This window comes from Castor canadensis, chromosome 10 (genome assembly GCF_047511655.1).
Source record: "Castor canadensis chromosome 10, mCasCan1.hap1v2, whole genome shotgun sequence".
Classification (NCBI taxonomy): Eukaryota; Metazoa; Chordata; class Mammalia; order Rodentia; family Castoridae; genus Castor; species Castor canadensis.
In genome coordinates, this window is record NC_133395.1 from 100,961,634 (window position 1) to 101,033,722 (window position 72,089).

Consider the following 72,089-nt stretch of genomic DNA (forward strand, 5'->3'; position numbering starts at 1 on the left):
ACTAGGAAAACAAAGATCAGCAGTTCTCATGTGCAGGTTATTTTAACCCTCAGAAAACATTTGGCAATGTCTACAGACACTTCTGATTATGACCATTAGGGAAGGAGTTTCTATTGGAATCTAGTAGGGAGACCAGGATGCTGTTAAACAGCAACAAAAAAATTATCCTACACCAAAGATCAATTGTGACAAGACTGAAAACCTCTAGCACAAATAAAGGGTATCTGGGTATTGATATGTAAATCTGTGCATGTGCATATTATGTTTATACTTATGCATTTAAAAGCCAATGTTTAATTAGAAATGACTTGTCTACATGCCAGCAATACAAAGTGTTGCGTTAGTGCCTCCAAAACCAAAGGAATTTGTGAGTCCAATACATCTTTTCTCAGTTTTCCACTCCTGTGCCTTTAGTGGAACATAATTGAGATCAAATTCTGGTTCTGTACAATCCAGATTTAAAGTTGGTGGTAGTTTCCGGTGATAACAAGCTAGTGCAGTAAAAGCTGCCTCAACAGCCCCCGCAGCCCCCAGCAGATGTCCTGTGGCTCCCTTTGTTGAGGAAACTGCAAGAGCATAAGCGTGATCTTTAAAGAGACTCTTGATAGCTTTGTTTTCAGCAGCATCACCCAACGGCGTGGAAGTAGCATGTGCATTGACATAAGATATCTCTTCAGGTTGTACACCTGCGTCTCTTACGGCAGCAGACATGCATCTAGTAAGAAAAGAAATGAAATTTATCAGAACTAAGTTCAGTGGGATTGTTTGTTTTGTTTTGGTGAGACTGGAGTTTGAACTCCCGGCTTTGCGCTTACAAAGCAACCACGCTACTAAGCCACACTTCCAGTCCATTTTGCTCTGGTTTTTCTGGAGAAGGATCTTGTGAATTGTTTGTCCAGGGTGTCCTTAAACTGCAATCCTTCTGATCTCAGCTTCCCAAAGTAGCTAGGATTACAAGCATAACCCACCAGTGCCTGGCCTAAATTTAATAGGAGGTTCTTTAACTGGATGGCTTTATGAGAATGAAACAAAAATATCTGAGTACACTGGATGAACACAATCTTGGATTATCACTTGAGTTAGGATGACATCTGCATGAAAATGTTATACCCACTACCTTGGACTGGCTCATCACCATGAGTTAAACACATTAACCTGGCACTATATCAACTTAAATAAAATGTAATTCCATTAATTTGAAGTGCCATTTCTCCTTGGGGGAAAAACAAACCCGATGTTGACTCAAGACTAGAATTTTCCTTCTAGGAATTTTTTATGAGGGTGGAATTTAAAATATAAAGATGTAAATCTATGTTTAAAGTTTTCTTTTGAATTTAAATGTAAAAGTTGTCATAATTCCCAACAACCTACTTCTTCAGTGCTTTAAGTAACCTTTCAAAATCCTCTTTATTAAGTCTATAAGAATTCTAAGTAAATGTAGAATTATGAAGTAAAAAAAACCAAATAAATATAAAAAAATTCTCTAGAAGAACCTCTGCAGACCTTCTGAATATCAACCCTCTCCCTTTTTTAGTTTCTGCTCTGTGGGCTGCATGTTTGTTAGCAGACAACTCAGTATAATTTGAGGGGTGCTGAAAGGTTTCTCCTATTCTGCATCTAGCTAGATACTATGATTGACATGACTAGCATAGTAACGTATGGGTTAGTAAACTGTGGCTCTGGACAAATGCCTACTTTTGTAAATATGCATTAGAAGACATTGGTGTCCATTCATTTACCTACTATTGTCTATAACTGTTTTCATACTACAATGTCAGAGTAGTTACAACAGAGACCACAAAGCCAAATATGCTACTATTTGTCCCTTTACAGAAAAGGTTTGCTAACTTGTGGCTAATTAGATATGATCTAAGAAAGAAAGCTAAGAATTAACATACTGCCAAGAACCTTCTTTAAAATCATAATTCATTATTTATCTCTCTAATACCAATAGTTTCTTTACAAAATGTGGTCTTTAGAGGCCAGTAGCATTACCCTAGGAGTTTGTTAGAAATTCAGAATCTTTTGGGAGCCACTGGCTCACACCTTTAATCCTAGCTACTTGGGAGGCTAAGATCAGGAGGATTATGGTTCAAGGTCAGCCCAGGCAAATAGTTCACAAGACTTCATCTCCAAAATAACAGAGCAAAATGGACTGTGGCTCAAGTGGTACAGCATTTGCTTTGCAAGCATAAAGGCCTGAGTCCAAACTCTAGCCCCACAAAAAAAAAAAAGAAACACAGAATCTCAAGGGTTACCCTAAACCAATAGTCGGAATCAGCATTTTAGTAAGACCCTTGAGTGATTAAAGGTTGAAAAGTAGTTTTGAAAAGAACAGATGACTGAAATGGAACACAAACCAGAGACATCTAGAAAAGCTGTCTTTATTGTCCAGGTCTGATAATGGGACAAAGAGGAAGATTGAGGGAGTGAGCATACTGATGCACCAATGGAGCAGGGGAAACTGAAGATAGTCTTCTTCGCAACTTTTTGGCCTTGACTAAAGTACAGTTTTATAGGGATGTACACATTTTTTCAAATATTTAAAGCAAACAAGTAAAAAATACTTTGTTTAGTCTGAAATGGAAAGACACAGAGATATTAGAGACCAAGACCACATATTACAATTTTCTCTAATTTGAGACTCCAATAAAATGTCTTGTATAAAAACCCATTTTGGATTTTTGGTCCAATGGCAGTACAGGAATTTGAACTTAAGGCCTTGTGCTCACTAGGCAGGCACTCTACCACTTGAATCACTCCACTAGCCCTTTTAAGTGTTGCTATTTCTGAGACAGGGTCTCACTTTATGCCTACAGCCTAGCCTAGACAATGATTCTCTCTAGGCTTCCCCACATAGCTGGGTTGACAGATGCATACCACATACAGCACACAGCCTTTGGCTGAGATGGGGTCTCCTGAACTTTTTGCCAGGGCTGACCTCAAACCTCCATCCTCCCTCCCAATCTCCACTTCCCAAGTAACTAGGATTACAGGTTTGAGCCACTGCAACCAGCTGAAAAAAAAAACATTTTGAGCAAAATGACCAATCTTTTACCTTAAGGCACCTTCTCCTTCAGGATCAGGGGCAGTTATGTGACCAGCATCCCCTGAGAGTCCATAACCCAAAACTTCTGCATAGATACGGGCCCTTCTTTGAACAGCATGTTCATATTCTTCCAGCACTAGCACAGCAGCACCTTCTCCCATTACAAAACCATCTCTTTTTGGATGAAATGGTCGACATGCCAACTTAGGATCTGAGTTTGTGCTCAGAGCACGGGCTCTGCAAAATCCAGCAAGAGATAAAGGACTAATACAAGAATCTGTTCCTCCAGCCACCATCACATCAGCATCACCATGGGCTATAAATTTAAAAGAGTCTCCCACAGCATGAGCTCCTGTGGTACAGGCTGTGGATACTGCATGATTAGGGCCCTTGAGTTTATATCGAATGCTGACTTGGCCTGCTGCCATATTGATCAGAATCTTAGGGACAAAGAAAGGGCTGACTTTATTATAACCTTTTGTCTGAAACATCAAAGCAATTTCAGAAACAACTTCAAGAGGAACCATGCCCATACCAATTGCAACACCAGTAGCTACTTGATCAGCTTCTGACTGAGGATGCCAGCCGGAATCTTTCAGAGCTAACTCTGCTGCCCCTATGGCCATGATGGTGGGAGAAGACATTGTCTTGATATCTGATTTGGACACAAAATTTTCTTCACTGAACTGACCTTCAGCAAGACCTCTTGGCACAAAAGCAGCAACACTGCAAGGGATACTCTTATACTCTTCACCAAGCAGTGAAACAATTCCACTTTCTCCTCGAAGAAGACCATCCCACACCAGCTGAGTTCCGACACCAAGAGGAGTCACGAGGCCAATGCCTGTAATGACAACCCGCCTATGCAATCTGGATATCGGCCCAGTTCCAAAAAATCTTTTATTTCTTATTAATTGCTGGCATAATCTTGAATATAGATGAGTGCTTGTAATTTTTAGGAAATTCTGTAAGCAGTTTGACAACATGGTTGAGATTCAGATGACCAGGAACATTCCTGTAACAGACAACATGGATAGGAAATATTCACTATTTAAATAGCTTAAGGATCTAACAATAGCTGAGGTGTTCTTTTGACTGTTTGATTGAGTTGCTAATTGAGCACAGATAAAATAACACCATTTTAATTTATACTTTATCATGAAACCACACAACTGATCTTAACTTCCTTTTTTGGCTCCAGGTCAAAGAGAATTGATAATTCACTTGATGTCTTAAAATAGATACAATGGTAAGTATCAAGGTATCCTGTACCTGGTATGGACTGCAGAAGCATCCATTTTCAGGATTACTGAGGATTTATTCTAAATATTTCTGGTGTCAATGGCACAGAAAATGTAACAGGTACTTAAACTGCTTTTGTTGAAAAACACTGACTTCTTCCTTGGGCCCACAAATTAACTAAAAGCAGGAGAAAAAACATGGAATCTCTGCCTTCGTTTTGTATTTGTCTTTGTGCGAAGCCATTTTCTCTACAATCACTTTGCAATCACCTAGGATTACAGCAAAGACAAAACTGATAACATCTTCATGACAAGGGACAGAGCTACTCTTAACAGTAGAATCTCCTCAGGATTTACCATCTGCCTCAGCGACGGTGACTCTGGATTACAACTTCAGGAACCACTCCCAGAACAAGAACTAAGATAATGCCCAACCAGACCTGTGAATGGGTCTGTTTAACTCTGCATACTTTTTGTAATTCTTTGTCTGTACCCCAAAGATGACTTAAGATGGGCTGAGTGCTTACTTTGCCTCTTCCCATCTGGCTGTATAATAAATCTCCTTTCTCCGCCATTCACCACTACTATCTATTTGGTGTACAGGGGCAAGTGGCTAGGACCTGGCTTTGGAAGCCCAGAAATTGGGCACTTGGATCCAAAACTCCGATTTCAATAACACACTTGTGGGCCCATTCCTACAGGTGGGGTAAGCCGGATAGTCTAGGCCATCCAGGACCAAGGGCCCAGGACCCACATGGGTTGAGAATCCACTGACATACTAAGGTTGTGGAGGAGCAAGGGGAAGAACCTCTACACCCCTATAAACTCCAATCGAGCAGTATGAGTTCGGAAGAGGTTAAGCCTAATGAAGCACTCCAGGGGTACAGCAGTGCAGCCGTCTGCCTGCATTGCCTCTCAAGCATCTACACACACATACACACACGGCGAAAGCAAGGCGAAACAAAGGAAATGGCACTCGGGGCTCGGACCTCCCCTCAAATTCAACCCCGACGAGATTTGCGGGTGAGGAACGCAGTAAAAGAGGACTAGGCAGCTGATACCTGTAACCGGGTTGGCGCCTGCCCCTCGACCACAGTCCTGCGCGCTGACGCCGGCGTGCGCGTGCGCACTCGCAGCCGCACGCACGTACAGCCGCACGCACGCACGCACGCGTCGTGCCGGAGCGTGCTTCAGTGGGCTGACCTTGTGCCGCGTCCCCTTGTCGGAGTTGGAACGGCCCCAGGTGGCCCGGGTTTGGCCAACTGTTGTAGCGACTGTTCTCGGGGACTTCACTGACCCGCGCACTCTCGAGCACGGGTGTGGTAGCACCGTCGCCCATCGCCAAGGTCTTTCGAGGGCGATGATAGTGGCAGTGTTCCCGAGGATAGAAGGAACACCAATGACTTCCACTGAAATCCCAAAAGAGGAAAGTCCTCAGCCGAAGATTTACTACAGTGCTTCACACAGTTATACTCATGCAAAATAATGGAACTAACCTAAATGCCAAACATCAGGAAGTTGGTTGAGTAATTTATGCTATATCCAAACGGCATGCAGCTATTTATAATAATTTTATAGGTGAATATTTATTAATGCGCAAAGATAATGACTTTGTTAGGAGATGTAAGTTATAAAACAATACAATAATTTTTAAAGGTCTGTAAAGACGTACAATGATTGTGATGCTCTCCCTTTTTTCTGAGTATTTTTAAGTAAACAAATAGTGATTTTATAATAAAACTTTTTACTCTTAAAAATTGTTGCTGCTTCCTGGGTCTGTGGGCAAAATACCACACCCAATGTCTTAACAGGAATGGAAACCAGAATAGAGACATTCACAAATGCATGAGTATTCATTAAGTTTATGTGCTCACAGCTGGCTGTGAATCTGCACAGGGAAAATACAACATGGAAATATAAAAAAGCAAGAAGTCCGCAAGGTAGTATTCATTTTTAGATAAAGGGTTGAGCATACATACAGTCTGTATCTGAACATTCTAGACATATTTATGTTTACTTTTGACTGATCCACTTGAAGCCATTGTTTCCAAGTACAGTACTTTCCCCCTTTTGCAACCTGTAGAAAAGAATTTGGGTCAAGCTTAGCTTTTTCTTGGTTACTTCTGGATTTAAGTGAGTGTCTAAATAGCGTACTTTGGCCATGAGCCATCATTGATCTCAGGCCTATCCACTTCTTATTATGACCCTCATTCATGAAAATAGTGTTACTTCAAGAATTAAACATGTAGTTACATAAAACTCAAAGTTGATAGGTAAGAAGTACCCAAACTTGCTCTTTTTTCATTGTTGCACTGTACTTTTAAATAATATGAAAAGACCTCCAATATTTTTTTTGAAGCTTAACTCATATGAAAGTTTTAGTGTGCTCTTGTTTTTCTTTTGTAATACAATTTTTTTAAATCTCTTTGAATAAGCAGTGATAAATCAATTAAAATCTTGTAAAAGGTAAAAAGATCCATCATTTTTATTTCTATCTCTGATCATTTTTACTTTCATCTGGAAAGTGGTGGGAAATTGTATATCTTAATAGCTGTATATGTGTTAATACCATATTTTTTTCTATAATGCCATAGTGTTTTCTTGCACCCAAATCAACAAATCTTTACCTATCATATTCTCCTGTTAAGGTCTCTGAAGTTTACCTTAAATTTTTTGTAATCTGATTCAAAAGTATCATTCCAAATATAGCTCTGATTTTTTATTGAATATGCTTTATCCAGAAAGTTGATCCTCTCACTTTTTGGTTTTGGATGCTGGGGTATCAACCCCAGGGCTTTGAGCATGCTAGGCAAGTGTTTTACCACTGAGTTACACCCCAGGATTATTATTTCTTGATTGAACCTAACTTTTTTCATCTCTATTCCCTTTTCTTGTATTTTCAACAAATTTTCCTTTTTCTCCTACCTTACTGCTAGAAGGTGGAATACAAAAGAATCCGTAGAGAGACAGCCATGGAAACAAATATGTGCAAACTACTGAAACAGGTGCTATGATAGTAAAATAGAATAGAATTAGTAACTACCATAACACAGAGGGGACAGTGAGGTCAAAGTCAGGAAAGGCTTCAAAGAAGAAATTCTTGAACTGCATCTTAGAATGAGAAATGGCTTACGTCTATAATCCTAGCTACTCAGGAGGCAGAGATCAGGAGGGTCATAGTTCAAGGCCAGCCCTAGGCAAATAGTTTGTGAGACCCTGTCTTCAAAATACCCAACACAAAAAAGGGATGGTGGAGTGGGTCAAGCAGAAAGAGCACCTGCCTAGCAAGCGTGACACCCTGAGTTCAAACCCCAGTGCCAGCAAAAAAAAAAAAAACATTTCTCCAAGCTGTTCAGTATGACCAAGGTCAAATTTGAGGTGTGAGGCAAAGCAACAGTAAAAGCATGAGAGCAAGGCAGGGGCCAGATCACAAAAGCCTTGGGTATCATGCTGAGGTCTTTAGATTTGATCCTATAGGCCAGACATCATATCACTCTTTTATCGAATCTTTAAATTCCCTTTAAAGGGCATGGTAAATTCATTCATAGGGTCTCCCCTAACTTCTTTTGGTCTTGAACAAATCCATTTCATACATTAAGCCTTGGTTCCTAACACCATTTGACTAGAATATGGGCAGAGGGACCATAGAAAACTTTTTACCAGGAGAGTAACATATCAGATGCATGTGATTTGTGATCGAAAGATCACAAATGCAACAGCATATGGAGTAGATTGGAAGGGTATGGAAATAGATATAGGGAACAAAATTAAGAATGGATAAAAGGTTATGAGACCATGAACTAAGGCAGTGACAAGGAGGAAAGATGCAGGGCTTCTTGAGAAGGAAACATTGCTGGGATATTGCTTGTGATTGCTGAGGGTTCTCTCACAACTGGGAAGCCTTCCCCTTCCTTACCTCGTTAACCTCTCATTTAAGGATTCTGGTCAAATTCTCCCACCTCCAAGATGTTTTCCTTCTTCTAAAAGAGTGCTTCTCAAACTTTACTGTGCATTGAAATCACCTAAAAGGCCTGTTACTACAGAAATTGTTTGGCTCCACCTTTGAAAAAATGAGGCTTTGGAATATTTTCTGGCAACTTTCCTGGTGATGCTGATGTGGCTACCCCAAACTCATACGATTTCCATGAAAGTGGGGACCATGTTTACATCCTTCATTGCTCATAGTGCTTGGCAGTTAGTAGTCACTTCATAGATACTAGGTGAATAAGGAATAAGTGAATTATGAAATGAATGAATAAACACATACCCTTACACCCTTACCATAGCTAATATACATGTATTTTTTTAGTATTTTCTTACCAAATGATTTTTTTTCTTTTTACAATAATTTTTCTTTTGCCAGCAGAAGGGCTAGCTGTGTATACATTATAATCATTAGTTTTTGTCTTCGCTGTTATATTAAAAAGCCTCTATGCTGTTTGCCTCAGACTGCATATAGCAGGCACTGAATGTTGGTTAATCACTCGCTACAACCACACAATAGCCGATCACTACACAGTTCCTGAGTGGCTTCATCTTTCTGATGGTCATTATTAAGATCTACATTTTCTTTTTCTTTTTTGTTTTTTTTTTGGCAGTACTGGGTTTTGAACTTAGGGCTTCCCACTTGTAAGGCAGGCACTCTTCTGCTTGAGCTACATTTATAGCTCTAAAGTTCGCGTTTCTTTTTTTTAATGACCAAACTGGTCCTGGAGAAAATTTAGTGGGCTATTTCTTTTTCTATTCCATTTAGTAATAGTGCCACCATGTCTCAACTCTGAAGATGGTTACTTAATAGAGCTGGAATCTTGGAAAAAATCATTATATTGTAACAACAACAACAAAAAGAATAGGAAGTTCAAGACTGATTAAAGGCTAAATCATACTTTCACAGACACAGTCATGGGCATAAAGAGACTAAGGGTAGCTTAAGATATTTAACTTTTCTAAAGGAAACTCTTAAGTGAAAGAAGCAGAGAAAACAGTGAGACAAAGTACCTTATTACAATGAATTCCCTATCCAAAATAGTGCTATCCAAAGAGCTCGTAGTCAAGAACTTTTTCCCATAAAGCCTAAAACGTTTACTATCTGGCCTTTTCCAGTTGACCTCAGTCCTAAGGGATGGAAGGATACTAAAGCCACAGTCTAGTGTCCCTGAGTCGTTATTAACCAGTTATGTGAGCCAGAAGAAAAAAATTACCTTTGTGGTAATTTGAAAATTTGGTTACAGTGCTACTTACACACTATCTGTTGAACATAATCTGCTTGAAGTTGGTCCAAAAACCTAATTACTAAAAACTTGTATTTGGCAGATGAGTGGTAAGTGAAGTGATTGCTCAGAGATGTTGGAAGAAATTTTCAAATATTAAAAACAAGATGGCATATCAAGAATATTTAAAGAGGTTGCACAAATAACATAGGTCAAGAAAAATATTTATTGAAAGGAATTTCTGCACCAAAAGGAAGCCATTGGTAAAATATATTTTACTCTCACCAAAAGGCAGAGGGCTGGATTAAAGAGGTTAGGAAGTTATTTTCTAAGAATAAGGGTTTTTGATCAAATACCATACCTGCTAAACATATACCTGCAAAATACACAATACTTATCCCAAGTATGTGGAATGCAAACTTTTATTCCTTTCTTCCTCCCCCATTTTATTCTGTTATTATTGTGTGTTTTATGTGGGTCACCACACGGTAAACTGAGTCCACAACCCGTTAACACGTTGTAACACACAACTTAAGAAACGCTTCTTTACAGAGGAATCATCGAATTCTGAAAAGAATCCATGCAACAGCAACCCAGCAGGGTTTACAGCCACGGCTTTGTTTTTGAACATTTGTTGCTCCTTCCTTCTGGGGTCTTTCTTGCGCAACTTCGCATTTACTTAGGACAGCTGCAGAGAGCAAGCTGTAAAACTGTCCTATTTGTGGGGAGGGGAAGGAGGTTTAGGTGGTCAGTTGGGCAGGCCCTGAGGGGTCCCAGTACTGCAGCTCCTGCCCGCAGTGCTCTCTCCCGGCCGAGCCCTGCCCCCTCTCACATTAGCCCCGCCCCTCCATGACTAAGCCCCGCCCCCGAGTCCCCGCCCCCCGGCCGCTGCGGAGGCCGCGGCACGCTGAAGCGCCTGCTCAGTGCGGGACGCGGCGCGCCAGGGGCAGCGGCGGCCGCGGGCGCTTAGGCATGGCGGCGGCGGCGCTGGGCGGCTCGTCTGGCTCGGCCTCCCCAGCGGTGGCGGAGCTCTGCCAGAACACACCGGAGACCTTTCTGGAAGCCTCCAAGCTGCTGCTCACCTACGCTGACAACATCCTAAGGTGCGGGCCGGCGAGCGGGCGGGCGTGGCGGCTGTGTGGCCCGGTTTGCCCGGCCCGGGAGGGAAGCCAGGCGGGGAGGGGCAGCACCTGGAGCCTCGGGACCCGCGGGGCGGAAGTCGGCCGCGGGGACTGTGCACCCGACCGCGGGATGTCCGGGATCTGGGGCGGGGAGGGGGCGGCCCCGCCTCTCTGAAACGTCGGGGCAGGGGCGGCACCTGCGCTTCCTCCGCGCGTGGTTTTCCCCGGCCGGGTGGCTGTCAGAGGGTCTGCCCTGACGGGTGGCGTCCCGTTTTGTGAACGCCCGAATCCTATAGCCGAAAACGTATAGTAGGTGTATGTGCGTCTCAAGTTTTTATGGCCTCTTTATGCCCATTTGTATTGATGAAAACGTTGACTATCCTAACTTAAAGTTAAAATTTTTGCATTAAGATCTGGATTGTAAATGGCCCTTGTACGTGAGAACCCCATGGACTGAGTCATGGGGTTTCCTTCTCCTGTGAGTAGAAGTACTGTGTGCAGCTCAAATTGGGGCATGTTGAATCAGTTCCGGCCGCACCTCTTCAGAGGGGAAGTGGGATGGAAATGAAGAAAACGTAGGGTGCTTTAAAGCAGGTGCCTCGTCAGATCACCATCATTACCCAAATTCTTTTTTTTCCCCTTCTGCCCCTGGTGTGACCAGAAGTTCACAAAGGAATTCTCAGCTTCAAGGCTGTAGATTTCATGTAATACAGTTTTTAGAAATAGTTGGAAGTTTTTAAGTCGTGGCAGTAATTGCTCACTTAGGCAACATTACTGATTTTTAAAGTGGTAGCGAGGACATACTGAGTGAGCCCTTTATTGTGTGCCAGATGCTACGAGAGCTGAAGCATGTGGTCTCTTCACAGCTACATAATTGTGACCTGCGTGAGGTGGTGATCACCTTCCTCCTCTGTGACACCTCACCTCGCTACCTTGAGGGCGCTCACAACTCTCAGGGTACAGGACACATACCGACTGCAAAACTCAGGCTGGGTCCTCCAGGACTCACCAGCTGGGAGTTCCCAGCGGAGCTCCACAGGGCTCTTTAACACCCCCACTGTTCTTAAAACGGAGGAGAAGGCTGAGTAAAGGACTCACTTCTGCGTTCAGTTCAGTGAAACCGAAAACGCTGAGATCAAAGTGTTTTGAGGTAGGACAAGCTGTACATGCAAATAATGGCTTTTGGCATCATAATCATCATTAATGTCTGTTAAAGTTCTGAAAGAAACTTGGTATGCTCTCAGTTCATGTCTGTACTACCACTTATGTTTCTGACCTTGAGAGTTTTAATCTAAAAGGGACATTAGGAGTTTGGAACTCATATAATGGGAGTTTTCAAACTGCCCTTTACCGTTTGTCTTCAGTAATACTGTCTCTGTCCTCATACTCAAATTCTTTCAGGCTTTGCGGGGGGAGGTGTACGTGGGGTCAACACTATCCTTTTTTCCGTGACCAGAAAATCTATTGACCTCATAACCTCTTAACAAAACGTGCTCCAGAGTTCCCACACAACATTACAGATGTGCATGTCTAATTTATGAGAGGAGGTAAAATCAAAGTTTACTGTTCCTTTTGCTGTTTTGGGAAATCCACTAGCCTTAGAGGTAAGGCACTTTTTAAGGCATTATTGTCTTGATACCTGTTACTCCTGCCTCACAGTCTGACATTTTCTTTTTATGGTGTTGAACTGAGAATTTCAATAGTAGATTTTTTATTTTTGGAGCAGTGATACTTGTTGCTCTATATGCTTAATCACAAGTGAAAATAATTTGGTTAAGTTTTAAATTTGTGTTTTGGATGATGTTTATCGTGTCCCCAACTAACAGTCACAGATCTCGCTAAATTACAGAATGAAATATAGACAAATTTGCATGCAAAAGATGCCATTCACCTGATGAAGATGAGCTGTCCTCAGTAATACTGTTCTCAAAAATCTGTACTTTCACTGGCATTACACATAGATTCCTCAGCTAATTTGTCCATTTATTCTTTAAAATATATATTTGATTTTCCACTAATTTATTTTGCAAACTGCATATGACTATTGGTTACATCTGCACTGGTTGTGATTCAGAAGAGTCAAGAATAGAAAATGGTTTCTTTCTTCAAAGAACATAAGTTTCTTTGGGAGAAAGGCATGTATGGAAAGCAGATACAGCATAAAACCTCATAATTCCAAGACAGTTATTAAGCACTTACACACTTAGGTGAGGAAATCACTGGTGACCTGACATCAGACACCCTCAAGAATTAGTGGTTTGAAGCTAGTGGAATGGCTCAAGTAGTAGAGCACTTGCCTAACAAGCATGAGGCCCTGAGTTCAAACCCCAGTACTACCAAAAAAAAAAAAATCCTTTGCCCAAGAATAGTGGTTTGATAAAGTGGGACCAGTTGATGAAGTAGCAAAGAACATGTCTGACATGACACATGATAGGTGGGAGGGAAAAAAAAAGCACTTATTGTTTCTGGAATCAAAGAGAAGCATTAATGAATATTTCATGTAGAATAGTGGCATAAAAAGATACAAGGTATTGATTCCAGTTCTGAACTATTGTGAAGTCATAATTATAAATGAAGATGGAATAGAGAAAGAAATAATACAGGGAGGGATTAATAGCTCTCAATGATTGAGTGCAAGGAGGAGTAGAACTTCAGTTTTTAATCGAGGTTACTACAGATATCTGGAGAAACTGACCATGAGTAGTAAATTTAGGATTGATGAGTTTATGTGGTAGAGACTACATGAGATTTATAATCAGATCAGTGAGTATAAATTCTAATCAGCTATTTTCTATGAGTCTGATCTTAGACAATTCATTACATTTTCTGGGTTTTAGTTTCCTCATTTATAAAAGGGAAGAAAAACACATTGTAGGATTACTGCAAAACAGAAGTAACAGCAGAAAAGGAACAGAAAGGACCTGGCACATACATAGCTGCTGCTGTTATCTGTCTTTGCTGTTGTTCATGTTAAAGTAAATTAGGTGTACAGCTTTGGTTTGTCAGCACAGAGAATGGTAGAGTTGGAGCCAGATATGGTTCTAACATTGTGTTGGGGGTGGGGGGGGTGGGCGGGGGTGGGGGGAGACGGTTGTGTGTATATGGGAGGTGGGACTGGGGTTTTGAACTGAGTACTACTTGAACCATACCTCTAGTCCATTTTGCTCTGGTTATTTTGGAGATGGGGGTCTTGTGAACTATTTGCCCAGACTGGCTTTGAATCTCTATCTTCCTAATCTCAGCCTCCCAAATAGCTAGGATCATAGACGTGAGCTACCAGTACCCAGCTCCAGCATTGTTCTTTAGGCAGATAAATATTTTTGAAAAATGTAAGTGTATCACAGAATGACAGGTTTTTTTAAGGATTAGACAAAGTTTTAAAATGATCTACAAACCAGCTTTTTGTGATTAGTGATAAAATCAGACTATAGGATGCACTCATGTGTTGAGTTTTCATTTATATGAACCCTGTTGGGATTATGCATTCTAAAGAGGAAGAGGTCTAGCAAATGATCAGATAAATTTGCAGCATTTCTGAAATAGAGATAAGAATTTAGGATTTTTTTTTTCTGAGATACTGCTGTTACTGCCTATTGTTAACATGCCTTACAATCTTAGATGGTAGAGTGTGACCTTTTTTTGGTGGTACTGGAATTGGAACTTAGGGCTTCCTGCTTATGAGATAGGTGGGTGCTGTATTGCCATGCTTCTAGCCCTTTTTGCTCTGGTTATTTTGGCCTTAGGTTTTGCTTTTTGCCCAAGCCAGTGTGAACTGTGATCCTCCAATTTTAAGCTTCCCGCCGTCACTAGGATGACAAGTGTATACCACCATGCCCAGCTTTTTTCCATTCAGATGAGGTCTCACAAATTTTTTTGCCTGTGCTGACCTGGAACTGTGATTCTCCCAGTCTCAGCTTCCTGAGGTAGCTTGCGATGACAGATATATGCCGCTGCCTACAGCTGTTGGTTGAGACAAGGCCTCACTAATTTTTTGTGGGGGATGGCCTTGAACCGCTGTCTTTCCAATCGCAGGCTCCCAAGTACCTAGGCATGAGCCACTGATGCCTTGCTAGATTGTGACTTTTATAATGAAAAGTATGACTTTTTCTTACCACTCATTTATAAAAGCAAAGATTATATCTCCATAAGTTAAGTAATTGGGTAGATAACTATGGGAGGGAGTAAGACAATTAGGAAGACACCAAAATGTATTTAGGTTAGTTACTTTTGTTGTAGTGACCAAATATGTGACAAACAATTTTAAAAAGGACTTATTTTGGCTCACAGTTTTGGAGGGTTCACTCCGTAGTTTCCTTGGTCCCAAGCACTTGGGCAGAACATCATGTCAGTGACAGAAGAGAGCTATTCACTTCGTACCAGACAGGAAGCAGAGAGGAGGAATATAGAAAAGGGCCAGGGCAAGGCATAGCCCTAAAGGCACACTCCCAGTGACTTACTTCTCCAGGTAGGATCTACCTCCTACCTTTTACTACCTCCCAATAATGCCATCCTATTATGAATCCATTGATTAATGTGAAGTTTAAAGCCTTCACATCTAATAGTCTCTGGAAACCCTATCACAGACAGCCCAAGAGGTATGCAGCACTAATCTAAGCATTCAAGTTGACAAGATTAGCCATCACAGTATTCAGAGTGACAGGCCCTTTCAGTACCTCATTCTGTTCAACATCATTAAAAAACACCTACCAAAAAATGTCCCAAGCATAGGTGCAAAGTAATTGCACCTTGTTAAAAACGTTACAAGCTGCAGAAAGTAGTTAATGAATTGCTCTAAAAAACTGAGAAAAATCTGCAGAGAAAATTAAGTTAGTTGAAAAAATTTAAGAAAAAAATCAAGGTGAACCTTAGGAGGGTACCTTAGACACTCCAGGATGAAGACTGGGGTAATGAGTTCAATAGCGGTGGACATTCTGAGATGGTGCTGAAAAGTTAAGAATTCAAGATGTTTGTATAGCACTTTTCCAAGGGCAAAAGTAGGATGTAATGGGTTTGATGGCTCTCCTGCCAAATTCTCCAAGTCTTTGAAGATTTCAGGGACAGACTTTCGGCGTTAGATTAATGCTTATGACCCTTCCAGTCTGTCTGCTCACTATATTTAATAAGAAAAAGATAGGATTTGGGATGTGGGATATGGTGGAACATGCCTGTAATCCTAACCACTGGTAAGGCTGAGGCAGTAAGATCATGAGGTTGTCTGGGCTAGATAACAAGATCCTTGAGAGAGAGGAGGGAAAGAAAGAAATTAGCTTTGATAAATGGAGGATTATTTTATACTTTAGTGTTGAATGGTAAGAAAGAGAGGCACACTTATGACACAGTGTACAATGGAAACCACATCCCCCTCAGCATTGGCACCAAACGTCTGTAATGTCAAGATTAAGAAGTCCTGATCTCATACACCAAGTTAAAGACTAGAGGATATATTTTTCATAGTGTTTCTCATCTATCTTTGATTTTCAAGTTATTTTTAATTTCAAATCCTTTGTAGATTTATGAAAATTGCTGTAAAAATTACAGGACACTGAATTTTTGCATTTCTCATGGAATGGTAGCAAAGAGTTTGTAGATTAGCACCAATCTTCGACATTTTGAACAGCACTGTTTAGAACTTGTGACCTTAACAGTAAAAACAATCATTGGTCTAGGAAAGATGAAAAACAAGCGACTGATAAGTTTTACACCTAGGTTCATGTTTGTTGGAAGTAAAGCTTTTTAGCTTCTATAAGTGAAACTAAATGTATAAATCTTTAATTTCACAAATACGTATTAACTATCATCTTTGTACCAGGCACCATTTTAGATTGTGGGGATCCAACAGAACAAATTTTCTGCCCTGTCTGGAGCTTACATGGACTCTCTTCTTTTAGAAACTTAAGAGAGTCAAAAAGGTATCTATTCCAACAGCATGGAATTTCCTTGTGGCAGCATTAACACTATCTGTAAGTTAGATGGGGAGATTGTGCCCAATGTAAGAATCAAAAAACTGGACTATTTTCCAGACTGCTCCCCTTTTCTTTTTAAAGTAAGAAAGACACATATTGCATGTTGATTCTTTCTCATGTGGATTCCAGACCTAAAACACAAAATGAGTGACAGGAGTGTGAGTTGGAACTAATTGGATATGTGAATCAAGGGGCAGTGAAAGGAGCGGGTGAAGGGGGGATGAATATGATTGAGGTATTTCATTGACATGTATGAAAACAGAATAATGATACTTGTTAAAAGTTGTTTTTAAAAGGGTAGGAGGGTAAGAAGTTAATAGAGGGGATGAATTTGATCAAAGTACATTATATACATATATGCAAATATCACAATAAAACTCCATTGCACAACTAATATACACTAGTAAAAAGAAGAAAGCCAGGTGCCTGTAGTTCACGCCTGTAATTTTAGCTACTCATGAGGCAGAGAGCAGGAGGATCGCAATTTAAACCCAGCTGGTAAAAATAGTTCATGAGACCCTGTCTCGAAAAAACCCATCACAAAAAAGGACTGGTGGAGTGGCTCAAGGTGTAGGCCATGAGTTCAAACTCTAGTACCACAAAAGAAAAAAAAAGAAGTTGAGAGATTATACTAGCATATATGAATATAGCCAATATAAGATGTGAAAGGGGATGCAAAAACATTGAAAGATACAAATTTTATACAAATAAATGTATTATATATATGTGTGTGTGTATAATTCAGCTTTTGTTTTCTATCAGGAACCCTAATGATGAAAAATACAGATCTATCCGTATTGGAAACACAGCTTTTTCTACTAGACTCTTGCCTGTCAGAGGAGCTGTTGAATGTTTATTTGAAATGGGCTTTGAAGAGGTAAGTATTTGTAAGGATTTCCTCTCTCCTCTTTATATGTAAGGCAGTCATAGTGTTGGTAAATAATTGTTGGAATAAGAGCCTTTTTTCATTAATTGATCATTTTGGCTATCTGTAGGACTAGTTATATTTTTACCTCTTAGACATTTAAAAGTTAGAGTATTTCAGAATGAAATATAACAGTGTCTACAGAGAAATTCTTACAAGTCTCAGTTCTTTAGAATATGAAGGATCAAACATGCATCTTAAGGATCAAATGTGGTCCTCTAGAGTCTTAGCAAAAACCCAATTTGTGAGTGTACATGAACACTAACAATGCTTCCCCACCTGTCTCCGGTAAGAAATGAAGGGATCTGAGGTAAAACATAGAAAAGCTGAGTTCAGTTGGCACACAGAAGGGTTTTCTTCTGTGGCAGTAGTCTCAATGTTTTATTTTATTTTGGAAGAAGAGTTTGGTGTTTCTGTCTTCTGGGATCTTGTGGCAGAGGGTACTTTTATAACACAATGAAAATAATTACCAAAATTGCCAGGCATGGTGTGTGTGCCTATAGTTCCAGCTACATGGAAGGCTCAGGCAAGAGGATCACAAGTTCAGGGCCAGCCTGGGCAACATAATGGAATTTTGTCCTAAGGAAAAAAAAGATTGTGAATTTTCCTTATGTTTATATCCCAAACTATTTCTGGGTTTTAGAATATTGAACGAAATTGAATAAGATTGTGGAGGCTCAGTTGTCAATGGCAGGCTGAGTGATGAAGTGGCAGTTGTAAATATTGTTGAAAAGAGATGCTGAGCTTCCCATCCCAGATTCCCATTATAAACCCTGAAGATACAGTAATGAAGTAAGCCAGTAGAATCCCATCTCAGATGGAGCTTGTATTCTAATGTGTTAGATGGTAGACAGAAAAGCAAAAACCAGTGCAAAGAAAATAGTAAGACAGGGTAATGCAATAAAAACAACTACAGTGGCAGGCAGCTGCATAACAGTGAGTAGCCAAGGAAAGCCTTTGAGGAGATAGAGCCAGAACCTGAGTGACAAGAAATAGCTCAGATATCTGCAACTTTGGGCAGAAAGTTTGACATGTGCAAAGGAGTTCTAGCTCTGATGCAGAGAATAGCTGTAGAGACAGATACCAAGACATATGGGGTTTTTGAAGACTATGGTAAAGACTTTGACTTTATTCTAAGTGAGATTGGAAGACATTTTAGAAAATTTAAGCAGGGAAGAGGATTTCCAAAGAGTACTATAGCTGCTGTAAAGAGAGTGTTCTGAGTGTTCTGGGATTGGGGCAAGGAGTGTGGCAGGGAGACCAGTGGCTTATTAGTCTAAATCAGAGATGGTAGCAGTTCTGTATGATTCTTGAGGGCAGGGCTTTTTTGTCTGTCTGTTTCCTTGTGTTCTAGCTCCTGTAAAAGTAATAGAGCATCACAGACACACTGACATTAGGCAGCCAGGAGACACGCTGAATTAAGAAATGAAAGAAATGATCACAGTGGAAAGGGAAAGAAGTAGCTGAGTCCAGAATTTCTCAACAACAGATCTTGTTGATGAGATGGATCTTGGGACATGAAGGAATCAGGAATGTCTAGGTTTTGCTTTGAGAAACTTAAGGGAGTGGGCTACCGTTGATTTAGATGGAGATATCTTGGAGAGTAGCAGGTTTCAGGGGAGAAACCACTGTTACCTTTTGGACAATTATAACTACTTTGTTGTTAAATACTAGTCAAGTAAAGATTAATCAGGCAGTTGAATAAATGAGCCTATAGTTCAGATGAAGAGGTCAAGCTTAGGATATAAGTTACGGTGTCATCTGACCATAGATTATACACAGGCATCTAAACATTGAGAATTTGAAACCTGTAGGGAGAGAAATTACAGCATTGTTGATTTTGTTTGAGGAAATGCAGATTTTTGAAGCTCAAATTGGACTAGAAAACTGGGTAATTGACAAGTGGAGACAGTACTGGTTTTTGAAGTGCCATAGATTCAAATTATATTTTGTCTTTTATTCATCGAATAGTTGAGTGCCAGGTAGAGTAACCAACTCTCCCCTAGTTTTCGGTGTCCCAGAAAATCCCTCAGTCTCAGGCAAACTGGATGGTTGTTCACTAAAGTGCCACATAACAAGCCACTCTGAGACTTGGAGTAGTATTTGACACAAACAGTCACAATTTTAGAATTTTTTTTCTTTTTTTTGTCAGTACTATGGATTGAACTCAGCACCTTGTACTTGCTAGGCAGGTACTATACTACTTGAGCCACACCCCCAACCTTTTGCGTTAGTTATTTTTTTCAGATAGAGACTCATTTTTTTGCCTGGCCTGGCCTCTTACCATGATCCTCCTATTTATCCTTCCTGCATACCTGGAATGGCAGGCATTGAAATTATTGAGATAAAGGTATTGCTAACTTTTTACCCAACATGGCCTCAAACCATGATCCTCATGGATCTTTACTTCCCAAGGAGCTGGGATTGTATACATGAGCTACTGGGCCTGGCATTAGCATGTTTTGATAAAACCAAATTATATTTAAATTTTCCAGCTGTTTTTTAACTTTGCACCTGAGGACATATCTGAAGTAAATTTTTGTCAGTGTCACTAAGTTGTAGGAGAAACTAATGGAGCTGAAACTGAACTCTACTATCAAAAAAGAAATTCAGTGGGCTTTTGAGTCGATGCATGGCTCTAAAATCTGTCCTGAAGCTTACAACTGTGTATTAAATTCCTGGACACTTATAAGCCCCCTTGTCTCTGAGGCTACAGTTTTTTAACGAAATGATGAGAGTGAGGTTGAGGAAGCCAGGGATCCAAGTGGATATGTGACCCTGCAGTTTAACTTAGTGGATTGGTTCTGAGTCAGGGCCATGCACATGCCCTCCATCTGCACTTTCTTCCTCACACCTGTGAGAAGAGGGCATGGAGAACTTGTGAGGCAGTTGGGTTGTTTGGTGTCTGAAAGATATCACTGGCCAGGTTTGCTAAACGTCCTGCAGTGAGAATTGCCTCAGCAAAAATGTTTTGAGAAACAGATGTGTTAAATCCTGGAATTCAGTAATTTCTTAAAGTGTTCTTGGATCTAGTGTGTCAAATCTGTAATTTTGTCCTTTTATGAATATGTTGCTATTGATGAAACTTTTTGGTACAGACATTCTGGCCGTAATTGTTATGTTCTTTTAGGACTGGTGGTGAAAAGATGAAAGGGAAGGGAGCAAGGCACAAGCTGCATCTTTGCGCTGTGGACTGAGAGCTAATTCTAGATGCCTGTCATACTGTCTCTGATAGGTCAACTCAAAAGCACAGCAAATTTCTTTTTGGGAGTAGAGTTCAGTTTCAACTCCATTAGTTCCTCTTACAACCTGTCAGCCTTTCTCAGTGCTGCTCCACTAATGGTGGGCAATTAGATGTCTGATTTCTCTTCCCAGGCCTCATCATAGATAATAACTTTTCTTTTTTCTATTTTAAAATGTTATTAATTTGGTGTTTTGATTGACACATATTTGTACATTTTTATGAGGTACTCTGATGTCATGATATATTACATTGGGCAATGATCAAATCAGGGTAATTGGCATGTCAGTCACCTTGTACTATCATTTCTTTATAGTGAGTGCATTCAAGATCTTTTTGAGATATAACAGCACATTATTGTAACTATCATCACCCTACTACTACAAAGAACACCAGACATCTTTTAATTATAACATGGTATCCATCAGTCATGCTCTTCTTATGCCCCTCTCCTCCTTCTCAGTCTCTGTTAATCACTCTTCTACACTTCCTTTATAAAAGTTGTGTCAGTTATATATGTAATCATCACAGTTATAATGATGTTCGGTTTGCTTATTTCTTTCAACTAATTGTGCAGTCTTGTGTGTTGGTCTCTGTTTGGTCTAAGATGGAGTCATTTATAGCAAAACAACTGAGGTCATGTCTTTTTTTCCCCTTGGCTTTTGAACTCAGCTTTTACTTGTTAGGCAGGCACTCTACCACCTGAACCACACCCCCAGCACTTTTTGCTTTAGTTATTTTTGCAGGTGCTTTCTGCTTGGGCTAGCCTGGACTGCCATCCTCCTGCTTATGCCTCCTGCATAGCTGGGATTATGGGGACACACCACTGTGTCTAGTTTTTTTAATTGGTTGAGATGAAGTCTTGCTGACTTTTTGTCTGGGCTGACATCTAACCTCAGTCTTCCTAATCTCTGCCTCCAAATCTCCACCTCCCATGTAGGTGGGATTACAGGCATGAGCTCCCATGCCTGGCCTGAGTTCATGTAATTTGAATTATTCTGTAGCATCAGGTAGGCTATCATAACATCTCTGAGTCTTCATATTTTCATGTAAAATATGAGGATAAACCTAATGCATACCTTTCAGGGTAGTTGTGCGAATTACTTTTGAGATAATGTGTATGAATGCTCAGCACAGTACTAGAACACATACATGAGATAAATGGTAGCAGTCTTTTTTTTTTTGTCAATACTTGGGAGTGCACCCAGGGCCTAGCACTTGAGTTACACTTCTAGTCCTGTTCTTTTTGTTTTTGAGATAGGGGGTCTCACTAACTACTCAGACCTTAAACTGAGGATTCTCCTGCTTTTGTCTCCCCAGCAGATCGGATTATAGGTGGGTGCCACCACACCCAACTGGTGGTAGTCTTTTCTTAACAGCTGATATGGATAGTACATGGAGTTTGCTGGTCTCTTCTAGCTTTTGAAAAAGAATTAATATGAAATCAATTTTCATGTTGTTATTGAGTATTGTCTTGATCATTTGATTCCTGTAGGTCATTCTCAGTTGTGGAATCTATTTCAGATGCTCCTGGTGTACACATATTTACTTCATGTTATAGCAGCTTTTTTATCTCATTTGCAGTTGACAGAACTATTGCTCTAGCACTTCTTCTCAAAACTTTGAAATTTGAATGAATATATTTTAATTTTACCTGTTTTCTTGTTTTGTAATATACTATTTTATGTTTTGAGTTTTGTTGCAATGTTTATTTTATCTACAGTGAATATTCATTAAATGCATCTAAACAAATGTTTTGTTTTATTTGGACCATCTTTCTATTACTGTTAATAATCCATAATTTGTGGCTGAGGATTGTAGCTTGGTAGTAGACAGCTTGCCTAGCATATGCAAAGCTCTGATTAAAAAAAACCCATAGTTTTAAATTGGCTATCAGGGTATGCTTTTTGATATTTTGGAAAAATTGGTGAACCCCATACTCAGACATCTAATCATGTAGCTGCTCTTTAAAAACTTGGGTTTATAAGTAGTTACATAACTTTTTAGCAATGTTTATGCAATACATGTATGCAGCATGTAATGATTAGATTAAGGAAATCGATTTTACCAGCACTTCAGACATGGATTATTTCCTTGTGTTGGGAACATTCAGGATTCTCTCTACTAGCTTTTAATATTCAAATAATTGTCAGTTATAGTTATTCTATGCATTGCATAACTTCTTGCTGATCTTAATGACCCCAATTGTGTCTTTAGTATAATTATTTCATACGGAATTTCATAGAAAATAATAGTAGATTATTGCAGAGAAGATAAAAATGTGTGTTTTGCACCTCTTATGCTCTATTCCAAAACAAATATTTTTCTGAATGTCCTTTGAACTGCATTAAATATCCTAAGCATTATATGCCAACAGACATTTTATTAATTTTTATAAAAACAGTATGTTAAAATGTAGTGTATTCAATAGTATTAACTTTATTGTATATGTAAGCATGACTGTCAGTATAAAGCAGAGGTTAAAAATTCTCCCAATTTTTTTAATTCCAGGGAGAAACACATCTTATCTTTCCTAAAAAAGCTTCAGTGGAGCAGCTGCAAAAGATTCGTGACTTGATTGCTATAGAGAGAAGTAGCAGATTGGATGGGTCAAATAAGAGCCCCAAAGTAGACTCATCTCATCAACCTGCCACCAGTACCCAGCTTCCCTCAGCACAGTCTTCAGATCCTAATGGGCTAACCCAGCACGCAGGGAACCACCAAGGACAGTCATCAAATTCACCCTCTCCTCCAAAGGTAATGTTCAAATTAAATCTTCCTCTACCAGCTGGCAAAGTGTTGAAATAAGCAAAAGCTTTAGAGTATGTTGTCATTTAGTCCTGAATTTATGTCTCAGACTTTCTTTGTTCTTACAACACTAACATCTCTAAATTTCTTTACCCCTTTAAAAAAAAAATAACAAATTTCAGCAAGTGTGGGGGAAATGGCTACCATTTATTTATATTTTATCTTTTTTTGCCGGGGCGGGGGGAGGAATAGGGTCTTGCTGTGTGGCCTAGACTGTTCTCTAACTTCTGGACTCAAGTGATCCACCCACCTCAGCTTCCTGAGTGCTGGGATTACAGCCATAGTTGGCTGTTTTATTTATATTTTAAAACTTGTGGCTTTTTGCTCCTGAGCCAATTTAAGTTTTAATTTATCATTTATAAATATCTGCTCTGTTGGTACTTAAATCAGGTACATAAATTATCTCTCTTTAACCTAAAACAAAGGTACCGTCAAATTATTTCTCTACTACGTTGATACTTTTAATCTAAATTTTACCTGCTGCCTTTCATCATGGGAATTATTAATTCCAGCAGCCCAGTCATTATCAGTATCTTAATTCAATGAAAAATCAACTTCTATAGGTTTCCATTATAAAGAACAAATTAATGTACAGATAGTAGGTGTGAAGGAAATCACTGAAGTGTGGTTATTAGCACACATTGACATTATTTCTGAAGAACTAAAATCAGATTTCTGATGTCTTGCAGGCATTTTTGGTAAAACTAAATAATTCCATTTAATAAGAAATACTCTGTTTACATAAATTCCTTTTTATTTTTTTGATACTGGAGTTTTGAGTTCAGGCCTTGTGCTTGCTAGGCAAGCACTCTATAATTTGAACCACACCCCAGTACAAAATAATTCCTTTTGCAAAGCAAGCACTCTACAAACTTGGCCACACCTCCAGTCCATTTTGCTCTGGTTATTTTGGAGATGAGGGTCTTGAAAATTATTTGTCCTGGCTGGCCTTGAACCTGGATCCTCCTGATCTCAGCCTCTCAAATAGGTAGGATTACAGGCGTGAGCCACTGGCACCCAGCTTATCCACTTATTGTGGAATTACCCTCCATACAGAATTCTGTATAGTAATTTGTATGATAATTATTAAATTCACTACCTTTTTGTATAATTTTTAAAAATTTTTTTGGATTAGCATACATTAATAATATTTTTATTTTTTTTATAGTAATTTCATTGTGGTGATTCCATATGTGCATTTAGTATACCTTGAACATATTTGCCCCTCCATTATATTTCCAGTCACTCCCTCCCTTGGCCGCCCTCTTTTTCAGTGTTTGGTTTCACTATACTGTCATCATATGTAGTGTACCTCTTTTTATGTAATTCTCCTTGAGTGGTTTGTAACTTTTTTGTGTGAAAGATTAGCTCCTCTGCCACATTTTTTGTGCCTCCTTTGTTTTTATTTATTTTTTAGAGATACTGGAGTTTGAACTCAGGGCTTTGCACTCACTAGACAGGTGCTTTATGGCTTGAGCCACACCCCTGCCTTTTTTTGCTCTTGCTTTAGTTATTTTTCAGTTAGGGTCTTAGATTTTTTGCCTAGGGCTGACTTTAGACCTCTGTCCTCTAACCTGCAGCCTCCCTCCAGAGTAGGTTCCCACCTACTTGGAATCACATGCATGTGCCATCATCACACCTAGCTTGTCTGTTGAGATGGAACCTTGCCCTAGCTGGGCTGGAATAATGATCCTCTGGACTCTCCTTCCCACGTAGCTGGGATTACAGGTGTGAATCACTGTGCCTCCTGTGCTTTGTGCCCCCTTTGACTTAATTGTTCTTTGTTGTTATTGTTTTGATGGAACTGGGGTTTGAACTTGGGGCTTCATATTTGCTAGGCAGGGGCTTTACCACTTTAGCCACTCCACCAGCCCCTCCTGTGATGTAAATTAACCTTTAAGTCTTTAAAATATTTTCTCTTGTCATTAGTTCAGTTATTATTTATTTATGATAATAGTAAACACAGCTAGTGCTTATAAACTAGCTCAAGTAACGGTACTGAGGCTGTGGGTGTCAGAGAAGATAGAATATGTGCACGCTCCATAAACTAAAGAGCTTTAAAGGTTTGCTCTTAGTAATTCTTTCTGTAAAGTTTCACATCTGCTGCTTCAGTACAAAGTTGTCATAGTCACAGAAAAGTAGAATGACATAACCAACAGAATAGTAACTCTAGCTATTCCATTTCTTTTCCTCTTTTTTTTTTTTTTTTTTTTTTTTGAGGCAGGGTCTCTATGTAGTCCAGACTGGCAAACTCATGATCTTCCTGTTTGAGCCTCCCCAGTACTGGGATTACAGGTGTGTGCCACCCACCACACCTTGCCTCTCTATTTTTTTTTGATTGTGCATCTCACCCATAACAGAATGTTTACTGCATAACCTACTGTCTGTTTATTTGTGAATGCCAAACTTCTATTCTAACATGTTACATACCTTTTACAACAACCATGTAAAAAATTAAGGAGCAAAGTAGAAGTAAATCCAAAGAGCTTCCCTGTGGATATGGAATCTTACACCCATTCCCCAAGCATGAACATTCCATCCTGCAATCCCTCAGGATGCATCACTTTAACAGCTAACATTAGTACGGATATCAAAGCACACTTAGCATCTTTCTTAGATTCTAACTCCTTTTCTTAAGGGTTTCTAATTATAGTGTTAGACTATTCAAGATTCTCTATCTTTTTAATCACACTATTACAGTTTAAAGTGAATAATGCTAATCAGTCTTACAGAAAAACTTGAATATATTTTATCTTACAAACTATCTCCTTCCTGAACCAAGTGGTTTTTTTTTTTTTTGTTCTTGCTTTCGTTTTTGAGATGCTGGGGGTTGAACCCGGGGCCTCACACATGCTAGGCAAGCGCCCTTACTACTGGCCAATAACTCATGTGCTAGTTAACTTTAAGTTAACTTTGTCTTATAAGTCAACAGTAAGACAGCTTTTTGGTCTGTAACTATGAGAATCTTTATAACACAAAAAATCTGCTTGGTCATAAAGCGTAAGTATTGAACTACTTGTTTGCAAATCTACCACTCTTAAAGGCCAAGTAATACCTGATGTGCCCTTCAGTAGGAGACTACTTAATTTACAGTGTGTTCTTTATGTTGACATACTTAGCATCTGTTAAAAGTCATGGTGTGCACCTGTTATCCCAGAAGGGGAACTGAGGCAGGAGGATCGAGAGCTCGAGGCTGGCCTGAGCTGTATAGGGAGCTCTAGATCAGCCTGGGCTAAGCAATGAGATCCTGCATTTAAAAAAAAAAAAATGTGGCCTATTTTGACTTGAAGAACATTATTATCTAGATAAAAAGGTAAAATGAGAATTGCAAACTCAAATGCCATAAATTGTACGTGTGTCCATATGAGAGAGACGTTTCACTATCTCGATTTTTGTTATTAAAACACACATGTGTTGCTGGGTATGGTGATGCACGCTTGTAAGCCCAGCTACTCAGGAGGCAGAAGTCACGAGTATTGCAGTTTGAGGCTAGCCCAGACAGAAGGTTACTGAGATCCCATCTCAACACATAAATTGGGCGTGGTGATCTCCTTGTAATCTCAGCTATTCCAGAGGTATAGGTAGGAGGATTGCTCTTGGAGGCCAGGCCTGGGCAAAATCATTTGACCCTAACTGAAAAAAATATAAAGCAAAACAGGGCTGGGCACCTGACTCAAGTAGTAGAGTGCCTGTCTAGCAGGTGCTGCAAGGCTCAGAGTTAACCTCAGTACTGATAAAATACGTACATTATAAAAATTTTAAAAAGGTCTGGAAAGCCATACACTGACATGCTAATCATGATTTCCTCTGAGTGGTGAAATTATGGGTGATTTCATATTACTTATAATATTCAGTTTTTCATGAATTTTTTGGCAACAACATATATTACTTTTAGAAATAGAAAAGAAGGGGGTTTTTGGCAAGAAGTAAGTTCATTGAATTCCAAGTTAATTAAAAGTGTCATTTAAAACTTATTATTAAACAGAACCCTGATGTTTAATAACAGGCTCTAAAAGTAAAGGTTGCATGGGGTAGATAGAGGGCTAATGGGCTTGGGGAGCCCTGATTCTTTGCCAAAGAAGTTAATTTGCTAATCCAGTTCCACTGATTTGACAGATTTGCACACTTTGTATTTTTTTTTCTCGTAGTCTTAAATATATCACATGCCAGAAACCAAAATAATTGGATGCATGATTAGAGAAAAAAAACACTCTTTTGATCTAAAACAGATTTCACATTTTAAACTTCCATTTGTACTTTAAATAACTTTTCCTCTGTCAGGCAATTAACTCTTGCCTTATGTAGCATTAGTACATGGTTACCCAGCTGCTGTCATCGCCATGCAATCAGCAGTCTTCTATTTTTATGACTTAGTTTTTTTTTTCAGTTGTGCCAATGAATATGTGAAGAAACAAGCAAGAAAATAAACTTTATTGTTTGAATGCCATTAAAATTATAATGAATGAGGTCATTTCCAGATTGAAAAGGATTAAATTGAAAATATAAGTACTCTGGATGAGTTCTTACCCTTTCAATAAATGAAAATCTTCATTTAAGAATAAGATACCAGTTTAAGTGCCTCATTTTTATAAGAATTCTTTCAAATAGAAACATAGACTTTTTTCCTGTTTTTATATTAGTTCTAAAGAAGAATTATATAAATGCTAAAGAAGCATATAATTCTCCATTGTGAATTCCCTGGATTTCATATCACCAGATCCACATCACATTTCATCTGTTGAATTCATCGCTTCTGTTAACTGAGAAAGTGTGTCTGCTCTTTAATAAAAGTCAGTCCTCCTCTGCCCTAGGTGCCTTCTCTTTTCTGTACTGCAAATACCACTGCACAATGCCCAGTCTCCCACCTTCTCTTTTTCACAATCTTCTCATTGGCGTTTATACCTTAGGCCAATTTCATTTATAGATGTTACACTGGTATTGCACACAGACAGCTGAACATGATCCCAGACTGCCTGAAGCAGAATGGAAGAGGAGTGTGCTGGATAATCTCCATGTTTAACCAACAGATTAGTATAGGAACCTAATCTCCTATTCTAAAACAACATACAAATATCTCTGGATCCTGCATGTCTTTTTCTTACTGCCTCTTCTCCATATTCGTCATTGTATCTTTGTTTCTCATATACTTGTCTGATGAGTCTCCGTACTTCATATGCCCTATCAATAAAATATTTTTGAACGTATACTCTGAACGTATTTTTGTTTATAAATTAATCATGTACAATTGTGGCAGTATGCTATATACATTAGAAAACAATGTAAAGAGGAACCCAAGAGTAAATAATATGTTTATTCTAGAAAATTTATTAACTATATACTGTTATACTATAGACATAAACCCATATTCTAAATACTCTTGGTAATTCTGAATTTGGGGACTAATTTTGTCAGATCTCAGGGGTTTTTTTGTTTTGTTTTTTGGTTTTGTTTTGCATTAAAATGTAGCTGTTCATGCTAAAATAAAGGATTTATACTAAAAAAAAAGTGTTCATGTGAAAAAAGTGTGCTAGTCCTGCCATTTTCTCCTTGTTCACATGTGCTTACATTACTGTATATTAGTTTCAATGCCCATAGTTCTTTGTAATCTTTTTAAGCCAGGGTTGAGGGTTTAAACTATGTAATAATCTGTAAACTCACTTAACCAGGCACATTTGCACTGCTCAATGTTGTAACATAACCACTGTCAATGCAGGAGTGAGCATGCCACTTGTTAACTCCCCTACTTTGTGGCATTTTCTCTCTTCTCAGGACAGTTTCTCCAACTGTGAAGGAGTCTTTGTGTGAATATTAACTATTATTATAATGTTATTGCTTTGCTTTTTGGAAAAAAAAATAAATAGAAGTCGTAACAGCTTTTCCCCCTCTCGGTGGACCATTTTGTTCAGCTCCCTTGGTGCACCAAGCCTTGTTTGGAACACAACTTGTACAGTTCATGCTCTTGCAACATTATTACGTGGCTGTTCTTACTAAGATCAACAGCCTCTGTGTTGCTAAATGTCATGGACCATTTTCAGCTTCTTTTGACTTTATCATTCACTGGTATTTAGTTCATTTGATCATTTTCTGAGTCATTTCCTATAGTGGTTCAACTAGTGACTCAGTTGCTCATGTCAAAAACCTGTGTTCCGATGTATTTTTCCCATTTTCTAATTGCTCCTGACTCCTCAGCCCAGTCACTCACCAAGACTTGTAGATTTTACTTCCTAAGATCTTTTCAGGTCCATTCACTTTTTTTTCTATCAGTACTAGAACCATCCAAAAGAAAGCCATCAGCTCTCTTGAGTTCTGCAGTAGTCCCTTTTCAGATCCTCGATGCCTCCTTTCTCCACAGAATGGTTAACGGTGTGAGAACAAATTTGATCATCTTATTCCCTTGCTTGAGTCTTTTCATGTTCTGTAGAGTGGAGCAAGACCAGAAAGATGTAATTGCTTATCAACCCAACTTCATCTTCAGCTTTTACCTTTCTGCCGTTTTCCCCTAGTTCTGTGCGTACTGAGCACCCTGATTTCTCTGATCCTTCAGAACAGACTAAGCACATCCCTCTACACACTGCAGCTATCTTCATGCCATTGCGGGAGGAGGCTTCGCCTTTCCTCTTTGCTAGCTTCTTTTCCTTCACATTTTACCACAGATGTCATTTCTTCAGAGAAGTCTTGGTTTAGAACCCTAGTTGTAAAGTCTCATTTTATCTTTTATACTTGCTTTATAACTCTTATCATACCTATTAATAAATTGCTTAACTTAGCATTACATCCCAGCACCTAAAAAACAAAGGATCAATAAATATTTGAGCAAATGAACCTTTTAGTGTTACCAGTAACATATCCATGGACTACTTGCTCTGTGAGGGCGATGTCCTTGTCTGTTTTGTTCTTTGTTATTTTTCCAGTATTTTAGCACATTCATATAGTCAAGTATTTGATAAATCTCCATGGTGGCTCTGTCATTTAATGTCTTTTCTCTTTAGACTATAGAGCCATCATTTCTTTAGAGCACACCTGTCCCAGTGATTAATCCAGGGTCTCATATACTGTATTTAGTAATGATTTGTGTTTTTCGTGTGTTTATTTGTGGTTTTTTGTTTTTGTTTTTTGGTGACCCTGGGGTTTGAACTCAGGGCTCCATGCTGGCAAATCAGGTGCTCTACCACTTGAGCCACACCTCCACCCATTTTACTCTGGTTATTTTGCAGTTGGGGTCTTGCAAACTGTTTGCCCAGACTGGCCTCAAACCACTATTCTTGAATCTCTGCCTCCCAACTGCTAGGATTACAAGTGTAAGCCACTATTGCCCAGTGATTTGCTTTTTCCCTTTTCTTTTTTTAATTTTTTAAATCAAGTTATCTCTACCTTTTAATATGCATACAGAACTCATTCACATTTGCTGTAATTGCTAATACATTTGAATTTGTTTCTGAACCTTATTTGGTATTGCTGATTTCCTTCCTTGTTTTTATTTTAATCAATTAAGTTTTCTTCCATTATTGCCCTTGTAAGAATTAGAAAGTTAACTATCATCCTTCAGGTTTTCTAATTATTGACTTAAAATTTTTTTATTTATCTAACATCTTATAGAACAGGAACCTCTCTTCTTTCATTGCCACATTACTTAGGAAAATAAAATGAGATTTTGCTTTCCAGTTGTAATTATTTATACTAATGAAAACTTAAGTTTTGGTCAGGTCCTGGTGGCTCATGCCTTAATCCCAGCACTTAGGAAGTTGAGGCAGGAGGATTGCAAGTTCTAGGGCAGCCTCCTTCAAAAAAACCCAGAAAACAGAAAAAGAAAAACTTGTATTTACTCATATTTTCTGTTTTTGTTTTTTTAATTCCAATCCTACTTCTGGGTTTGTTTATTTTAGACTTTATGTATTACACACACATACATGGCTCAAGTGCCTATACCTTGAACCTCTCCATCAGCCTTTTTTTTTCCTTTATTAGTGTGCTGGGTGGTACATTGTAGCATTTACAAAGGTTCATACAATGTATTAAATATATTATACTTATTCACCCCCTCAACCATTCTCCTTTTTTTGTGATAAATTTTCAAGATAGAGTCTCTCGAACTATTGGCCTAGGGCTAGCTTTGAACCAAGATCCTCCTGATTGCTGCCTCCTGAGTAGCTAGGATTATAGGCTTGCTGTTTTATTTGAGTGTTAAAATTTTATTTCCAAGACCCCATATATTTATTCCAAAGTCCCTTTCTGCTGTGGGAATCTTGTGGCTCCTCTGCCCTCAGGATGGTTTTAGAAACTTAACTTTTCGTCATCATGAAAAGTGATGTGACCGGCATATTCCCTTGTTTTTTCTCCCCTCATAAATTCATATCTGCTTTTCTTCTGTTAAGAGTTTGTCAGCTGGCTTAGTGGCTCAAGTGCTAGAATTCCTGCCTAGCAAGCCCGAAGCCATGAGTTCAAACCCCAGTATCACCATGAGAAAAAAAGAAGTTTGTCAAAATTCCTGATCCCTTAAAATCATAGAAGGATTTGAGGTAGAAAAGGCTGTCAGATGCATTGTTCAGACCACTGTCTTGGTCAAAGATTATGGTCAAGAATTCAGCATCTTCCTGTTTAAACATGTCCTCAATAGTATAGACAGAGGAAAAAATAAGTATATCTTTAGCACTGATGTGGCCACCTCCTAATACTAATATTAATACTACAATGGTTTGGGGCATAATTATATTTCATTGAATCCATATGTTCCCCTTTATGAAGTCACAGAACCACAGGGTTTGTTTTTGTTTTTTTAATGTTATTTTTGTGGCCTGTAGTAAAAAGCTAATTTCAGTATTTTTTCTATTAGGTTACTGCTGAGTCCACCATTCTAAAAGTTCTTCAGTCCAACATTCAGCATGTGCTGCTGTATGAGAATCCTGTTCTTCAGGAGAAAGCATTAACTTGTATTCCCGTCAAAGAACTAAAAAGAAAATCGCAAGAAAAGTTATCCAGAGCCAGAAAACTAGATAAAGGTAGTGGCTTTCCATAATGACTTATTACTAAAGAGACATCATTGCTAAATAAACATGCTGAAATACTGCGTTTTGCAGTGTACATTGTAAATAGCTAATCCCTGTGTATGTCTGTTTTTAAGAATAATAATATATTGGACATATATTGTATGTTCAATATAATTATTATGTATAATAATTATATATATTATATATCTAGCTTTTTAAAGAATTATATTGTGATAAAATATACATAATAGAAAATAAACCATCTGAACCATTTTAAGTGTATAGTTAAATGCTATTAAATGTATTTATAATGTTATATAACCCTTGCCTCCATCCAGCTCCATAACTCTTCTTTTTTTGTCTTACAAAACTGAAACTCTATACCCAGTAAGCAATCTCTCTTATTTTGCCCTCCCCCAGCCTATGGCAATCACCATTGTTTCTACTGTAAGTAGAATCCTACTTTTAGAGGAATTCCCTCAAAATTCATTCATATTGTATTATACTGACAAAATTTTGAGACTCTGGTTTTAACTATTTGGGATTTATACCCAGAATTGGAATTGTTGGATCATATGCTAATTGTATTTTTAAATTTTGAGGAACTGTCATACTGTTTTTCCATGGTACCTGTACCCTTTTACATCCCAGTCAGCAGTGCACCGAAGTTTGTTTCAGTTTGTTTGCATCCTCACCTTACTATTTTTTTTTCATAGTAGCCATTTTAAAAGGGGTGAGGTGTTGTTTTGATTTTCCTTTCCCTAATAATTATTTAAAAGGTTTTTTTAGTCTGAACATTTTTCCAGTTTAATCATTGGTATGTGGATATTTAAAGTAGACCCTTAGCTCATGGACAATGTAACATTATTAGTGAATTTTAATTACTGAGTTTTAATGTGAATAGCAGAAACTATTAGGAAATAATCCATACGATTAGACCATTAGTTCACTTTTGCTAGTAGAGACATTTATTGATTGAGTAGATTTTGAAGACAGTTGTCTTAATATAAATTCAGTGCTGCTGCTTGCTTACTTTGGCTTCACTCAGCAAGCAATTTAATGTCTGGGCCTTAATTTCTTCATTTGAAAATAGGAAGTATGATTTTTAAAAAGTAAATGAGATAGTACTTTTAATCAGCCCAGTAAAACACCTGCCATATTCATAATCATTTGCTGTTGTTATCATTAATGGTGTTAGGATTTTAGTTAATTTTTTTCCAACTGTAATTATTTTTACTTTGAGTTTTTAATGTAATTGGGTTTTATCCCTAATTGCCTAATGCATTTCCCACAGCATTGTGGAAATGCTGTGGAAGGAGTTATTGCCATGATTTACAATAAACATTTTTAACTACTCATAGTCTACTTTCAAAAACACTGTACTGCTTAAGATAGAGTGCAGAAATCTTTTAAAGTTATCTCCAGTTTTTCTTTCCTATCCCTATGACATGATTGTCATTCAATATCCATGTCACACAGCCATATAGCTTGATTATCCAACATATTGCAGCTGTTAATTCTTTTGATCAAGTAAGAATAAAGAAAGTAAAAGATACCATTTTACCAGAGTTTATTCTTTCTCTGATGTTCTTTATTTCTTTCTGTAGTTGCAGATTTCTGACCCGTGTCATTTTCCTTTTCCCTAAAGAACTCCTTTCAGGGCAGGTTTGCTGGAGATGAAGTCCTTCAGTTTTTCTTTGTCTGAGACAATAATAGCACCAAGATATAGAATTCTAGGTTGTTGGGTTTTTTTCTTTCAACATTTTGAACATTTCACTCTATTCTCTTCTTGCGTTATTTCTGCTGAGAAGTTTTCTATATTTTCTTTCTTTATTTCTCATTCAATATCTTTGCTTTGTCTTTGGCTTCCTGCAGTTTGAATGAAATTCTCCTAGGTGCAAATTTTTTGGGTTTTTTTCTGAGCATCTGGAGCTGTAGTTTGGTATCTCTGTAACCTTTGAGAATTCTAGACATTCTTCTTCCTTCTCTCTTTTTCTTCTGATATTCTAATACTGATTTTATTTTACATTCATTTATATGTGCTTCAGTTTGCTGCAGTTCATAGATGTTCTGTTCCATTATTAAGTTCGCCCACAATTCTAGAATGCTCTGTTCCTTTTGTCTTTCCTTTTCTCTTTGCATTCAGTTTGGGAAGTTTCTGTTAATCTCCCTTCAAGCTAACTGATTCTTTTGGTGTGTCCATTGTACTGAAGTGCCCATCAAAGGTATTCGTCATTTCTGTTACAGGTTTTTGATTTCTAGCATGTCTTTTAGATTTTTGTTGTTGTTGTTGTTGTTAGTTTCTGTCTCTCTGGTCACATTACTCATCTGTTCTTACATATTTTCTAGCTTTTCCATTAGTGCTCATAACATATTAGTCATAGTTATTTTTAATTCCGTTAGTTCCAAAATTGGTGCTACATCTGAATGACACTGATGCTTGTTTTGTCTCTTCATACTTTTTATTGCCTTTTAGCATGCATTGTAATTTTTTGTTAAAAGATCAACATAGAATATTGGGTAACAGGAACAATAAAGGTAAACTGGTGTTATTTTTGCCTTTTTGAGACAGGGTCTCACTATGTAGCCCAGGCTGGCCTGGAACTCAGTCTTCCTGCCCCAGCCTCTCTAGTGCTAGAATTATTGGTGTGTGCCCCCATACCAGCAATAGGCCTTTTGTGGAAGGTTTTATGTTAATCAAGCTGAAAGTTAGACCACATTTATTGTTACTTACAGCTGTAGGAATCAAAGACATTGGATTTCTCTGGTGTTCTTGTTATTTGATGTTCTTATCCTTTAGATGGGAATCTGCATCCTTTATCTGTCTTAGTTGTAATTCAGTGTCTTTTAAACTGAAGGAAGTCCTGTTGGTGTAATGGGAAGGTATGAGGAAGAACAAACTTCTGTAGTTTTTTGATTCAGGGTCATTGTTTATTGGGCTTATATCCCTGATTTATGACTTTCACAAATGTCTTAGCTTCCCCCACACCATCATCAGTAAAACAAGAAGGCCAAAAGGAGGTAGAGTCGGGGAAATGCTCTTCCCTCAGTTCAGATAAGCCCCTGTTAGCACCTTCTCCTTGAGAGTAGGACATAACTGTATAGAAGGGTGTCATTCACAATACTTATTCTTCCCCTCTTTTCATAGAGCCACAAGGGCTCTTTTTTTGGTGGTTCATCATGAGAATTGTTGCTATAGTGTTTCTGTAAGCAAAATGCAGGAAAGTATGGGGACATCTCTCATTACTGCCTTCCCCACTCCCATGCCTATCTATTATATTCAGTCTCCAGCACTTTGCCAAAATTGCTATTTAAGTGTACTGTCACCAATTTATGGCTTCAGTGGCTTCTGTTCCATGTAGTATATCTTGGCTGTGATTCTCTATATTTGCCTCTCTCTGTCAGGATTTCAGGTGTCAGTTTGCTCTGTGACCTCAATTCTCTGATGGGTCTGAGAAAAAAATTTGTTTCAGCTTTTTATTATTGTTTCTCATGGTTAAAGTTTCCAGGTGCAGGCAGAATTCCTTTTTGCAGGAGAAAGAAGCTTGTCATTTTGGAAAATAATACGTTAGCCTACTGAGTTGACTATGAAGACATAAGGTGGGAATATTGAGTCCTAAGGTATGTCTAAGGATGAGGCTGTTCTGCTGGTAGCCTTACCTGTTTTCTTCTCTCCCTCTTGTGTATATTGATAACAGTGGTTTTCAAAGAGTGGAGTCAGGGCCTATACTTGCTAATTTTATTTTGTCACTGAAGAGCTACTAGAAATCCATTTCTGCCAGGCGCCAGTGGCTCACACCTTAATCCTAGCTACTCAGGAGGCAAAGTTCAGGAGGATCCCTGTTCAAAGCCAGCCGTGGGCAAACAGTTCATGAGACCCTATCTTGAAAAAACCCATCACAAGTCAACAAGAAGGGTTTGTGGAGTGGCTTGAGGTGTAGGCCCAAGTTCAAACCCAAGTACCACAAAAAAAGGAAAGAAATTAATTTCTATTTACATATTAAATTTACCAATTTGATGTCTTAATTATATTTTAAAAATAAACTCCATCATCTAGGTAGTATCTTCACAGGATTTATCATTTAAGCAAGACCTACCTTTAGCACACATCATCTCTGAGATTTCTGAGTTCCTATCTTAGACAGGAATCCACCTTCATTTCTCAGAGCCATTATTGAGGATATTGCTTAACAAGAACATTGATTCTGAAGTGCGCCTGTTTGGCTGTCATACTTCTAGCTGGAAACCTGCTGATCTCTGCCTGGAGTACGTAACACACAGAAGTACAAATATAATATCTTCCTTTCTTTCCTGACTTGATAATGACAATTTGGTGAACAATATTAATTCTAAATCATACTTTGAGACTTGTCTGTTCAGTTCCTCCATTGTTGATGTGAATATTGAGCATCTTTTGTGTCGCAAGTATACCTCTGTTGGTGATACATAGCAATGAGAAAAACAAAGTACCTGTTATGAGCCAGCCAGGAAAAAAACACAGCAAAATACTCAAATGCATCAAATATTGTTGAATGATTTTAAAGATAGAGCATCAGGATTTAGGGCCTGTCAAAGAGGGTTTCTTCGGAAAAGAAGTGATTTCCCTTTCAGGTGAGGGCACTAGTAACAGTAAAGGGTCCCTGAGGTAGGAGTGAGCTTGGCAAGTTTAAGGGATTGGGGGGCACTATGGTTGTAGTAGAATGAAAGAGAAGTAAGGAGGTATACAAGTTTCTCATGACTATGATAGCAAATTAACACACAATTTTTGACTTAAAACATTTATTCTGCCATAATTCTGGAAATCAGAAACTTAACATCAATATCACAGGGCAAAATCAAGGTGTCAGCAAACATACCCTCTCTGGAAAGTGGAATCTGTTCTTTGCATCTCCTGACTTTTGGGTAGCTGCTGGCAGTCCTTCGTTTGGGGGTGCATCACTCCAGTCCTCAAGACCCTGTCTTCATGTGGCCTTCTCATCTGTCTGCTAAATGTCCTGTTTCCCTTGTGTGTAAGGGTATATGTGATTGCATCAGGGCCTTTCATATGTTCCTCGATAATCTCTCCAGGTGCAGATCCATAACTTCATCACATTTATTTTTGTTTTTGTTTTTTGGTGTGGCCAGGTCAAGTAACTATATTGATAGGTTCCAGGGATTAAGATGTGGAAATCTTGCGTGGTCAGTCTTCTGCTGGGGCCAACTGGAAAAACAAGAGTAGAGCATTTGAATTATATTCTGAGTGATATGAAAACACATTTGTTGGGTTTTTTTTTTAGTACTAGGGCTTGAACTCAAAACCTTACACATGCTACCATTGAAGATTTTTTAGTGACATGATCTGCCTTCTTTTTTTCCAGTGCTGGGGATGGGGCACAGGGCCTTAAACATGCTAGGCAAGCACTCTGTCACTGAACCATATCCCACCCTGGCTTGCATTTTTAATAAGATTACGTGGCTCTGGCTGTTACAGACTAGACTGAGGAAGAGGATGGCAGCATTCTGTTTCTGAAAGTTTGTTTTTAGTTTAACAAGGCATGAATGTCTTCTTGGTGGAAATCTTTGCTATTACATAGGAAAAGCTAAACTGCCAATTAGCCCTCTTCCTGTTTCATATGGTAGTGGCTCTTATTTTTATGATGCATTCCTTTTCATGTCTTTTCTCTGTATATTTACACGTTATCTATAAAAATAAATCGTTTAATGATGTCTTTCCTTTGTTAGACTTATTAACAGTTTTTTCCTCCGAGGGTTCGTCCTTAACTCATTTAGTGTATCTTCAAAAGTTTTATAGTTTGCACCTTACTTTTTCTCCTTTCACGTCTAACTTCTATAGTTTAAAGACAGAATGAAGTATGCAGTAGATATTTGATACCTAGACAGCTAATTGTCCCAGCTTATTAGCAGTTCATCATCTTAGAACTGCTTTGAAATGCTAACTTTGTTTTTTGTTTGTTTTTGTGTTTGAGATAGGGTCTCACTACATAGCCCAAGCTAATCTCAAACTCATAATCTTCTTCCCTCAGTCTCCCAAGTGCTGGTAATTGCAGAGGTATCCCACCATACCTGGTGCTCACTTCATTAAAAACTGTATGTTCATTTAAAAATCTTTCTTTCAGGGCTGCCTTCTTTTGTTGTTTAATTGATCTATCCGAGCATTCTTTTAACAAAACCATCATATTTTAATTATTAGCTCTTCATAATGCATTTTGATATTCAGTAAGCAGATTTACTTTTAAAAACATTTAAAGAGGACTGGTGGAGTGGCTGAAGTGGTAATAGAATGCTTGCCTGGCGAGCCCGAGGCCTGGAGTTCAAACCCCAATACTGCCCAAGCACCACCCTCTCCCCAAAAAACATAAATGCATATTGAGAAAAAGTAAACTTAAAAAGAAAAATATACATGTGATTACCAAAAAGATCAACCTTTTGATAAAATAAAAACCCTAGCAGGTATAGATATTGCAGATAGTTCTAATTATCTAGTCAGTGAGCCAAAAGCAAGCACTTAAGTTCTTCATGGTTCTTATTTAAAGTTGTGTTGGCTGTTTTGTGCATTTTCTCCTCCATATGAATTCTGTAGGTAACTTACAGTTTGTTTTGTTTTTTAGCAGTACCAAAGTTTGAACTATACAAGTCCACTTACAGAATATTTTTTGGTGGTTTATAGCAGTTCAAAAACAAAACTTGCAGAAATAGGGAAAAAATTAAGAAAAGTGTCATGAATGCATGAAATAATTATATATGAGTATTTTTTATCATACTTCCATAAAAATACACAAAAGTGGAGAATTTAAATTTGAGAAGTATAAAAAGTATTTCTGGGTGGATATTGAAATCTATTAGTGCCTGTATGACTTAATTATATATAATTTAATTACATTTTAACAATCAGGAATATTGTGTAACATTTACTCAACAGGATCAAAGGAGATATTTATTGAAAAACATTTTATGCAACTAATTCTTTAAAAAATACTTGAATATTGGTCACATAAAATTACAAAGGCCATTAGACTTCCAAATTTTAAAAACTTCTATGTAAGTATCCTCTTAAGATGACGATATAAGTATAGCTGTATAAGAAAATGTGCTTTAAATTTTCATTTATTATCATGTATTTTTAAACACCTGTTTAAAAAGTGTTTAAAGGAACAAAAGTTTAAGATTTCTTTCATTACCATTTAGCATCTATTTTCGTGGAAATATTTCACAATTTAAATATTCTTTATGAGATGGACAATTAATGGTCCATTTTAGAAAATAATAGAATTAGACTTACGGAAATGAGGAGGGCGTTCTCAACTGAAACTGACTAATATAGAAAAATAAACTACAAATTTTATACGCAATTTAAGACTAACCACTAAATTGAATTGATGATTATGTTGTGAGATCAATTTAAAAATATTCTTGAAAAAATTTTAAGCACATTATCTTCTGGTGTTTTGGTAAGTTGCTAAGGAAGTGAATAATTTTCAACAGTTTATATCTCTATTGAGGTCAAGAGAATACACAATCTCCATAAATAAAAAAGGAACTACTTCAGAGAGCTGTAAGATAGTTTTATCATGCTTCTGAAGTTGTTTTGGGTCATCATGACCTGTGTGGGAACTATGGTCTTGAGTCTCAAGCTGTCCAGAATCCAGAACGGGGAAAGTACTTTCATAGTGTGCTACATCATAGCAGCTTGCAGACTTGTATCTTCAGCTCCTCTCCCCCCGCCTGGGAAGCTGAGGACAGCCTGGCACTGCTTGCTGCTTTCCTGTTGCCTCAGTTTGCCTGGTTTTCTGCTTTTGTGATTCTCGATGCTCTTCCTTTATCTCTAGAATATAATCCTTCCTTTGTTACCTGCCTCTTATTCACAGAGTCAAAATAGTGGCTCCCACAAGTACATTTTAAAATTAAGAATTTTCAAACTTTAATGCCTACAAATACAAACCATACATGGCTCCATTCAGTTAAGAGAAGTGTGAACAAAAATAAAGATGTAGTATTGTAACTGCCTAAAATTAACTATAGTAAAATACTGTATACCAAAGGCCAGCTCTAACAACAGCTGGCCCTACCACAGGCAATGCAGGTCCAAGGAGAAGTAAACGGGAGTGCTGACAGCTGGGGGGTAGGAGAACACGGTGGACCATAAGACAGAATGTTTGTGAGCTTGTAGACCACAATTCTACAGGGCCCTCCTTGCCAAAGAGCCAGAAAGGATAGCAGTGAAGAAGATAAAGAAAATCAAGGAAGTGAGAACCAAGTTTAGTAGGTCCCTCAGCAGCAGTACAGCTACAACTTCAGTTACTTACCCAGAATCCAGAAAAATCCTAATTCACAAGGTGGCATAAATGGACTTAGGCCTGAGTAATGTCAGTTCATCATCTCTACTATCATCTGGTCATGCAACAAAAAATGAATATGAAATTCCAGCAATAAGAAATGAACCACAGATTGGAGCTGAAGACCTTTAGTGCTTGTCTTTTACTCATTGCTGAGATAACTAAAACTATCTGCATTATCTCTGCAGCATGGGGATTTTATGTTACTTAAGTCATCTCTTTTTGTTTTCAAAAAGCCTGCTTTTTCTCACTATACCTTTAAAGGTTTTTGAATTGTTTGATATTGGTCAAGTTGAGATTTTTAAGAACTTCATTTTTAATTTATCATACAAGTTTATAATTCTATTTAAAAAAAAAAGACCAGTTAATAAAGGTCTTAAGTTATTTTTTAAAAGAGGTTTTTCACTTACAGGAGGTCAGTATCCCAAATCCATAGGTTGTTTAAGAGTCAACTATGTAATATGTCAAATGCCTATTACTAACTTTATTATATCTTAGTATGTAATATATTTCCTTCATACATATTTTAAATCTCTTTTTAGTAATACAGCTTCAGAGATGAAAGTCCCTTGTATATGTCTCCCTGGTTCTTTACCCCTCTCTTTTTTCTTCCCAGAAGTACTGTATTCTTGAATATGACAGGAGATAGCTTTATTTTATAGAGTGGGCATAATATTACTTACCATGCTTACTTGACGTGATGTTTATATTCACTGTAGGCATGGATGTGTTTTGGAATGAGCATCCATGGGTGGATTCAACTGTGCAGTTGAACCTCTGGTAGAAGAGCTAATAGAATGATCTTTAAAAAGTGTCTGGTATGCTGTGATTTCTGCCTATGTGTTTTTTTTTTAAATTGTGCCATGTTTGTTTATGTAGATATGTAATGACAAATTTGATATGGCCGTTTTTTATTTTTTATTGTCACTGGGGATCAAATCCAGGGCCTTGTACATACAAGGCAAGTGATTTATCACTAAGCTATATGCCCAGCCCTAATATAGACATTTTAAATGTTTTTTTAAATCATACTTATTTTTCTATCTCCGTTGTGTTTCAGGATCAGTTCCAAACCAACCATAGTTCCCTGAAAGGTCATTATGTTCTGACCTTGTTATTAGTGCATGTCAGTTAGAGACTGTAAAACAGTAAACACCCTCCTGTTCTAAATGTGCAGTTGGCATGGGTCCTTATCACAGTATACTGGCAGTTCTTTCTTGTATCATATTTGTGGAAATCTTTTATGTCATCTCAAAACATATGAGAAAAATATGTTTTCTCATATTTCAGCTCCCAATCTGAGAACAAATAATGTGAATGCTTTTAGATCTTCTCAGCTTTAAATCTGACTTGATTCCCTTTTAACTTCTTAGGTTCTAATGTAAGCGATGAGGATTTTCTTCTGCTGGAGCTTTTACACTGGTTTAAGGAGGAATTTTTTCATTGGGTAAATAACATTTCATGCAACAAATGCGGTGGAGAAACTAGATCTAGAGATAAAGAATTATTGCCCAGTGATGATGAGCTGAAGTGGGGTGCAAGCAATGTAGAAGATCATTACTGTGACGCATGCCAGCTCAGCAATCGGTTCCCAAGGTGGGTGCCTAGAAAGCACAGCACAATCTCTTAATGGAATGGTTGGAAGTGAATTTTTAATAAATAAACTTACTGGTCTTCATTTTAATATTTAGAAATATATTTCTCTAGACCAGAGGTTTGTGAACTATGACTGACAGCTAAATCTAGTCCACATCCTGGCTTTGTAAATAATGTTTTATGAGAACACAGCCATGCTTATCTATTTACTTACAGCCTATGACTATTTTAAAGCCATACACACAGTTGAATATTGGTGACACCATAAGATCTAGCATAGTGTCTTGTATCTAGGCTATTAAGTAGATACTTAAAAATAAGAAATATGATTGAAGTTTAACATAGAGGGAATATAAATTCTTTAAAAATATTGGTTTTGATAATCAAAGCTGCTTTTTGTTGTTTTTTTAAACCAGATACAACAACCCTGAGAAACTTTTGGAAACGAGATGTGGACGGTGTGGCGAGTGGGCCAATTGTTTTACACTGTGCTGCCGAGCTTTAGGGTTTGAAGCTCGCTACGTTTGGGATTACACAGGTACAGAATGTGAGATGACATAGAGGTTGAGGAATTGGGTTTACAGTCTGAGCCCATCATTTTCTCTTACTTTTTGGCCTTGTCAGTTTGAGCTTCTATTTGCCTTCTGTAAAATGCCAATAATACCAACTTCACAGGAGTTTTAAAGGAACCACAAGATTTTTATAATACACTGAAGCACTGTGTCTTTGTACTCTAAATATGCTTTTGTTAACACTTTCCAATGGCATTTTATTCATGGTAATGGGTTAACATGTATAATAATGTGCTGTATAAATCTTCATTTTTAGATAATTGATTTAATAAACTTAAATTGCAGTATACAAAATATATAAGAAAAGCCATGATATTTGTATTGTCTTTATTTAGAAATGACTCAAGTAGCCAGGCATGGTGGTACATGTTTGTAAAACCAGCACTTGGGAGGCTGAGGCAAGATAGAGAGTTTGAGGCCAGCCTGGGCTATATAATGAGACCCTGACTCAAAAACAAAACAAAAAAACGACGCAAGGGAGGGAGGGAGAGAGAGGAAAAAGAACAGGAAAGGGAAGAGAAAGGAAAGTCTCATGTTGTGTACATGTTAAAAAGTAGTTTTCTTGGTGGAGTTTTACTCGTATTAACATTGTTTTTGTTTTTGTTTTAACAATCAGATGAAACCTTCAGCTAGTAGTTATTCTTGTCTTGCAATTAAATACAGAGCATCAGTAACAAGAAATCTCATTAGACCACCTGCTACTTCTGGGGTTTACGGTCCAAAGAGATTGCAGCTTCAAAATTGATACTAATTCCTTCACAATGCCAAACTGGGCCTGATAATTTTACTGCCGTTATTCATTATGTTCATCTTCTTTAGAGTTATAGCACACATTGTTTTTAACTAAAATTAAAATTAACTGCATTTTCAATGATCTCAAAGAAACAGAAATTAATACAAGTGTTCTAGAGTTGTGTGTGCTACAAAATGCTCATTTTTATTAACAAAATTTTAAATGTTACAAATTATTATATGACTATTAGGAGCTTGTGTATAGTTCTTGGAAGTCATTCTGGTTTTATAATCTTATCTTTTATTTCCTTTTTCTCATTCTCTTGTCTCACTCGAGTAGACCATGTTTGGACAGAAGTCTACTCTCCCTCTCAGCAGCGGTGGCTACACTGTGATGCGTGTGAAGATGTCTGTGATAAACCACTCCTTTATGAAATAGGATGGGGCAAGAAGCTTTCCTATGTCATAGCATTTTCTAAAGATGAGGTAGGGCATAAGAGAAAAAAATTTTCTAAAAATAAAAAATGATTCTTTTTGAAAGTTTTATGAGAGTATAATAGACATGTAATAAGCTGCATAATTTCCAGTGTACAGTCTAGTAAGTTTGTCATTTGTATACATCCATGAACTCATTACTACAGTCAGTATTCCAGTCTATGGATATACCCTAGGACATTTGAGTAATTTCCAGTTTTTATTTCATTTATTTATTTATTTATTTATTTTGTTTGTTTGCTTTACTGTACTGAGGTTCAAACTTGGGGCTTCACACTTGCTAGGCAGGTGCTCTACTGCTTGATGGCCTCCAGCCCTTTTCTTCTGGTTATTTTTGAAACAGGGTCTTCAAACATTTTGCCTGGGCTGGCCTGGAACCATTATCCTCCTGATCTCAACCTCTTGTAGCTACTGTGACAGGCACACACCACTGCCCAGGTTGAGATGTGGTCTTATGAAAGTTTTGTCCAAGCTGACTTTGAACCTTGACCCTCTTATTCTCTGCCTCTAGGATTATAGGCATGAGCCACCAGTGCCTAGCTTTAGTTTTTAATATTTTAAAGTAAGCTGCTTATGAACTTTGGGTATATGGTCTTCATATGGCATGTGCTTGCTTTTCTCTTTTCTTAATGCCTAAGCAGGGAATGACTGAGTCATATGGTAGATGTATATATAACTTTTAAGAAACTGCTAAATTGTTTTCCATAGTGATTGCACCTCTTACTGTGTGAGAGTTCTGGTTTCTCCACACCCTAGCTAACATTTAGTGTGGGTTAGCTTTTAGTTTTAGCCCTTGTGATAGGTATGTGGAGATACATCATTGTGCTTTTCACTTGTACTTCCCTAATGACAAATCACATTGAGCATCTTTTTTGTATTCATTTACCACCCACATGTCCCCTTTGCCTGTTTTTTTGCATTGTGTGTTTTGTTTTCTTACTGTTGAGTTGTGAGAGTTCTTTTATATGTTTTTCTATAAGTTGATTATATGGTTTATAAAGATTTTTCTCCATCTATAGCTTTTCATGTTCTTAATAACTTGCAGAGAAGTAATTGAAGTCCAGTTTGTTCTTTTATTGATTATACCTTTTGAAGTTAGATCTAAGAAGTATTTGCCTAGCCTAAGGTCACAATGATTTTTCTCCTATTTTCTTCTGGAAATTTTGTATTTTTAGTTTTACATTTATTCTGTGATCCATTTTGAGTTAATTTTTGTTGAAATATGTTTTCAGCATGAAATGAATTATTCTAGCACAATTTTTAGAAAAGATTTTCCTTCTCCACTGAATTATGGTTGCACCTTTGTCTGAAATTGGCTTTATAATATAACTTCAATACAGTAAAAATGGATAAAGTCTTAAAAAGCTAATATTCTCAGATTTTATCTATATCACAGTGTTTCTTAAAGATACGTCTGTCCAGAAATTAAAAAAATATTGTCTTCAATTTCTTTCACAGGATTTTTTTTCTCTGATTTTTTTGAGACACTTAAGAGTCTCATTGTGTAGACCAGGCTAACCTCAAACTTTCACTCCTCCTGCCTCAGCCTCTCGTGTGCTGGGAATTACAGGTGTTGCACCACACCTCTCTCTTTCCCTTTCGTGTTTGCTCTCACTCTCTCTCTCTCTCATGCTTTCTCTGTTTCTCAGTGCTGAGGTTTGAACCAGGACCTCACACATTCTTGACAAGCACTATACTACTGACCTCTATAACCTCAGCCCTGGTTTTTGAATTTTTGAGATAGGGTCTCCAGAACTATTTGCCCAGGCTGGCTTCCACCTCGATCATCCTGATCTCTGCCTTCTGAATAGCTAGGATTGCACATGTGATCCACCGGTGCCCAGTTGGTTTTTAAAATTTAAACAAAGGGTGGCATTTTTTAAATTGCATTTATGAGTTACATACATTCTAGGTATTTGTCAAGTAAACATTGATGTTTGTAATCTTGTTAAACATTTGTATTATGTAACTTGTTTCAGGTAGTTGATGTCACTTGGCGATATTCTTGTAAACATGAAGAGGTGATCTCTAGAAGAACTAACATTAAAGAAGCAGTACTTCGGGAAACTATTAATGGGCTTAATAAGCAAGTATGTGATGTCTATTTGTCATTTTTGACAGACATTTGAAATTTTTTATATAACCAAGACTATTCCATTTTTAACCCATTGAAATTCTTAAAGTAGCATTACTTGCTATCAAGAGGATTTTAATATGTTAAATGTCTTTATTCATTGAAAAATTTAAGGACTTCTTTATTATTTTTTTAGATGAAATGTCACATTTCTTATCAAAACTCAATGAAATAAAATTTGAGTATTCATAGAACTTAAACAAAAAGTATGCTGCCACTGGGTATGGTTGTACATGCCTATAAATCCCAGCACTTTGGAGGCTGAGGCAGGAGTATCTAGAGTTCAAGGATTGGACTACACAGCAAGACCTCCATCTCAAAGAAAAGAAAAAGAAAAGCATGTTCTCTTATCTGTCATAGTAACCCTCCTTTGAATATGGTGACACATACATATTTATGGATGCACATATACAGGCTTACACCCACATACATCCATGAATGGAAATTTCTGAAAGTAAGAAACAGGAAATTATTAACAGTGACTACTGAGGAGAGGAGGAGCTGGGGTCTACATGTGGGTTTTTTTTTAAACCCATAACTGATGTTGCTTCTGCTTGGCAGTTAGGGGAGATCATCTTAATCCAATCAGTGTTGAGATTCACTGTGAAGGTTCAATCTATCTCGGATTTGCTCTTACTCCTGATGTAGTTCTTCAGAGACAACTTGAGATATTGGATTACTTGCTGTAACTTCTTGTCTCGAAGACTGAACACCAGTTTATTTTCTCCCCTAAACTATAATTCTGATAAGAATTCTGCTTTGTTTAGCACATTCGTCACCCTTTGTGCTTGGCTTCCCAGCCTCATTTCCTCATTCCACTAAACAGTTGGCAAATGCCTGGAAGGAAAAAGAGGTGCAGTGTGTTCCCTTCACCGCAGTTCATGTCTTCCCTTGGGATCTGGACTTTTCCAGTTCTGTGTCCTTAGTTGCTTCTGCACCCAAGTAGTGATGTGCGTTTGTGTGTGTTCTTCCTTAGCTTTTCTTAGCAAGGCATTTGACTTATATAAATTAGTCCCTCATAGCCAGAAACAGAAGGTGCTATCTCCATTTTAAATCTAGAAAAATAGAGGCTATAGAAGTAGGTTAAATGTTTTCTCAACATAAAATTTATAAAATTAAGATTTCTACAGTATTCTTTTTATTTACCACATAACATACATACATATATGTGAAAATGAAATGCTTTAAGAATATTTTGGTTACAGGTAGATTTATATATTCACCTAATCTTTATTTTAAACATTAATTACAGAGACAACTGTCTTTGTCAGAAAACAGAAGAAAAGAACTTCTCCAGAGGATAATTGTGGAGCTCGTTGAATTTATATCTCCCAAAACCCCTAAACCTGGAGAACTTGGTGGAAGAATATCTGGGTCAGTGGCTTGGAGAGTGGCCCGAGGTGAAATGGGTCCAGAGGTATTTAATTTATTCTACTGTGATAATCGTTCTTACTTTCCTGCTTTCTATACTGTGCTCTTTGCTTACAGAAAAAATGCATTGGCCATGGCCTTTCAGTTAACATTGCATTATTTTTGCATAATTATAAGTGTAATTATTTAAAATGTTATCTAGGAAGATTATAATGAAAAATGCTTGAAAGAAAAATAACCAATCACATATCAGTATCAAACAGTTATAAACAAAGTTTTATATCTACTTTTTCTAAATTTGCCATTGCTGCATCTCATTTCACTCTTGAAGGAATGTGTCCAAGGGAGTGAATTATCCCCAATAAGTCTTATGTTTGCTTTTTAATTTACCCCATCATCTGTAGCAAGCAGTTAGAAATGTTAGTTAGACCACAGAATTACAAGAGTTAAACTCAACAAATAATTCCAATCATTGCTGATGCAGTGCAAGTTATAAGTATAAATCTAAATGAATCCAGTTAAAAAGAGCCAATTTAATTCACAGCTGTGTTCAATTTAAAACATGGATATTATTTAGGTCTTCATTTCTTTTTTTTTTTATGGATGAGTGTGCTTCCTCTTACAAGGCACGTAAGTTGATTAAACTTTAAAAATACGAGTTGGGTCATATATCCAGATTGTTTTCTTCTTTTGAAAATTTTTAAATTTCTCAATTGCTGGGCACCATCTTAATGCCATAGATTTAGAAAGAAATGACCTCCCCTTTAGAAATGGATGTTTGAAAGTAAATAGAAAAATGTGAATCCTAAAAATAAAATTGGAGTTAAATCTTGTAGTCATTCAGGAAAAGAAAGAAAAGTTGGTGGTAATATGTTCAGAAAGAAAAGTTTTATCTTAATCTTAGTTTAAAAACATTTTGTGAAGACCAACCATCTTGGCACAGGCCTACAATTCCAAAACTTGGAAGGCTAAGGCAGAGGAGGATTTAGCATTCCAGGCCAGCCTTAGTTACACAGTGATACCTGTATCAAAACAAACAACAACAAAAAACATTTTATGAACCATGCGTGGTGATGCACACCTATAATGTCAGCACTCAGGAGGCTAAAGCAGGAAGACTGTGAATTTGAGGCTAGCCTTGGATATATAGCAGGATCCTAGCTCAAAAACCTTTTTTTAGGAAATATAAATGTTTTTCTTACTCCACTTTGGTTTGTTCAATTGTGTGCATGCTGTATGCAGTAACACAAATATTTTTCTTTTCCCTTTGGTAATAGTAATCCTTTATAAAAAGGTAGATGATCCTTTAAATATTATTTCAATCTGTTTGTGTTAGCATTCTGTAATATCTTTGATAAAGAAGAGAAGAGGAGCTGGGGTATTTGGCTCATTGTTCAAGGTCCTAGGCTCAATCCATTGCACCACAAAAAAGAGAATTCAGAAGTGTTATTAATATGCTAGTTGCATAGTATAGTTACTCAGAATTATAAGATCAATTTGTTAAAAAAAAACTGCTCTTTTTTTAAAAACCTTTTTGGCAGCAATATTCATGGGTTCTGCTAGAGGATTATCTTCTCTTTCATGCATTTAGTGTTACTATTTTAAAACATAAATAGCAGTATTTTTTCTTCTTGTGTTTTAAATGTTTTATATTGTGTTTGTTGATTCTTATGTATTTGAAGTTTTTATATTTCTTTAAATACCTAGTGCCTAAGGTTTAACAAAGTCTTGCCTGTTATCCTGATGAGTTAGTAAATATTTTAGTAGGATGTTGACACAGATTAATGCTTCTCTACCATGGATGGCTTTGCCTTCAGAGGGCCTCTTAGCAGTGTTTGAAGATGTTTAGTTGGGGAACAGAGGATGTTCCCAGCAATTGGTGCGATCAGGCCCCACATGTTTAATAACCTGCACCACACAGGACAGCCCTCACTACAGTGAACTGTCTTACCCAAAATGGTACTGTGCTTATATCTGAGTCAGTAGCACATAATGATATAGGATAAAGATATCCTCTCTATTGAATGTTAGATTTACTCAGTGATTTCGGGAAGGGATTTTTTTTTTTATTAAAATAAACATGGATCTATTTTGGACTGGAATATAAAAATTGCCTGCAATTTTAAGGTCAAACCTTAGCTTTTATAGTAATTTCCACATGCAGAAATCTGTTTTAAGCTATACCTTTCAGGCATTGTCTTACCTTAGGATATTCAGGAAAGCATACTCTGGTGAAATGACTTTAGATTGAGGCCTAAAGGATGAAACAGAATCAAACTAATATAGATTAAAAAGAATGTCATTCTAGACAAGGATCTGTCAAGGCCCTGAGGCAGGAACCACTGAACCTTTTTGAAGAACCAAAGGAAAAGTAATATGGTGGGAGCATAGAAGTGAAAGGGAAGAGTCACATGAGATGCAGCTGGACAAGAAGGCAGGGGGCAAATACCAGGCCTGTGAGCTTTGGTAGTGAGTTTGGAGTTAAATACTGTGAAGTGAGTTGAGCAAGAGTTATGTCTCAGTTTATGATTTTTTAGGAGCTCACTTCAATCTCTGTGTGTAGCATGGATTTAGAGTTAAGAGCTTAAAGCTGGAATCACTGTCTGGAGACTTTTGCAGTCAAGTAATAAGTGAAGGTGGTAATAGGGGGATGAAGATCACATATCACAAAAATGAAGTCAGAGCTAATACTTCTTATCTTTTCTCCAGTAATGTTTGGCACTACATTAGCATTATGTTCATTATGTTTACCCTATAAAATGTTGCACAACTTTTTCCTTTTCAGTTTGAAGGAGTCTCTTACTGCTGTGCATAGTATTTCCTCTTTTTATTTCTAGTATCATCCATAATGTTAGAAAATTAACTCTGCTTTCTTTTTTAAGAGAAAGGAAACCCTGTTCCTTCCCTCTGAAAATGAGAAGATTTCTAAACAATTCCACCTTTGTTACAATGTTGTGAAAGATCATTATGTACGAGTTTCAAATAACAATCAAACCATTTCTGGATGGGAGAATGGTCTGTGGAAAATGGAATCCATATTCAGAAAAGTTGAAACAGACTGGAACATGGTAACTTAATTCATGAAACTGTTTAAAACTTTTGTCATTGTTTAAACAAACATAGATTGGCTTCATTTTTCAGATGTGCATAATGTGAAAGCTGATACATCAAAACTAGTTTTAGTAATTCTTTAACTTGGAAAAGAAAACTGTTTCCAACATGTAATCAAAAGTACACCAGAAATTCTTGCATTTATATCAAGGAAATATCCATTTTCATCAAAGAGGCTAAACTTAAATTCTTGCATGGGAAGAAATAATCAAGCAGTGTATCCATGTGTCTAGTTTTTTCCATGGCTATGTAAAGGTATCACTCTTTAATTCCTTCACAGATGTACCTTGAGAGCCTTCTAAATGGAGGTTGTGAGGAAGTGTAATAGATTTAGTCCACAGTCTCAGGAAGCTAACCATCTAACAAGTTGAGTCATAAGGATATGAATGATTGAGTAGCAATGTAGGTTATTCCTTCTCTGTGCTCTAAAAAATTAAATAAATAAATAGAGGCTAAGATCATAGTAGTTCACCTATACCAAACTGTATATTGTGTCACATGTACTCAGTAACAAGAAGCTTTGCTTTTAAACCTTTCCTTAGAAACACACTATAAATAAACTCAGAGATTCATATGACCACACTAGATTTGACTACATTATTACAGATTTTTTTTCATAGGCATTGATTAACTTGTAAGAAGCTTTTAAATTAACTTGCTAAGGTATTTGAGTGGGAAGGGAAGTTGTTCACTTGTAAGATGTAGGTTAGAAAAGTGAGTCACAGATTAATGGTTGTTTTTATTAGCATCTACTGTATGCTATCTCTGTACTAGGCATTAATCCGTACAAAAAGTGTAGAGAAACGAAATCTCTGCTTTCTTTGTTTGTAAAAACTCCCAAATTTAGCTAAAGAACTGCAAATTTTTTTTTTCAATTTCAAGGTGTACATATCTGTAACTGATTATATAGTTGATGAGAGAGGATGAACCTCTTCTGGAAGATTACCTTTAACCTAAAAATTCTTGTATACAGAAAGCAGGATGGAACAGAAGTGTTTATTCACTCAAGGACTAGTCTGTACCTGCTGAAAACACATGTCTTTCTCCTAACCAGCAGTGTTAATACAGGGAGGACAATGGAGAAAGTACTGATAAGCTGAGGTACGGGGCTACCATGTAGCATATTTCCTTGTCACTTGCTCACCAGCAAACATTTACTGAGTGCCTATTGTGCCAGGCATTATTCTCAGCTATATGGATAAAAAGGTGCAAGATAGGGTACCTGCCTTACATCTAATGGGGAACTGACACATAAACAACCATATTAACTACCATGCAGGGTGCTTATAATAAGGATAACCACAAATTACTATGGAAACACTGAGGTGGGAGAAATTAGCTCTGGCTGTGGGAGTGGGGCAGAACTCTACAGAGCAGGCAACATTTGAGCTGGACACTGAAGGATGAGTAGGTGTTTGTCAGGCAAGGAAAAAGGCATCAAGAACATGACATAGTTTGAGATCTCAACTAGAACATTGTAACCAAAGAATGTGTATTGTATGAGGAGCAGTTAAATGATGCAAATGAGATGCACAGGCCATTAAATAGAAAACAAACTGCTGTTCAAGAGTTTATGTCCTGATACACTTCGGTGCAGGGCACCATTTTTTTAAAAGCTGAGTGTAAAGTCAATAAAAAAAAAAATGCTAGAGTGTTTATTTGTAGAGAGTGATAACCCAAAAGTAGCAGTTGTCATTAAAATTTGTATATCCCATGTAAATCAGAACTTCTAGGTCCTCACTAGCACACTGCCAGTTACGGGCTATATCTGGCTCTGTTGAATAGTAGACCTATTTCCCAGCACATCTTTCCTCAGTAATCCCAAACCTCAGAACATGACAGACCACATGCCGCCTACTGTCACATTTTTAACAACAAACTGTTATCTCTCAAAGCCGTATTTTCCCAGTGTCACATGGACTTAATCAATTTTAGTACTTATCAAATGCATTGTTCAACTGATAATCTGAGTTACAGAAAACATAAAAAGCCAAATCAAAAAGACTAGTACACTTCTGGGGAGATTACTGATAACATCTTAATAAAAATGATGCTCATAACTTCCTATCTCCCCTGATGCCTTCAGAGATGTGCTCCATTCTGTGGCTACAGAAACTGTTTCAAAACCTTAGTTATTACTGAGTGCTCTGGCATTTCTTCAGAGTTTGGCCCTTGCCTTTTCTGGGCAGTACACTGCCCTTCTAACTCTCCATAGAATCTCCTTTACTTTCCTTTTTGTTTGATAACTTATTCTTACCCTCAGAACTGGGGGTAAACCTTACACCCTCTGGTCCCATTTCACCCTGCATAGATTGATTGCACCATGCACCTCTCCTTCATGACGTTTATTCAAAAGACATGGAACCAGAGTACAAACATTCCTCCAACAGAGAACTGTTTTGTCATTCCCACTCACTTTTGTACTCAGGTATCCAGTACAGTGCCTAGTACATAGTGTTTAGGAAAGACTGTTGGATGTAAGAAGGAATGACTGAATGTATCTGGCATAAATTCTGCACTGCCCTAAGGCTTGGATACCTTGCTTTGTTCACAGTGAACCCTGGATGCTCTTAGATGCTTTTGATTTCTGAGCAGCTTTATTGCTCTCTTTGTCATTAACACCAGTTTAGCACTTTTGGTGCATGGCGTTATGTCAAGAATTCATTCATTTAGTCAGTCAGCAAACATGAACATTGTTAACATTGTGCTTGGCATTCAGGATGGAATGAACTAAAAGGCTGGCCTCAAGGTGCCCATAACTAGTGTAAGAGGAATACATGTGGGATAACTGTTTAGATCAAGTGCTAGAAGAATGTGTGTGTGTGTGTGTGTGTGTGTGTGTGTGTGTGTGTGTGTGTGTGTGTGTGTGTGTGATCCTGAGGGAATGAGGACAGAAGGAAGAGCCATGACTTCCCTAGTCCGAGAAGTCCTTGCAGAAGAAATATGATCTGAGAGGAGGAAGAGGAGAGTTTCTCAGTTTGAGGACAGGATGTGGAAGGAGAGGATATTTGAGGGTATGAGAAGCAGTATGTGCAAAAGCACTGAGGTGAAAAACATCTGTATTCAGGAATGTGTAAGCAGAAGAGAATATGAGGAGAATTGTGGGAAATGAAACTAGGGTAGTAAACAACTTTCAGATCCCAGGAACTTTGATTACCTTGCAGTTATGTAATCACAAACTATGGGAGGGTTTGAGCAGGGGAAGAATATGTTCTTCCCTGGTGTTCCAGAGAGGTGACTCCCAGAGCTAGTAGTGGAATAAATCAGAAATATAGCATGGAAGGACTGAAATACTGTGGAAACTGAAAGTGAATTCATGTTTAATTTCAGTGATAAAGTGGAATAACCAAGAGTAGTAAGATTCATGAACAATATCAGTTTACCAGCATTGAACTAAAATAAAATCCCTGACAGTACAGCTGCTCTGCTGGCATCTGCAGGGATGAGTGATTGCTGGTGCCCGCTGTGTGATGAACTTTATTAGAACGAATCTTAGCAAGAGAATAATTTTAAGAGTGTGCGAAAGAATCACCTCAGGCCTGGCACCAGTGCTTCACACCTGTAATCCTAGCTACTTGGGAGACTGAGATCAGAAGGATCAAGGTTCAAGGCCAGCCTGGGCAAACATTTGGCAAGACCCCATCTCCAGAATAGCCAGAGCAAACAGGACTGGAGGTGTGGCTCAAATGGCAGAGCATCTACTTTCAAACCCAGTCCCATAAAAGAAACAAACAGAAAACCCACCTCAACAATACACTAAAAAACAAACCTCCAGAAAATCTTAGCCTGACATGTAGTAATCAAAAACCCTTTAAGCAAAGATCTCTGTTTTCTAAAATATGGAAGGAAGCTGACATACAAATTGTTCTCAGTCCTGAAAATAATGGTTACAGCCACAATCCAAAGAACAAATTCTTTTGTATACATTGTGAGTAGTACAGCATAGACCTTTTATCTCAGACACACTGGCTTCTTCCTCACCCACAGTTATGTATACTGTATATGCTTACAAACTCCATGAAGGTGTGAGGGTGTTACTGGTGATGGGGGGCAAGTAGTATAGAATTCATTCTACAGGAAGAAAAACTATAATTTCTGATTTTACTAGGGTAGGAGAGCAACACTAACCTCCTAGGTAGACCCACAGAGTGCAAAACTGAGCATATAAAATTACATGCAATAAGTTAAATCTATGAGTCTTAAAAACCAGTACACAACAACTTCTCTGTCAGATAGGAAATTAGGAATAATCAATAGTTAATGCAAATGCTTTTCCCCTGTAGACAAACAAGAGCTTAAGAAAGTTTTTTTTTTCCTTCTAAATAAACTATAGTTCTGATTCTGTTGATATTTATTCTTCAGAGACAGGACCATAATTGGAGGCTTTTATAAAAATATAAATTGTGTTGTTTCAGTGCATTTCAAATTACCAAATCAAATATAAATATTTTTGGTCACTTCCTATCATCTCCAAAAATACTGTTTTGCTTCAGTTGGTTAAAATGCTATGGACATTTATACGTGTGTGAAAAAGATGATACAGATTTTTAACATACTTTTTCTTTAGTATAAAGAACCTTTTGTTGGAATGTTTAAGCATTTAAGAATTCAGTAACTTTCTAAGACCTTCAAAGCTCCTTCCTTTAAGGATGAAAAAGTTTTGAGTCTGTAAACAAGCAAATCTTTTAGGTGTATTCCACTGCTATTATAAACCTTCTGTTACAGTGAAAACCAGTTTTAACCCAGACCCATGAAGTATAATTAAGGCAGTTCAGTAAGCTAAAAATTTGAAGTTAACCTGACTTTGCATTATCATATTTTATATCTTCATTTCAAGGAACATTTTAAACTACTGAAATACATGAGACATAGTATTATGTATTTAGACATAAATTCAAGTGCGTCCTTTTCTGCCTTGATTACTTTCCTAAGTCTTTAAGTTCCTCCCAAATGGCTTTCTTTCAGTAATCCCTTTGTTTGGCTCCTGTTCCCAAATATTCTCCTTTATTAGCCACTCCTTTGAAGGAATGATTCAGCTATGGATAATCCCTAGGTAGGTGCCTGGTAGTTTAAGGCAAGTAAACCAGTGACTCCCAGGGAACGCTGGTGCCATCGTGAGCCCTGGGTTCTCCTTATAAACCATGGTGAGAGGAGAATGTAGTAGAACATGTGAGCTCCAGAGGATGTTCCACTGAGGTCACCCTGCACTTGAGTGGAGCCATTGACAGTTCCATACATCTAGATTTATCAACAACAGTTAACTATGATAACTGACTAAGAAATTTAAGATCATTTTCCTTTGATTGTTGTCATACAATCTCCTATTTGCTAATCCTATAAATTTTTAAATTAAATTAACGGTCATATTTAACCACGAAGAAAAATGATGGTGTCTAGAATGCTAGCAGTAAATTGATTTTTTTTAAACCTGGTAAGTAAAGACATATAATAAGATATTTCCATAGCAGGTGTGTTTTATATGGTACTGTCAACCATTGGCCCCAGAGCTAGTGTGAATTAGGTGTTTCCTGAAGAATTGAGTCTAGCTTGAATATATGCCTGTATGTATCTATTTAATATTAATAAATGCTTAATATTTATTAAATCCAGTACCTGTTCCCTCAGTTTATGATTTGATTAAATTAGAACACACATTTAGCTGCATTCCAGGTGTTTTGCTGTTATGGAGGACCTTGAAAACCAATAGTTTAGGTTTAAGGCAGGAGCCAAGATAGTTGCTGTATATTCTTCTCATTTTAAGCCAAGTAGATGACATGAAGGAAGTGGAATTTTAAAAATATGAATCTGACCAGAGCAATTAGAATTGAGCAGTGTTGGGCAGTTACAATAAGATAAATTTAAAGTTATACGAGTGGTAAGTACAGCATAAATGAGTCTTTTTCAAGACATTCCAGGGTCATCCATATTTTGAAAAGAGACTGAGTTGAATGGAACTGCCTGTGATGGACCCCACTGCAGGTGTCAGATTTCTGCTCAAAACATAGGAGTGAGAGAGGTTGACATGGAAGCAGCCAGTAGACTTGGGTACTTTCAGTTGTGTACCTTCAACGTGGGAAGGAATGCTAACAGAAGAACAGGAAGCGCTCTAGGGAGGTGGGTGTGGGTGTTGCCTTTTAAACCATTACTTAGCAGTGTTTTGACTGAGTGGACTATGGCCTATCTTACTCTATGAAAATCCAGACTTAGAAGAGAAGTTAGGGAGTAGTTGCATTTAAAAGGAGCCTTCATTTTCAGCAGAATTCTACTTAAAGCTCATTTTAAATAGCTGAACTTCCTACTTTAAAAGACTCTAATTTACCAAAATTTGATTAGCATGGGGTCCTAAAAGAGCTGTACATAAGGAGCATCTGCATTTCCTCTAAACCAAAAGATGCTACAAAAAAATTCTAATAAAATTTTACAATGTTAGCAGTAAGAAATTTTTAGTGGGGAAACTTTGTTTTTTAATAACTGTACCTAGTACCTATGCCAGTAAGACTTTTAATTGTTTTCTCCACAATTTGACTGCTCTGACAATTCCTCTCCCCCCCCACTTCATAGGTGTATTTGGCTCGAAAGGAAGGATCATCTTTTGCTTATGTTTCCTGGAAATTTGAGTGTGGGTCAGTTGGCCTAAAAGTAGATAATGTTTCCATCAGAACAAGTAGTCAAACCTTTCAGACGGGAACAATAAGGTGGACATTGCGATGTGACACAGCTCATGTAGACGTGATAGGCGGTAAGCATTTAAGTGGAGAGTTAATCATGAAGTGTTTATTCACCACACTGGAGACTGCTTGTACTTATAAGACTTAAACTACTGTGGTAAAAATATTTTTAAAATAAAAACCTGCTTAACCTCATTGTGTTAGAAAGGTGGTTTTTTTATGGTGAGACACAAATATAAGAAGAAAAATCATTTTGTTTCAAAGCATGTGTTTCCTCCATAAAGAATTAACTTGTATTTGTTTTAAAGGCGTGATTTTAATTTACAAGTCAGCCTATAGAAAATGCATTTTCCAAAACCGTTTTTTTTTTCTTTTTAAATTACCAAAAGCAAAGTGTAAATTTCTTTTCCCTCCAACAGATAAAAATCTTCGTTCCTATGATGACTTTTCTGGTGCCACTGAAGTTATTTTGGAAGCAGAATTAAGCAGAGGAGATGGTGATGTTGCTTGGCAACATACCCAGCTGTTTAGACAAAGCTTAAATGACCATGAAGAAAATGGTTTGGAGATAATTATAAAATTGAGTGACCTCTGAGAACCTGAACATTGTGGGAAAGCTGACAGTAATCAGGATTTACCAAGGCCTGAAGTAGTCTGTTGATTCAGTGCATGCTTGGTTGGCAGTTCACACATTGGCCAACGTAGTTCATTTGCTGGCTATCCATCATGTAACCCTCATTAAAGTATATCTTTATACTGTGGACCATAATGAATCTTGAATTAAAAACTCCCTTCCAAATGTGACTAATTTGGCATTAAGTCTTGTTGCTCCTCATATGAGATTCTAATCTGAAGTAAGTGTAGATGAAAGAAAATGATGATATTTGTGATTAAATGCTATTCATGATTGTGATAAAATGTTGAGCTAATAGTAATTTAATATTTTCTGGTCAGCCATTAATTTCTTTATAAGTGGCTAAATTAGATTTTCCTAAGATTCTTAATTTTTAATGTGAAAGTACAGTAGTATCTCATAAGTTATAATGCATGAAGTTTTTATGATTGTAAATATGTAGGCATTGAAGAAATAAAAAATTATTTTGCCGTACACCTTTTTAGTGGTTACTTTGGTTAAATACACACCTTTACCATGTATTTTAAACATTGAAAACCACTTGAATAGACATGAGTTATAAAATCATTTACCATTGCCACATAAATTCATAGATGCGTTGTAAATCCCATAATATGTGGACACTTGAAAATGCTTTGCATTTAATTGTGAACCACCTCATTGAATAAAATATTCTTGACTAAAACTATGTAACTGTATTATACAGTATTTAAAAACTATTTTGAGAGTTTTTTTGTGGATGCTCCATAATTACCTCCAGTTAAGTTTAATGAACATTTTTTAAGCAGCATGTGTGTGCAAAGCATTGTGGTAAATTGGGAGGAGCAATATCAAAAAAAAGGTTCAGTCTGGCTTCCAGATTCTTTGTGATGTTCTGCAAAGCGAATTCTCAACTCTTCCTCTGCGCAAAGGACATGTTAAGAAATTCTTACCCTGTGCAACTCAGCAGAACATGATGGACGTTATAAATCATGTAATAAGATCCTGAAACAAGCCTTTTTTCCCTTTCTTTCCCTTTTTTCTTAAAGTGGGGGAGGGGTGGGAGAAAAGAAAGAGTCTCACTATGTAGCTCAAACTGCAGTCATCCTGCCTCAGCCTCCTGAGTGCTGGTGTTATAGGTATGCACCACCATGGCCAGCAAAAAGTTATATTTCAAAAACGACAGCTTGTGCATCTGAAGTTAGAATATTAGAAAGTTTTCCGAAACTCTTGGCTTCTGAGTTAATTATAGGACTCTACAGTGGCCAAGTACTTAAAATTGGAGAGACTTCAATTCCTGTCTTGCTGTGTCTTATATTGGCAGAGTCAGAATTTTGCGATCATGTGGACCATTCCTCTTAGCCTTCATGAGAAAATCTAGAGATCTACAAACAGTTCTTTTAATAAAGATGGTGATAGAATTGTTGGACTTCAACCACACTTTATCTTGGAAAAGAATACATTATAAGTTTTACTCTGGCTTTAAGCAAAAACAATGTTTAGATGTTCAATGTTCTAGAACTGAACTGACAAGGAGCAAAAGTAGACACTTTATGGTGCTGGGGATGGAACCCAGGGCCCTGCACATCCCAGGCAAGTGCTCTACCATGAAGCTTTCCCCCAGCCCCACACTTCAATGTGTCTCATGAGTGCTTCAATCTTAAGATTGGCCAAAACATGTTAATAGGTATTTTACTATACAGAATCGTTTAGAAATGGTACAGAGATATGAGACACAATAATTCTCAATAATGTGTACTATTAAAGTGGCAAGGAAACTGGTAATTTAGGACAAGTAGGGCTGGATAAACCAGTACTCGGAGTATACTTCATAAAGTAATCATTTAGGATCTGCTCACTTAAAAGCAGCTAGTGGGGCTGGGGACATGGCTCAAGTGCCTGCCTAGCAAGTGAGGGGCCCTGAGTTCAAACTCACAAGAAAACAAAAGCAACTAGAATGAAGAATGGATGCTATTGCCCTGGGAATAATATATCACAGCTGAGTCTGGTGACTGAAGCCTGCCTTCTCAGCTACTCAGGAGATGGAGATCAGGAAAATCACATTTTCAGGCAAGCCCAGGCAAAAAAGTTAGCATGACCCCATTTCGATAAACAAGCCAGACGTGGTGACATGCAACTGTAATTCCATCTATGCAGGAGGTAGTAGATAGAAGGGTTGCAGTCTGGTGCTCCCTGGGCAGAACTCAAAAACCTATATGAAAAACTATAAAAGGACTGGGATTGTGGCTCAAGTGGTGGAGCACTTGCCAAATGAGCACAGGTCCTGAGTTCAAACCCTAGTACCACCAAAAAAAAAAGTGTACACCAAGTTCTAGAACTGTGCTTCTGATTGATTACTTGCCCACTGTCAGTGCTCATTGTTTAAGAATTTACACCTTTCTTTCAGGTCAGATCCCAACACAGTAAATTCCGCAGACTGCTTTCTATTGCAGTGTTTTGAAGTCTTGTTAAACATTACATCCTCAGGGTGAACAGGACATCTGATCTGTTGATAGTTGACAAGGAATAAAAAGGGGGGCCTATGATGAAGGGAGGGTGAAAAGAACACTTTATCGTGGATGAAGTGTTGAAGTAGGCAGGGTTGTTAACAGATAATTTAGCCCAGAGGACAATTGAAGCTCAGAGAAGTTAAAGGACTTTCCAAAGAATTCAGTGAGAAATAATGTAGGTGAGATTCACTTCTCTCTTCTATCAGGTTGCAGGGTTATAGGCACCTTTTACACTTATCCCATTAATTTAGGGATCCTATTCCCTTCAATTTAGGTCTAGATTATGCATGTGAATTCAATCATTCACTATATTTAGCTTTTTGAGCTTGGCTTATCTCAACATGATCTGATTTTCAATTCCATTCATTTTCCTGCAAATGATATAACTTCACTCTTTTTTACAGCTGCATAATACTCTATCTTGTATATATATACCACATTTTCTTTATTCATCAGTCGTTGCTCACCTAAGCAGATTCCACAGCTTAGCTACTGTGAACAGTTTTATAGTAAACATAGGTGTGCAGGTGTCTGTCTTATGTGTTGATTTACGCTCCTTTGGATATATGCCCAAGAGTGGTTGGTTTTGGTATACTAGAGTTTGAACTCGGAGGTTCACATTTGCCAGGCAGGCACTCTCATCACTTGAGTCATACCTCCAGCCCCTATTTCTGGTTTTTTGATGAACCTCCATTCTTGGTGGTTCGCTAGTTTACATTTCCATCAACAGTGCATGAGGGTTCCTGTTTCTCTGCATCCTCACTGGCATTTGTTTTATTTGATCATCACCGTTCTGACTGAGGTGAGAACCCAGTGAGCTTTGATATTATTTCCTTTATGGGTAAGATGTCAGGCATTTCTTCATGTATTTTTAGCCACTTGTACTTCTGAAAATTGTTCTATTCATTTGCCCACTTATTAATTGGATTATTCTTTCGGTGTTTATTTTTGGGCACTCTTTGTATATTCTGGATATTAATCCTTTATCTGTTCATTAGCTGGCAAAGATTTTCTCTTACTCTGTAGGTTGGATCTTCATTCTGGTGCTTTTTCCCTTTGATGTGCAGAAGCTTTTTAATTTGATGCAATTCCATTTGGCAATTCTTGTTCTCATTTTTTCCTGGGCTGTTGGAGTCCTATTCAGAAAATAATTATCTATGCTTATTTCTTCCAGCATTTTTAGGTCTTACATTAAGACATTGAGTCCATTTTGAATTGATTGATTTTTTTGTAGGTCCCAGTTTTAGTCTTCTACATGTAGATACCCAGTTTGCAAGCACAGCTTGTTGAAGAGGTTGCCTTTCCTCCAGTGTATTTCTTCGGCTCCTTTGTCAAAAATCAGGTGGTTGTTGGTGTGTGAGTTTATTTCTGTGTCTCTGTTCCGTTGGTCTTCTGCATGTATATTTTTGTGACAGTGCCATGGTGGCACTCTAGCATAATTTGAAGTCTGGTATTGTGATACCTCCAGCACTGTTCTTTTTGCTCAGGATTACTTTACCTTGCTCTTTATGTTTCCATATAAATTTTAGGATTTCCTATTTGTGCAAAGATTGATGTTGAGATTTTAATGAGAATTGCATTGAATCTACAGATTGCTTTTAGTAGGATAGTAATTTTCGCAATATTAATTCTGCCAAGCAATGAATATAGGAGGTCTTTCCATCTTTTGGTGTCTTCCTCAATTTCTTTCTTCAAGGTTTTGTAATGTTCATTATGCAGCTCTTTCATGTCTTTAGTTAAGTTTATTTGAAGGCATTTAATTTTTTGAGTACTGTGAATGGAATTGTTTTCCTGATTTCTTTCTCATCCTGTTCATTGTTGGTATATAGAAAAGCTATTGATTTTTGTATGTTAACTTTTTATTCTGCTGTATTGTCAAAAGTGTTTACTGCTCTAGGAGTTTTTTGAAGTCTTTTTTTGTGTGTGTGTGTAGTATGACAGCCAGGTTTATTAGAGAAAGAATACATTTTCAATAATCTCTATGGTGAGAACAATATTATACTAAGTTTGTTAGAATAAAAACACTTTTCACTGGTGGTGTGGCTCATGTGGTAGTATGCTAGCAAGTAAGAGGCCCTAGTTCAAACTCCACTACTTCAGAAGAGACTGACTTTCAGAGGTGAAAATGGTTTGTCTCAGAAAGAGGAGTACAGAATGATACTATAGAATCTTTAAAGATAGCATCTGCAAAAAGGAATAATTTGACTTCTTCCTTTCCTATTTGAACCCCTTTTATTCCTTTCTTTTGAGTTATTGCTCTGACTAGAAATTCCAGTACTGTATTGAATAAGAATGGTACAAGTGGACACCATTGACTCATTCCTGTCTTTAGAGGATATGGTTTCAGTTTTTCCCATTTAGTACGTAGCCTTTGTTATGTTCAGGTACATTCCTCCTATTCCTAGTTTCATCAGAGCTTTTATCAAAAAAGGATGTTGTATTTTATCAAAAGCGTTTCCTGCATCTATTGAGATTGCTTCTGTTTATGTAGTGTATGAAATTTATGGATTTCCATATGTTGAACCCATCCCTGCATCTCTGGAATGAAACTGACTTGATCGTGACACAAGATCTTTTTGATACATTGTTGAACTCAGTTTCCAAGTATTTTATTGAGAATTTTGCATCTAGGTTAATCAAGGAAATTGGTCTGTTTCTCTCTCTCTCTCTCTCTCTCTCTCTCTCTCTGTGTGTGTGTGTGTGTGTACACACACGTGCAAGCACTTACTGGGTTTAGATATCAGGACAATACTGGCTTTCTAGAATGAGTTTGAAAGAGTTCCTTCCCTTTCTATTTCATAGAATAGTTTGAGGAACTTTGGTATTATTTCTTTCTTAATGGTCTGGTAGAATTTGGTAGTAAATCCATCTGGTCCTGGACTTTTCTTTGTTGGAAGGAATGTTTTCCTTCATTCTCGTTGCTTGTCATAGATCTATTTTAAGTGGTTTATATCCTCTTGGTTCAATTTTAGTAGGTCAAACATATCCAGAGGTTGATCCATTTCTTCTACATTTTCCAGTTTATTAGACTATAAATTTTCAAAGTGTTCCTTCATGATCCTCTGTATTTCATTGGTAATTGTTGTGATATCTCCTTTTTCATCTCAAATTAATTTGGGTCTTTTCTCTCCTTTTGATTAGCTTAGCTAAGAATTTATCAGTCTTATTTTTTCAAAGAACCAGCTTTTTTGTTTCATTGATTCTTTGTATTTTTTAGTCTGCATGTTATTAATTTCTACACTAATCTTTATTATTTCTTTCCACTGCTAATTTTGTGTTTGGATCGTTCTTGTTTTTCTAAGAATTTGAGGTGCATCATTAGGCTATTTATTTGAGATCTCTTTTTTTGATGTAGGCACTCATAGCTATAAACTTTTCTCTTGACACTGCCTTTGCTGTATTCCAGAGGTTCTGTTAAGTTGTGTTTTCATTAGATTCCAGGAATTTTCTTTTTATTTCTCCCCTTATTTCTTCAATGACATTCAACAATATATTATTCAGTCTCCATGTGTTTAATACTTTTCTGTAGTTTCCTTTGTTGTTGATTTCTTGTTTTATTCCATTATTGCCTGATATAATACAGGGGTTTATTTCAATTTCTTCTATTTGTTAGGACTTGCTTTATGTCCTAAAACATAGGATCTGTTAACAGAGAAAGTTTCATAGGCTGCTGAGAAGAGTGGTTGTTGTGCAACTGCTGAATGAAATACTCCATAGGTGTCTGTTAAGTCCATTTAGTCTATAATGTCAATTCTGAAATTTCTTTGTTAATTTTTTTGTCTGGATGGCCTATTTATTGGTGAGAGTGGAGTATTGAAGTCTACCACTATTGTTGTGTTGAGATCTATCTATACATGTAAGTCCAGTAGTGTTTGTTTAATGAAATTGGGTGCTCAAATATTTGGTGTGTATATGTTAACAATTGTTATCTCCTCCTGATGGGTTATTGCCTTTATTAATATGAAGTGACCTTCTTTGTCTGTTCTAAGTTTGATTTGAAGTCTTTTATAATCAACTATGAGCATACTCCTGCCTGTTTGGGGGTTTTATTAGCTTGGAAAATCTTCCCATCCTTTCACCTTAAGCCAGTGTTTTCTTTGTCAGTGAGACATGTTTCTTGTAGGCAACACATGGTTGGGTCTGGATTTTTAATTCACCCTGCCATTCTATGTCTTTTCACTGGAGAATTGAGATCATTCATATTCAATGTTAATACTGAAAACTATTTGGTATTTCTGTCTATTTGTTGTTTTGTGATGTTTCTTCTTTCCTAATCCTCATTTGCTAATCTATTCATCAAATAGGATTTTTTTCCTGTATTTTCCTGGCTTCTGTCAGTGGAATTCCTTTAAGTATCTTCTGCAGTGCTGGTTTAGTAATTCCTTCAGTTTTTGTTTATCATAAAAGGTTTTATTTTTCCTTCAATTATGAAGGATAGCTTTGCTAGGTACATTTCTAGATTGACTTTTTTTTTTTTTTGAGTGTTTGGAATTTATCATTCCATGCCCTTCTTGCTTTTAGGGTTTCTGTTTATAATTCTGTTATTCTGATGGGTTTGCCTTTATATGTGATTTGTTGCTTCTTTCTTGCAGCTTTTGCAGTATTCTTTCTTTGTTTTGTATATTCAGTGTTTTAACTGTAATATGTCTAGGAGCATTTCTTTTCTGATCCTGCCCATTTGGTGTTCTGAAAGCTTCCCATACCTGGATGACCCTCTCTTTATTAAAACATTGGGGACATTTTCTGCTGTTAGTTTGTTGAATGTTTTCTATGCCATTTTCTATGTATCTCTTCTGATATATCCATGATTTGTAGGTTTTGTCTTTTTGATGTCCTGTGGGTCTTGCATGTTCTGTTTGTATTTTCTTAGTGTTTTTGTTGTCTTTATCTGATTAATCTAAACCCTCTACTTTACCTTTCATCCATGATACTCTATTTTTGATATGTCACATTCTACTGGTAAGGCATTCAACTGAGCCTTTTATTTGGGGTTATTGAGATTTTCATTTCCAGGATTTCAATTTTTTTCAGGATGTCTGTATCTTTATTGAATTCTTTCCTCACATCATACATTGTCTTTATTTATCTGCTTATTTTAACCTCTTTTGAGTTCATTCAGCTGTTTGTTTGTATCCTTTTTGATCATTCTTACTGTTTTTCATTGTCTAAATTTCATCCACTTTACTGCCAATCAAGTCCTTTATTGTAGAGTTGTTAGGTTCTATAGGCACTTCTTTGTTTTTCATAATACTTCATAATACTTGTGTTTTTCATAATACTTGTGTTTCTACATTGGTATTTATGCATCTGAGGCTAAATCATTGGAAGTTTTAATCACTGTAGTCTTTCAGTTGAAATAGTCTCAGTGTTCAGGCAGGACAGTGTAGTGGATGGATTGAGTTGCTAATTCTCACCACTGGACTGGTGGAAAATGACTCAATAGCCAAATTTTCAGCCACATGCTTAGGTCACCAGATCTGATTACTGCTCAAATCAAGAAAAACTAGCTGGAGTCTCTTGTGGAAGGATCAGTTGTCCACTTCTGGACCACTTTCACACTAGAACTTTCTGTCTTTGTGTACTGGGATCTATTTTTGGCTGCACGGAGCTTTCTACTCTATAGGCAGGGTCCCACTTGCTCCCTATGCCCTGTGGTTTGTGGTCCCAGGAACAGCAAGTTTCTGAGCCTTCAGGTAACTCCTGAATGCATCTGAGATTGTGGGGAGCAAACCAAGCAATAAGTTCTGTCTATGAGGGAAAAACCTAGTCTCTCTGCCTGCTGGTCTCTGCTTCAAACCCTGTACAGCTATTCACTTCCCTGAGGGGAGGAGGCTGTGGAAGTATCATGATTCAGGTGGTCTGAACTCTTGGCCCAGTCCTGTCTGTCAGCAAACACACGCCAGCATGCAGTTCCCCAGGTCAGGTCTCAGTGCTTTCAAGTCCTGCCCAGCAATTCACCTCCCTGTGCGGGTGAGGAGGCTGTGAGTATCATGTAATTCAATGAATTTGGGCACAGAGTTCTGACCAACTTAGCAGTCAACACATGACATCAGGAGGCAAACTTTAAAGCCATAATACTAAGCCAGCTACATGCTTCATGCTTTGTTTCCACCTGAATCCAGGTGATGGAACTCCTGACCAGATTGGGTGGTACTTCATACCACCATAGAAACCTTTGCTGCTGTCAGAGTTCCCTGCTGCTTGAACAACTCTGCAGGATGACACCAAACACTGTTCCTCTCTTCACCACCTCTCCTAGCCATCTCCCACCCAAACTCTGTGGCAGGGTTTCCTGAGCCCTGAGTGTTCCCTTTTTTCAGGCCCCCAGAATAACTCAGTCACAAACAATAGGCACTATGTCAAGATGGTCCCTTTGCTATCACTGTCCAATATAAGTTGAGTAACAGAATGTCTTTCTTCACTGAGGCTAGCCTTCCAGTCTGGAGCAGTCATTGTCTCATAAATCCCACACTGGATTTAAGGCTTGCCAGAGGTGTGGGCTTATCATGCAGATAGAATTGCCAGTCTGTCACCAGGGCCATCTATCTTACCTTGTGCTTGCATCTTCTGCTTCCCCTCCGCATCTGGGAAGCCAGGGATAAGCTTGGAACTGTTTGCTCCTTTTCTCTGTTACCTTGGTTTCTCTGTGCTTTTCTGTCATCCCTTTACCTCTTTCTTGATTCCCCATGCTCTTTCTTCCTTTCTTTCTCCAGAATATGGTCTCTCTTGGATTATCTGATTCTTCTCACAGAGCCAAAAAATAGTAGACCTTTCAAATATGACATCTTGTGTCATCTTTTTTTTTTTTTTTTTTTTTTGGCAGTACTGGGGTCTGTACTCAGGACCTCATGCTTACTAGGCAGGCACTTTACCCCTTGAGGTATGCCCCAGCCTTTATTTTTTAGATAGGGTCTTATAATTTTACCCAGGCTAACCTCAGCCCACCATCCTCCTATCTCTGCCTTCTTAGTAGCTGGGATTACAGAAGTGTTCCAGCTCCTCCCTTCCTTACTGTTGAGGGAGGACTGAAAGTAAACCAGCACAAATCATGATTAGTTTATTCCACTTAGCACATACTCAGTTACATCTATATTGAGCCAAACTGCTTTATTTCTCATAAGAGGTTTAAAATAGGCCTAAACTAATAGTGGCCAATTTTTGAGTGCATTAAATTCTAATGGCTTTCAGTGTCTCAGTTGATCATAGTGACATTGGATAGTACGTAGTGTATCTTATCACCATTTATAGGTGATGAAACCGAGGCTGAATGGGAGCTAGCAGTTTAATGTCTGTGTATCTAACATCCCTTTCCTATTTGTTAATTCACTACAAGTGAAAAGAAACTTGGAAGTTAAGACCTTGCTATCATTAATTTTTTGAAGACTTGCTCTGAAATTAACAGAATTGAAATCCATAAGTAACTTAGAAGGACCTCTAGAAAGCTGAAACAGGTATTATAAAGTCTAACCACTATAGCACATACTCTTTTCTATAAGAGGACATACTGGGTTGTCACTCAAAAATTTTCATTTACCAATTTTTAAATGTTTAAATTATTAAAGTCATTTTCGCTAAAGATTGCCAAGACAATCTTATAAAAGTTCTGCCTCACTCCCCTCACTGTACACCATTTTTTGAAGAAACTGTGAAAGATTTTGCATGTCTCCTTCCATGGGTTTCTTATGGAGTTTTGTAGTCATACATGTGTATACACACACCAGCTAGTTTTGATGTGCTTGACACCCTTCCTCAGCATCCCCCCACCCCCACCCCGCAGTGTACTGGGATTTGAACTTGGCCTTTTGCTTGCTAGGCAGAGGCTCTACCACTTGAGCCATACCTCCAGCCCTTTTTGCTTTAGTTATTTTTCAGACAGGGTCTTACTTTTTGCCTGGGGCTGGCCTCAGAACTCCATCCTGCCTATGCCCTCTGTCATAGCTGGCTCCCAGATTTTTATTGGTTGAGATGTGTTCTCAGGAACATTTTTTTTTTTTTGCCCTAGCTGCTCTCAAACCACATTCCTCCTGATCTCTGCCTCCCAAGTAGATAGAGCCACTGCACGTGGCTTACTTTATACTTTTCTAGTTACAGAAATGAATGGGTGTCTAGTTACAGAAATAAATGAGTGTCCTCTTCCCATTGCCAGTCATGCATCTGCTACATTGTTTTGTTTTGTTTTGTTTTTTAACAACTCCACAGTACTTCATAATTTATCCATTCCCCTACTATTTAGGTTTTATCTTTTTTTAATCATAAGCCTTGCTGCAGTGAACATCTTTATATATTCCACCTAAAACATGAGCTGACATATGTGCACTTTAAATCCTGGTGGCTACACACACAGCAATGGTGTGTGAGGAGAGTCATATCCTCCCATTCTTGCCAAAACCAAATGGCCATAGTGGTCCCAGCCAGTGATCCTCACCACCTGGCTTTCATGCTTCTGGATTGTACCTTCCACACCAAATTCGTGGCCTCTGTGTCCAATAGAATACAGTAGAAGTGACCATGTGGAGTTTCTGAGGTTGGGTCATTAAAAGCCTTGACTGTCTTGGACTACCAGTCCTTGAAGAAGTCAGTCATGGGACTGGTACAGTGAAGCAGGTTTGTAAGGAGGCATCAAGGCCTTTCTCCAATAGCCATAGCAACTTGCCAGCCATTGGAGTGGATCTTCCAGCCTTGATCAAGCTCTCGAAGAGCAAAAAGAATGAGACATTCTTGTCAAAACTGCCCAGCCAGAGCCACTGCTGAGTTCCTAATGCATCGCAAAATCCCTGAGAGGAAATGAGTGATTTTAAGACATGTTTCAGATTTCCAGCATTAGATTAACTAAAATAGCAAAGTTATTTTTACCCTTCTGAAGGGTGAAAATACCTAATTTTAGTTTACATTTCCTTGCAAGATTAGTTTTTCCATATGCCACTCATATTCAATGGCATTTTTATACACCATTTTCATTAACCCGTAAGTTCCTGTTTATGTACATATTTTACAATAAGCACAGTAATCAAGTATATGCTAATATATAATACATAAAATTATATCTATATAAATATATATATATACATCCACACCTTTGCCTTTTATGTTGAGTGAGTTTTTCGTTTGATGAGCACACTTAACAACCAACTCATGTTTGCTCTCCTTCCTGTCTGCTGATGCTTGTTGATGATGGGGATACCCCCCCACACACACCTCTCTCTCTCTCTCTCTCTCTCTCTCTCTCTCTCTTTCTCTCTCTCTCTTTTCCTCTCTCCTTAAGATTACTAATTGTGAGTTTTTTAGAGATCTTTTTTTTTTTGTTACAGCCTTATCTGTTTTCTTCTGGATCCTACCACATTGTTCACTTTAGTCCTCTTTCATGTTACTGATTTTTTTCAAAATTTGCTCTGGTATATTCATGGTTAAGAACCAAGCTGATAACAGCAGGCAGCTGGACCAGATTTTCCACTCATTGTGATGTATTTCCTTAGTAGGTCCCTCCCCTGGGGAGGGCTGACAGCAGGACAGTGGAAGTGGGGAACCTGCCTGCGTGGACACCGCGTAGAAGGACATGCTGAAGGCTCTCAGACCCTCTCCCACTGCCCCATATCCAATTATGCTCAATTGTCTGAGATTTTCTCTTCCCTTTTGGATTGTTTTCTTACACAAAACATTTACACAATTCCAAAGTCAAAACTGTATCAAGGTGAGTGCACAGGGTCTTGTTTCCATCTGTATCACAACTCCCTTTCCTGTTGCTTTCTCCCAACCACCCATTTTTCTTTAATATATACAAAATATATACAAAATCAATTCTCCCCTTTTCCTTCACTGTATTACAATACTATACTATAAACACTGCACTTTCCTTTTTTTTTTTTTTTTTTTTGTGGTTCTGGGTTTTGAACCTAGGGCTTCACACTTGCTAGTAGGCACTCTATCACTTGAGCCACTCCAGGGCCAGCCCATTTTTTGTGTTGGGTATTTTTGAGATATGGTCTCATAAACTACTTGCTTGGGACTGGCTCTGAACCATGATTCTCCTGATCTCTGCCTCCCGAATAACTAGTGCCTCTGGCACTCAACTTTGCATTCTTTTTGAGACAGGATCTAACTATGTAGCCCAGGCGGCCCTTGAATTCTTAATCCTCCTGCCTCTGCTTCCCGAATACTGGGATTATAGGCATGGTGGCACATAGAGTGGTATGAGAGTTCAGATTGGGAGATATCTCCAGTATTTTCAACTAATTTAAAGTTTAATAGATATAACATAAAATCTGGATTTTCAGCTTGTATTGAAAAGTGAGATAATGGGACAATACTGTGTCCATAATTCCTATGTGGAAACAGTTGGCAGAGCCTGACTGGTAACCATGCCTACTTTAAGACAAACCCTGCACATGCCCCATGTCCCCATCCCCCAGCTCCAACACTAAAGCCACTCTTTCCTCTAGCATTTGTACCGTTGTTCTTAGAGAAATGTCCTTCAGTTTCCATATCTTTCAAGATAGCAAAACCAAAGGCTAAATGTGCTTCACAACTTTATTTACTCAGTAATTCATTAAATTTTGTCTGAAATCGCTTATAAAAGTTACCTCCTGTATCTGTTGGAGTTTGTAAACTCTGTGCCCTAAAGGAAACTATTATTTTCTATGTATATATTTCAGTTGAGTTTAATGTAATTGCTTTATATTACAAGTTGCTTAAAGTAAGATTATTTGACATGTTGAATAGCTTTTGGAGAGATTGCTCCTGAATTTGCAGAAATTTGGAATCCATCAATAAGTTACTTAAGTTAATGGGAATCATTACTTTGATCAAATACAAGACATAGGAGACTTGCCCAGTTCTGTCTTTATGTAGATTGTACCTTTCCTGGAACTTCTTTCAATTTTCTGTGAAGCAAATATACTCAGTTCTTGTAGCTGTCTTTGGATTCTTACAATGAGTGGATTCTCAGGATACTTAATAAATATCATCAGTTTTGGAAACCAGCTCTGCAGAGCTGTCATGTGGCCCATGACAGCACAATAACAGTTTAAAATCATAATTTTGAAGAATTGTCATTTATCTTCAATTGTCCCCTTACTCCCATATCCCCTGCTATTATTTGTCAACATCCTATTTCTTAAAAGAATTTTAATATAGTAAAGTACAAAGAATAACATGGCACAGTGTACTCTCCTCTCGAGTAATATAAGTTTTTTGTGTTATTTGTTTCATCTTCTAATGAAAAACAAAACACTGATGATATTGAAGTTTCCTTTGGACCCTCTTTCAGTCCCTTTCCCCCTTCTGTCTTCTCCAGAGGCACCTGTCATCAGTATGTAGACTTGATTCATTCCACAATCTTCTGTTCTGTGCATATGTTAACTACTAATGGATAATATTTGTGTGTATAGTCTTAAGTCTGTAAATAGTATGATGCAT

At 37.6% G+C, this 72,089-nt stretch overlaps 2 protein-coding genes across 3 annotated transcripts in view; one reads left to right on the top strand and one right to left on the bottom strand.

Moving 5' to 3' along the window:
- Positions 1-5,418, bottom strand: part of Oxsm (3-oxoacyl-ACP synthase, mitochondrial) — a 7,545-nt gene extending 2,127 nt beyond the window's left edge. The window contains exons 1-3 of the mRNA XM_020180151.2: positions 5,352-5,418; positions 3,059-4,064; positions 1-715 (exon numbers count right to left, since the gene is read on the bottom strand). The exon at positions 1-715 is cut by the window's left edge and continues 2,127 nt beyond it. Coding sequence (XP_020035740.1) covers positions 313-715; positions 3,059-4,035 — 1,380 coding nt within the window. The 5' untranslated portion in view covers positions 4,036-4,064; positions 5,352-5,418 and the 3' untranslated portion in view covers positions 1-312. The remainder of the gene's footprint in view (positions 716-3,058; positions 4,065-5,351) is intronic.
- Positions 5,419-10,414: 4,996 nt separating this feature from the next.
- On the top strand, positions 10,415-58,662 carry Ngly1 (N-glycanase 1). 2 transcript variants are annotated; one of them, XM_020180149.2, is made up of 12 exons: positions 10,416-10,603; positions 17,347-17,461; positions 23,262-23,507; positions 32,389-32,554; positions 42,249-42,471; positions 42,888-43,009; positions 44,116-44,261; positions 46,250-46,360; positions 47,657-47,821; positions 50,658-50,843; positions 57,448-57,625; positions 57,974-58,662. In XM_020180149.2, exons 1-12 carry the CDS (start codon positions 10,473-10,475, stop codon positions 58,147-58,149), a joined length of 1,965 nt encoding a protein of 654 aa, XP_020035738.1. In that variant the 5' UTR covers positions 10,416-10,472; the 3' UTR covers positions 58,150-58,662. The 2 variants fall into 2 exon arrangements, with proteins under 2 accessions (XP_020035739.1, XP_020035738.1); XM_020180150.2 differs by lacking the exon at positions 57,448-57,625 and having other exon boundaries at positions 10,415-10,603.
- Positions 58,663-72,089: the final 13,427 nt, after the last annotated feature.

What these genes read in the sequence shown, in the direction of transcription:
- Ngly1 (XM_020180149.2), top strand. Translation starts at nt 10,473, where the DNA reads ATGGCGGCGGCGGCGCTGGGCGGCTCGTCTGGCTCGGCCTCCCCAGCG. An exon ending in TTAATGGGCTTAATAAGCAA is followed by an intron (nt 46,361 to 47,656) that starts GTATGTGATGTC and finishes CATTAATTACAG; the next exon opens with AGACAACTGTCTTTGTCAGA. An exon ending in TCATGTAGACGTGATAGGCG is followed by an intron (nt 57,626 to 57,973) that starts GTAAGCATTTAA and finishes TCCCTCCAACAG; the next exon opens with ATAAAAATCTTCGTTCCTAT.